The 70,072-nt window shown below is 53.1% G+C and overlaps 2 protein-coding genes across 2 annotated transcripts; one reads left to right on the top strand and one right to left on the bottom strand.

Annotated features, from left to right (window-relative positions):
* The first annotated feature begins 28,184 nt into the window (after window positions 1-28,184).
* Window positions 28,185-42,677, top strand: CIPC (CLOCK interacting pacemaker). The gene is made up of 4 exons (XM_040975249.1): window positions 28,185-28,310; window positions 33,636-33,826; window positions 36,193-36,362; window positions 40,850-42,677. Exons 2-4 carry the CDS (start codon window positions 33,691-33,693, stop codon window positions 41,741-41,743), a joined length of 1,200 nt encoding a protein of 399 aa, XP_040831183.1. The 5' UTR covers window positions 28,185-28,310; window positions 33,636-33,690; the 3' UTR covers window positions 41,744-42,677.
* A 13,800-nt stretch (window positions 42,678-56,477) lies between these two features.
* On the bottom strand, window positions 56,478-61,679 carry ZDHHC22 (zinc finger DHHC-type palmitoyltransferase 22). The gene is made up of 2 exons (XM_040975587.1): window positions 61,154-61,679; window positions 56,478-56,743 (listed from the first exon to the last, which is right to left on the bottom strand). The coding sequence occupies exons 1-2, from the start codon at window positions 61,677-61,679 to the stop codon at window positions 56,478-56,480; spliced, it is 792 nt and encodes a 263-aa protein (XP_040831521.1).
* Between the last annotated feature and the right edge of the window lie 8,393 nt (window positions 61,680-70,072).

Genomic DNA, 70,072 nt, shown 5'->3' with positions numbered 1-70,072 from the left:
CAGCTCGCTGCCTGTGGCCTGGGAAAGCAGTCGAGGACGGCCCAAAGCCTTGGGACTCTGCACCTGTGTGAGAAGCCCTGATAAAGCTCCAGAACCCTGACTCCGAATCAGCGCAGCTCTGGCCATTGTGGTCACTTGGGGAGTGATTCATCGGATAGAAGATCTTCCTCTCTGTCTCTCCTCCTCTCTGTATATCTGACTTCCCAATAAAAAAGAAAAATGAATCTTAAAAAAAAAAAAAAAAAGAATCGGACACCCATGGCAGGGTCTCCAAGATCTGGGCTCTGTCCTGCTAGTCTGGCAGAGCATGTCATCTGGCCCAGACAGAATTATGGCCTCCAATTACATGGGTGATAATCAATGCCTCGTGTCCATGGGCAAGCATGTGTGAGTGTGTGCAGAAGTGTCTTTGCCAATCATTAAGGGTCATAATTCTGGATGATCGTTGATTAACGAGAGGGAGGCCTGGTCCCTCCAGCAGCAGCGGGGTGGCAGCCCCGCAATTATGTCCCGGCTGATCAGTAATTGGCGCATCACAAGATGATTTCTCTCTCCACTGCCTCCTCCCAACCTCTCCTGCCGGCTCCACAATTAGCACCATTTCTCATTTCCTTTCAGCCTAGGCCGAGCCCAGAGGCCTGCTTTCTGACAAGGGCAGAGGGGCGGTGCAGCGGGAGCTGGCTGGGGAGCCCATTCTCCCCAAAATGAAGTGGTGCTGGTGGTGTGGGGGACGGTGCTGGCCCCAGCTTCCTGTGATGTCTTAACATCACACTTTCCAGCAAGGCCAGGAGCCACTGTCCTCATTTTCCGTACCACTACCTGGATTAGGGAAACTGAGTCCCTATTGGGAAATTAGGAGGAAAAAACCCAACAGCAACAATAAACCACAGCATGGCATCAGGAACCCAATGTCAAGTGCCAAGGAGAAAGCAAAGCGCTAGAAGGAGCCCTGCCCAGTGTCATTCATAAGCCGGGTGGCCACGAGGGTACCTTGGCTGTCTCAGGTTCCCTGAGCATCCCGTTTGCTCCCTCTAGGAATTGGTGTAAATACGTCAGGCTTCTCTCAGCAGAAAGGGCAGGAAAGCAGTGTGCCTACTCCTTACACTGCCCTCCAACGATCAAGTCCAGGGCCTCAGGCTCCTTTTTCGCTCTGCTCCCCCACCCCCAGTCCCCTGACCTGCCCATTGCTGACCACTCCTGCCCTATGCTTTCTTGTCCTTCACCCAGTATGACTGCCACTACCCGGAGACCCTGGACCCTCTGCCCCTGGGACTCAGCAGGTACCCAGGTGTCAGGTAGGGGACGTGGGTGGGAGAGGAGGGAAGGAGGGCTGAGGAAGAAGGGATGGGGTAAGTGGGTTTGCCTGCCACAAAGTCTTCCAAAGACCCCCACCTCCCAGCCCCCCACGGCCTCAAGGCCACCGGGTAGCCCATTTCCCGAGCCTTGCAGCTATCTCGGCCATTTTCATTTTTATCTACTTAGGGTGGTCAGCGGGTCACGGCAAGTGGGAAATGCACTGCTAATGACTCCGGCTCCACGTGGTGACCATTCAGGAAAAAGCTGCAATGTTCTCTCTGCCACATTAATCAGAGAAGCACATCAAGAGCTGTTGCGCAGAGACAGCCTTCCTCCTGGTCCCTGCCCTGCATACTAAACACCAGCCTCCCAGCAGTGAGTCAGCGCCATGCCAGGCCGGCTGTGAGCCAAGTCCACGAACGCCAGCACCAGCACCAGGCACGTGGGGGGCAGGAGCCCCACCCCCAACATGCACCATGTGCACCCCGATCCCAACACACACCATGTGCGCTGCACAACCCCAACACTCCCTGTACGCCTTGAGCCCTAACACTCTGTGTGCTCCCCCAACACGATGATGGGGCCGACCACACCATCAAGACCTTGCAGGTGAGGACAAGGACGGACAGTTTTGAGGGAGTCAAAGCAAACCCAAGCCCAGACCTTTAAGTTTAGAGCTGCCTCCTTGTGTCTAGTTCTTGCCTGCCTCTAACAGAAAGAACTCTCTAGAAGCGGATCCCCAGACATATTGTCTAATTTTTATTTTAAAGAAATGCCAGATGGCAGTTTTTATGGATTTATTTAAACACAAATAAAATATGCATTGAGCAATCTATTCATTTCCTTCGCTGCACAACCTGGCACAGCGCTGGGTGACTCTGGGGGCCAGTGGGTTGTTCTTTCCATGGTGGCTCTGCAGTGCAAACATCGTGAACAGTCGCAGCGCAGTGAGGTTTATTGTACACAGCAGCAACACTTCCAGCTCCTTGACCCTGTGGGCCAGGGACTTCCCGAGGTGAGGAGGGGTGTGTGTGTGCCATAACCAAGGCCTAGCAGCCAGTCCTTGCCTTATACCCCCTGCTGCACCTCTGGGTTTTCCCCACTTGCCCTGAATTTTGACACGTTGGTCTGCCTGGGTGCTGCTGAACTTCTTGGTTACTTTTTTGACACCTTGAGAATTCGCAAAGCATCTGAGGGCATCCATGTTGCTGACCAGGAGAAGAAAAAAGGAGTCTGAGAAAAAGATAGAGAGTATCTGGGCCAATGTGACGGTTCAATTAGGTAGTCATCCACCTGCAAATGCCAGGATCCCATATGGATGCTGGTTCATGTCCCGGGTGCTCCACTTCCCATTCAGCTCCCTTCTTGTAGCCTGGGAAAGCAGTCGAGGATGGCCCAAAGCCTTGAGATCCTGCACCCATGTGGGAAACCCAGAGCCCTGGCTCCTGGCTTCGAATTAGCTCAGCTTCGGCTACCACAGTCATTTGGGGAGTGAACCAGCAGATGGAAGATCTTTCTCTCTGTCTGTCTGTGGATCTGCCTTTTTTTTTTTTTTAAAGATTTATTTTTATTATTTTTTTATTGGAAAGGCGGATATACAGAGAGGAGAGACAGAGAGGAAGATCTTCCATCCGATGATTCACTCCCCAAGTGAGCGCAACGGTCGATGCTATGCCAATCCGAAGCCAGGAGCCTCTTCCAGGTCTCCCACGCGGGGGCAGGGTCCCAAAGCCTTGGGCCGTCCTCAACTGCTTTCCCGGGCCACAGGCAGGGAGCTGGAAGGGAAGCGGGGCTGCCGGGATTAGAACCGGCGCCCATATGGGATCCCGGGCGTGCAAGGCGAGGACTTAACCACTTGCGCCACCGCGCCGGGCCCGGATCTGCCTTTTTAATAAAAATAAATAAATCTTTTTTTTGAGAGATCTTTCACGTAGATACAGACACCCAAACTCTTAAGCCATCTCGTATTGCTTTCCCAGGTGCATTAACAGGGAACTGGATAGGAAGTGGAACAGCTGGGATTTGAACCAGTGCTCCTATGTGGTATGCTGGTGTTGTGGTTCTCAAAGTATGCTCCCTGAAAGAGCAGCAATCAACATTATCGAGGATCTTGCTAAAAATGCAGATTCTCAGGCCATATCCCAGACTTCATGAAGTTGACATTCAGAGGGGGGTGGGTTGTAAGGCTGACAGTTCTGTGTTTGGACCAAGAATCTAGTACCTGCTCAAGTTCAAGAGCCCCTGGCTTATGCAAAAAGCCAGCAATGGGTAGGAACAGACACAGTCGAGTAGCTGGAGGTACCTCAGGTGGCTAGCTGGTTTGTCTCAATTCTTTTAGCTGATGGTATAATGAGTTAGAGTTTAGTGAGATAAAATTTGGTGGAATCAATTAGTGAGATGAAAGTAGGGGCAGTAAAGCAAAACTTAGGAAAGGCCAGTTGAGAGAACACCTGATGAGGGACATGAGTTGATGACATGCCAGGATGGTCATGACTGGCATCTGTGATGGATGGCTGGGAGCAGCATGGCTTTGGGCTCTCCGCACATGTGTCTATAAACTAGAATGTTCCAGTTTCTCCCTTAACCCAAAGTTAAACTGCCAAGTGAGCAGTTTTGGGTGACCCCAGGCCCATGGCAGCGTTCTTATTTGTTCTCCGGGAGAAGAGTCCTGTGACCATTCTCCAAGTGACCCACAACTGACTGTGCCCGACAGAGAGAGGCTTGTAGTAGTCTGAGGGCTGCAGATGGCCACAGGCTGGCAGCACAGGGGCTAGGTGACCCTGGCCCTGCAAGTGTCTGAAGCAGTTCAGCACCGCATGGCCTGCCTTTACCAGCAAGGCCAGCCAGAGGGTCCAGTGCCCTGGGGATCTTCAAAGAAGTACAAGTCACCCATGGGTGCAAGCTGAGAGGATGAGAGGAATCATGGAACTGCAGCTGGGTCTTGACTATGTTTGAGTTTCCAGGAAGCACCTGTGGGATGCAAACCTCATTGCTGGGGAAGTGCCTTAGGCCCCGATGCCAAGAGAGATGTGGGAACAAACTCCTTCTTCTTGTTGGTATTTGCACAAGAGCCAAGGAACCAGATATCCCTGCAATTGGGGCTTGCCAGGGGCCTGCATGCTCTGCCCGACACAGACAAATGCATCCCAGACCAACGCAGTCCTTGCAGCAGAAAGCTGAGCTCACCCAGCTGGAGAGAAGCCCCTGGGCAGTGGTTGTGGGAGCCATGGAGCAGGGCCCCTGCAGGGGAGTCAGCATTGGCTCTCTGGCCCCCTGGTCATGCCTGGGCAGCTTGGGGGAGGTGCTCCAGCTTTTTGGAGGTGTTCACCCAGCAGTAATCAAAGGGGATGACAACCAGACTCAAGGTCAAGAGCCATTTGTGGGAGACCTGCTATGCACCAGGCACTGCCTGAGGCCCTTGCCTGTGTAGCAGCACTCTGTGAAGGTGCCTAGTTGGGCAGGGCCCTCCTTTTGTCCCACTGTCTGCCCGTGGGGACCCAGGTTCAGGTTCAGCGCATCATGACACAGTGGTGAACGGCAACCATGTGGGAGAGATAGAGAAATAATCATTGTTCTGAAAAAAAAGGGTTTTTTTTTTTATCAACTGTAAAAATATTTATTGATTTTAATGAAGAATGACTTTCTGGGGTCAGCACTGTGACACAATGCATTAAGCCACTCACTACTTGAGATGCTGGCATCCTTTATCAGAGTGCCCATTCAAGTCCTGGCTGCACTGCTTCTGTTCCAGCTCCTTGCTAATGCTACTGGGCAAGCAGCAGAAGATGGCAAAAGTGCTTGGGTCCCTGTTGCTTGCCAAGGAGACCAGGGAAGAGTCCCAGGCTCCTGACTTTAGCTTGGCCCATCTCCCGCTGTTGCAAGTATTTAGAGAGCAAATCAGCAGATGGAAGATGTCTCTCTCTCTCTCTCTCTGACACTCTGCCTTTCTTATAAATGAATAAATAAATCTTACTTCCCTCCGGCGCATCCCCAAAAGACTTCCTTTCTTTACAGGACCCTTGCAGGGAGAAAGGAACTGAGGATCACCACAGTGGTTTGAGATGTCAACACTGGCCACTAACATGAGATAGTACCTAGCACTTGCATGGCCAAGTGCTCCATCCGAGTTCGAAGTGCGTGGGTTGGAGTTCCGGTTCAGTTCTCTCTTCCAGCTTCCTGCTAATGTGCACCTAGAACTCAAGGGACACTCCAGAACTCCTCCCTGCCACCCGTGTGGGAGACCTAGGTGGAGTTTCTGGTTCCTAGAGTGCCCCACCCCCCACCCCACCAGCACTGCAGATGGAATCTCTCTCTCTCTCTCTACCTATCTATAGCTCTCTTTCTCTCTCATTCCTATAGAACCTGCCAGGCCCGAAGCAGCCTCAGGTACCAGCACTCCCCATAGTATCCCTTCCTCCTTGTCCCAGTTGTCCCCCCACCTCACTCTCCCAGGGGGCTTTCTCCAAGATCAGATCCCACAAACCTGAAGGGAAAGGGCACCCTGGACATTGGAAGCTTTAGGAGGGTCTGATTGTTTTTCTTGCTGGCAGGTGAACCTGCTCTGCCCTTGTCCAGTCCTGAGACAGCAGCACATGGCAGCTTGGTGAGGTTTCTTCCAAGCCACAGGTCTCCAGCATAACACGCTCCTTTGTGAAAGAGTGTAGGGGTTTGGCAGGGGCTGAGGAGAGAGAGACAAGAGCAGCAGCAGAGAGGGACATAGCACCCACCATAGGCAGTGCCCGTCGTGCCCCGCAATGCCTGTAGCAGCCATGCCCATACCCATCGTACAGGCAGAAAAAATAGAGGTATGAAACTGCTCGGAGATTTTTCTACTCACCCAGCTCACAATGGCAGAGCTGGGCTGGAGGCACAGCCACTGTGAGGCTTGGCCCATTCTTGGCTCAGAGGTGTTGGCAGGAAGGGGAAACAGGAAGCTGGGGACAAGGCCACCGGGAACAAGGCCCAGACCCCTTTGACGAGGGGGTGTGACCTGGCCCATAATGCTGACTCAGGCAAGGAAGATCTGAACTCCCTGAGACTCAGGCCAGTCCTTGCAGGAAAGCATGCACAGGCCATGGAGGTTCCCTGAGCCCTTGGGTGAGCTGGGCTTCTCTGAGCCCACTTAGCAGCATTACTAAGTTCTCTACATGCTCTCTGCAGTGGGGAGGATGTCCCAGGCTCCAGTGGAGACACATGACCCTGGTGAGTGGAAAGACCAGATCCATATCTCAGTTCCATATTTGCCTCTCTAGGCTGGCGCGGTGGCCCAGGGGTATGAGTGAACTGAGGAGTCAAGGACCCAGCTGGCTCATGGTGCAGAGTGTGTGTGTGAGCCAAGCTTCTTCCTGCAGTCCCTGCTCTCCCTCCTAGAGCAAGGAATGAGGAAGTAGTCTCCTGAGTAAAGGAGGCAAGGCCTGCAGGAGCCTGCAGTCAGGCAAGTGTCCCAGATGGAAGGGCTGCTCCACCAATGCCAGCTCTGGGTGGTCACAGTGCCCACCTCAAGCCTGGCAGGAGGAGATGAGTGCTGCCAGGCTGTGTAACGGCTGGGGGTCCTTAGGTTGGCACTGGGGACCTTCAACCATGACTATCCTGGAGTCAGAGGCTGGAGAAGTGGCTGAGGGCTGGTCCTCAATGGCCCTGCCTCCACCAGAGCACAGCTAGACCACAGCAAGGGCACAGGTGGCAGGCAGACCTGTCCCTTTCCATCTTTGCACATCTCCATGTAAAGGAGCTAGACAAAGGAACTTCAGCATATTTTTAAAAGTTTATTTATTTGAAAGACAAATCAGGCTTGGCATGACATCTCAATGGCTAATTTCTCTCTGTGCGAGCATTTCAGCACTCCATATGTGCACCAATTCATGTCCTGACAGCTCCACTTCCCATCCAGCTCTCTGCTGTGACCTGGGAAAGCAGCTGAGGACAGCCCAAAGCCTTAGGACCCTGCACTTGCATGGAAGACCCAGAAGAAGACCCAGGCTCCTGGCTTCAGATTGGCTCCATTCCAGTCATGGTAGCCATCTGAGAAGTGAACCAGCAGATGGAAGATCTTTCTGTCTCTCCTTCTCTCCATAAGTTTGTCTTTCCAATAAAAACAAATAAAATATTTTTTTTTTAAAAAAGAAGACATAAAGAGAGAGAGATCTTCTATCTGCTAGCTCACTCCTCAAAAGCTCAGTACAACCAGAGTTGGGTCATGCCACAGCCAGGAGTCCCTCTGGGTCTCCCACTGGGTGGCAGGGGTCCAAGCACTTGATCCCTCATGCACTTGTTCCCAGATGCATTAACAGGAAGCTGGGTTGGGAGTGCAAGTGTGGTGCTCAAACCACGCTCACATAGGGAGGCAGGAATCCCAGGCAGCTGCTTAACCAGCTGCACCACCATGCACACCCCAGAGACTTCCACACCTCCAGCCCTCCAGCCTCGCTGGGCTCCTGCCCATGTGTGCCCTGCTGCAGGCCCTGCAGTGAGAGCTTCTCATCCCCTACAGGCAGCCTGGGCGGGGTCTCCTGACCAACACGGCCCCAGGCATAGCCTCCTGGCACAACCTAGGGAGGCCATGGGGGTGTTGCTGGCCCCTCTAAGATGGCAGGGTCTCTGCTGCATGTGGACCCCGGGTGGCTACTGAGAGAGGAAACAATGGGGGGACCTGGGAGAGAGCCCCTCTTCCAGGAGGTGAAGCACAGACTGGCGGCTGAGGGAGGAAGGCAGCAAGCACAGATGAGAGGATGCTTCCCTTGCTCTCTTTTCTTTCAATATTTAATTATTTATTTACTTGAAAGAGCAACAGAGGGAGAGCACCAGGAGAGACACGCACCCACAGAGAGTCTCTACTCCTTAAGTGCCTGCAAAAACCAGGACTGAAGCGGGGAGCCAGGAAATCCATCCAGGTCTCCCCAATGGGTGCAGGGGCCCAACATCCTTAGGGCATCCTCTGCTGCTTTCCCAGGTGCATTGCCAGGGAGCTGGATTGGAAATGGAGCAGCTGGGACTTCAAACTAATGTTCCCATATGGCATGCCATTGTTGTAAGCAATGACTTAACCAGCTACACCCCAATCCAGTCCCCATATGCGATTTTAATTAATTAATTAATTTTCAATTTATGTGAAAAGTAAGGAGGCTTCCTCCTTCCCTTCACACCCCCTCCACCATCCCAAATGCTTGCAACAGCCAAACCCCAGGGCAGGGCAAAGCCAGGAGTCCAGAACCTAGTCCAGGTCTCCGTTCATAGGTGACAAAGACCCAAGTACTTGAGCCACTGCTTGCTACCTCTTAGGGCCTAAGTGAGCAGGAAGTTGGAATCCAAGGCAAAGCTGGGATTTGAACCAGGCATTTGGCTATGATACAGGTGACCCTTAACAGATGCTGCTAAGCCAAATGCTCACCCTTCCTTCTTTTTAACTTCTGCACAACATTCCATGTGTGAATGCAATATCACTGATTCAACATCTTCCCTTCCATCCCTATTCCTACCCAGGCTCCCTGTTGCCCAATTTGGGGGAAGCATAGGTGAAAAGGTTTTTGCAGCCAATAATAGCTCCACACCGGCTATACTGTAGCCGCCTTGCCTGATGGACAGATAAAGCATCTCCCATTTTTATCACACAATTCTGCACCAGGCATACCCACCCGTGTGTCTTGGTACACATGTGAGCAGCTCCCCAGGCCATGCTACCTTGGGGAGGAGCTGGCGGGCAGAAGGGCATGCATTCCACATTTGTAGGGCCCCTGCCGAGCGTGGGAGGGCAGCCTGGGGCTCCTCCAGCCCGTCAGCCACAGCCAGACAGGTCCTCCCAACATGCATCTGTCACGTGGCAACTGGCTGGCCAGTTCTTCCAAGAAATCGATTGCAGAGCCCTGCGAGGACTGAGTGGCAGTCCTCTGTCACCCTGTCCTCTTGTTGCCCAATCCTTGATGACCCCAGCTGAATCTGTCGTCCTTCTCCCCTCCCCCCAGACACAGAAGCAGGCCCTACTCTTATTGAGCTTGTACCCCCTGCTGTACCTCCCAGCAGTGGGATGTTCTGCCAGGGCAGCACAGAGGAGGCAGGTGCAGTGTGGACAAATGACAAGTGTCCCTGCAGCCAGAAAGTAACTAGAGCCTCCATCTGCTTTCAGAGCAGCCAGACCTATGAGCCCGTGCCCCCCACCCCCGCCACCCCTTGTCCCTCACTGGGATTGCCCTGTGACACCCCACCCCTTCTCTAGCTCCCCAGCCACACCCTCTGCAGAGAAAACCCAGCCACAGCCATAAACTTGGAGAGGCACATTCCTTTCCCATGGGTCCACAGCTGTCTCCCAGCTCCCTGACTGATCACAGCAGCCGAGTGACCCAAAGGGCAGCATGCCACATACTATCCCCATGTGATCTTAATTTGCACAAGTTCTAGGAGGCAAGTTACTGCTAGCTTGTACAGGTGTGGGGGATGTCAAATTAGAGAAGTTTAGTGCTTGACCTGAGTCACACAGTTAGCAAGAAGCCAGATCCCCCGAGTCCATGCAGCTGTGCTCCCCCCACCCTCCAGCTCCCGCTTCCCCCCTCATCCAACCCCTCAGGCTCCCACTTCTCTTAATTGTCTTTGCTGGGTTGTCCCAGATGCCAGGTTGAGCTGGCCAACTCCCTAGGCTGCCTGGAGAGGGTGTGTGCTCCTTTCAAGCAGCCTCCTAGAAAGCCTCCCTCCCAGCTTTCTCCTGCTTCTCCCAGCAGCCCCAACTCTGTTCATGGTACCCACTTCCCCTGAGGACCCTGGGCTGCCCCTCCGCCCCTGCCTGGGGGCTGCTTTCCTGGCCTCTGGGCTGGACACCAAGAGAGGAAGCCAGGCCGGCATTCCAGAAGGGATTGCTGCCCTTATATGGCCCAAGGCTCCGCCTGGCAGCTTCCCCTCCCTCCCTCTCTTCTTCCCTCCTGCTGCAGCTGATGGAGAAGCTGGGGCTCTGGCCGGGAGAAGCATGGAGAGGAAGACACAGGAAAGGGAGAGGAGGGCTGGAAGCAGGAAGGGAAGAGCCACAGGAAGCACAGGAAGAGGGCTGGGGAGTTGGGGACCCTCAGCGGCTTCTGCATCACCTGGAAAAATAACCATGATGACAAAACTGGAGGTGAGAGTAGCATATGACACACTGCCATGGCGTCCCTTTCTCCTGTGACACCTTACGTGTCCGCCACATGATTGGCAGCTGCTGTTGGCTTTACAGGTGAAAATCCAAGGATCAATCATTTGTTCAAAAGTCCCAGCCAGCAGGTGACAGCCAGGAGGACTGCTGCTGTCCCCAGAACCCTGAGCTGTGGGCACCTGGGGAAGCTGGTCTCTCCTACCACCCATCCCCTCCAGAACAGGGTGCCCCAGGCTTCTGCACTCCTTTCCCTATGGCTTTGTCCTCTGTTCTTCTTCCCCTTCTCCAACACCCAAGGGGCCGAGGGTGTCTCCGGGGCCCCTGGGCACCTTATATCCTAATTGCTGGCTTCCATCATTCCCAGGCAACCCAGGACTCAGGTTGAAGGTCAAGTACAGGCACCCAGGTCATTACTGCTGTGGAGGGAGGCAGAATACAGAGTGAAGCAGCCCCTGCACCCCACCCCCGTACTCCAGAAATGAGACAAGGAATGCCAGCTCAGGAGGTGTGGTGTCTTCTGGCCTGAAGACTCGGCCTCACAAATGATTTCACCCACCTTTTTTTTTAACGTGTCTTTTTTATTGGAAAGGCAAATTTACAGAGAAGGAGAGACAGAGATTTTACTGGTTACTGGTTCACCCCCCAAGTGGCCACAATGGCAGAGCTGAGCTGATCTGAAGCAAGGAGACAAGAGCTTCTTCTGGGTCTCGCACTTGGGTACAGGGTCCTAAGGCTTTGGGCCATCCTTGACTACTTTCCCAGGCTACAAGCAGGGAGCTGGGTGGGAAGTTGGAACAGGAGCAGTTGGGACAGGAACTGCTGCCCGTATGGAATGCCAGCACATGCAAATTGAGGATTTAGCCACCAGGCAGCACATGGTTCCTCTTTTTAAAAAGTGATTATAGGGGCCCAGTGTGGTAGCCTAGCGGCTAGGGTCCTTGCCTTGAATATGCCAGAATCCCAAATGACCACCAGTTTCAATTCCAGCGGCCCCTCTTCCCACCCTTCTCCCTGTCTGTGGCCTTGGAGGGCAGTTAAAGAAGGCCCAAGGCCTTGGGACCCTGTGCCTGTATGAAGGACCTGGAGGAGGCTCCTGGCTCTTGGTTTCAGATTAGCTCAGCTCTGGCCATTGCAGTCACTTGGGGAGGGGGGCGCGGTAAGTCATCAGACAGAATATCTTTCTCTCTGTCTCTCTTGCTATATGTATATTTGACATTCCCATAATTTTTTTTAAGTGATTATAAAGCTCGGTACAGTGAGAAAACACTTCATTAGTGAAACAGAAGTTTTATACTCCTAAGTGCAGAAAAAGGATGTTTGCCAAGACATCAATGGATGACTTTGTCTTTTCTAGGCTTATATGCGTGTTCTATTTTTCTCAATGAGCATCAATTATTTGCATGATTTTAAGCAGCAATAAAAATAAACAAATCTCAGACTGATTGTACTTTCTGTCCTTGTCCTTATCCCCAGTAGCTCTTAAAGGGTAAGGGGAGGGGCCAATGCCATGGCTTCACAGGCTAAGTGTCTGCCTGCAGTGCTGGCATCCCATATGGACAGCAAAGTCCCAGCTGCTCCACTTCGGATCCAGCTCCCTTCATAAGGCCTAGGAAAGCAGTGGAGGATACCCCAAGTCCTTGGGACCCTGAACCCATATGGAAGACCAAGCAGCTCCTGGCTCCAGATCAGCCCAGCTCTGGCCATGATAGTCATCTGGGGAGTGAACCGGCAGATGAACAATTTCTTCCTCTGTATCTCTCCTTCTTTCTCTCGTTCTCTGTAACTCCACCCTTTCACTAAAACTAAATAAATCTTTTTAAAAAGAGGGGAAGGAGAGGAAGGAAAGGAGTAAGGGGTAACACAGTTCCCAACTCCAGGTCTTCCCTTCCCTCCCACTTATTTGAACAATTCCGCTGCCCAGAGGGGAGGGGGACCACCTGCTCTGGAAGCCTTCCTTGAACCATGGAAAGAAGCAGGCTGTCCTTGGGGACTTTCCTGGCAGATGTCCCTGAAGGTCCTTTTCCTCTGGAGCCCTTGACCCTGGCTCAGGTCTGTGGGGTTCAGGTACATTGTGAGCCTCTGCAGGGCAAGGAACTCCACAACAGTTGAGCCCTGCTGTCTGGGATTCGCAGGCCCTGGGCAGCAACTGCTGTAGGGCCCTCCATCTGCTGCTGATGGGAGCACCTCAGCTTCCCTGGACCCACAGTGAGAGACCCCACTGTGCCACAGCAGGAAGGACCTCTCGTCACTGTCCCGGCAGCTTGGCTTGTCTGAGCTTTGCTGGTATCATGGTGAGGGCTGTGGGTGTTGATACACCTGCCAGGAAAATTGTAGCACTCAGAAGCTCATCCAAGGAGCTGGGAGCATGCACCTGCAGCCAGCAGGGGCTAGGACCTGGGGAATGGGCACTGGACTTTTTAATTCACTGCCTGAGATGGACCTCTGGGAGCTAGGGACCCAGAAGCGAGCGCTGCTGTCTCTACCCAGCTTCCTCCCTACAGGATACCGCTTGAGGGAGGATGTGCCCTTTAACTGGGATGCCTGAATCCCATATGCCCTTTGGGATCTGTCCCACAAACTCGGCCACCTTGGCCAGGTCACTCCTTTCCACCCAGGTCCCTGTGTTTCACACTCTGTGTGATAAGTGTCAAAGGGCCTGGGGGTGAGGGGCAGACAGGGGATGCAGGGGGCAGTTGAAGAAAGCTCAGAACCCTTGGCAGTGGCTCTGCCACTGAAAAAATGGAAGCCTGTCAGTCCCATGCCTTGCCTGACCCAGCAGTAAGTCCTGGAAGTATGATGGACAGTGACATCCCGTGGACACCGAGGGACACTGCACCCACAGGCTGACAGCCACCTGATCACAGTTACCCAGGAACAGTCTGGGGGTGGAGAGGAACCCCCAAAACAGGAAACAGCCCTGCAGCCACAGGCTTCCCAGCTGTCAACCTCCATCCATGCACCTGCTGTGTTTAAATTTGTTCCTTGTCAGATATCAGCCTGTTAGAAGAGTCTCGTGACCATGGAGGGAGAATGATGGCAGTGATAATGCTAAGACCAGATGGTTTTAATTAGCTGTTTGCTCTTTTGCCATGGATTCATACACATTATATCATTTATCTTCCCAACAGGCCCAAGAGGTACATGTTCTTATCTGGAGGAGATTTTTTTTTTAAGATTTAGTTTTATTTACTTGAAATTGAAAGGCAAAGTTGCAAAAAACAGAGGGAGAGATGAGAGAGAGCTCTTCCATTCACTGATTTACTCTCCAAATGGCTGAAACTGCCAAGGCTGGGCCAGAGCTTCAAGTCTCCCACATAGGGAGCAGGGACCCAAACATTTGGGCCATTTTGTGCTGCTATCCCAGGTGCATTAGCTAAGCAGCCGGGACTCAAACCGACCTCAGATATGCCAGTGCTGCAAGCAGCATCCACACCTGTTGCTGAACACACCAGCTGTGTTTATTTTTAGGTGCTAGATGCACAGGGTGACCCTGAGAGGGGTTGGCACAAAAGTGTTCAGCAGGTAGCAAATCCTGATCCAATCCTTCAGAGGATGCTGCCACTAAGATGGAAGTGAGGGTCAGCCTTCCACACTGGGTTTAGGAACTGAGGCAGCTGCTGACGGGCCACGGCTCAGAGAGTCTCCCAAGGGAGTTCTTGAGTTGAGATGTCCAAGCCTGAAGAAGACCCCAGCGCTTTTGGCTCCTGTGTTTCCAGAGACTGAAGAACAGCATCCCAGCAGGATCAAGTTCCTGCAGCAGAATCCAGTGGCTTCTGGGTAGTTCAGGAAGCACAAATTCTAGACCAGAAGTGGAGTACCAGATTCCTGGTTCTAGCCCTATGTACCGTTGTTGTTGAGGCTTCTGGAACTTGGCTCCCTTCCTGCCACTTCAGGCTTCTCTTCCATGTGCCTTTATACTTTTCCTTCTCCTGCCTCTGCAAGAGTGGGTGCAGTCCTTCTTGCTCTATTTCCCCACTAGTAGAGGGATGACTGAAATGGGCTACTGGCCACTAGCAGCAACCGTCCCATGTGAAGCCCAGCTCCCAGTTATAGCACCCAGCACCTGGGAGGTGCTTGGGGGTCAAGGAGTAAGTGAAAGCTCACTGCAGTGGCCGGGGAGCCCCATGGTGGTAATACCCCCAAGCAGTCAGCACCAGGGAAGCATGGCCCATGCTAAAGCTGGGTTAGGAAGGGGCCCTCTTTCCTGGTTACACTGGAGCTCTCAATGCAACCATAATCAGAATTACTTATTTTCTCCCACTGCATTAGCAAGTGACCTCGAGGGGCAAGCAGGTGCTGTGGCATAGCTGCTGAGCTACCACTTAGGACACCTGTATTCCATGCTGGATGGAGTACCTGTTTAGGTCCTGCCTCCTCCACTCCACCCCCACCCAGTTCCCTGCTAATGAACACTCTAGAAGGCAGTGAAAGTATCGGAAGGCTAGTCCTTGGGTCCTTGCCACCTACATGGGAGACTCTGGTGGAGTTGCAGGCTCTTGCTTTCAGCCTGGCCCAACCCCTGCCATTGTGGTCATTTGAACGACAAACAAGAAAAACAGAAGGCCTCTCTCTCTGCCTGTTTTTCATTCTGCCTTTCAGGTAAGTGAAAAATAAATAAGTAGGGCCCGGCAAGTCCTCACCTTGCACACATCAGGATTCCATATGGGTGCCAGTTCTAATCTCAGTGGCCCCGCTTTCCATCCAGCTCCCTGCTTGTGGCCTGGAAAAGCAGTCGAGGACGGCCCAAAGCCTTGGGTTCCTGCACCCACGTGGGAGACTTGGAGGAAGTTCCTGGCTCCTGGCTTTGGATTGGATCAGCTCTGGACGTTGTGACCACTTGGGGAACGAATCAGTAGATAGAAGATCTTTTTCTCTATTTCTCCTCCTCTCTGTGTATCTGACTTTCCAATAAAAATAAATAGAATCTTTTAAAATAAATAAAAATAACCAGTAACCGGAAGTGACCCTGAAACATTGTAGCTTAAAAATTGGAATAAACATTTATGATCTCACAATCTGTTGATAAGCAGTGAGAATGACTTTCTCTGGGGATTCTACTCAGACTTTCTCATGTGGGTGCGGCTACAGAATCTATTCTTGGGCCAGACACTCATGTGCCTTGCCATGGCTGGTGAGCCGGCGCTGGCTATTAGCAGGGCCTGAGTTGCTTGCATGGGAAGCGCCTACCGTGTATGCCGAGATCGAAGAGAGCCCCGAAGCCACAGTGCCTCTTACTACTACTTCACGTATCTAAAGGTTGCTGAGAGCCAGATCCCTCCTCACCTCTCCTCCCTTCTGGGCTTGTGGCTGCGTCCCAACCCTAACCACCCTCTACCTCCTGCACACGGCCGTCTCCCCGGGTGTGTCCACCCTGGGTCTCCTTTCCCAGGAAAGATACCATTCATTCCCACTCGAGTTAAGTATGGTCCTCGCTTATTTCTGTAAAGATGATGTCCAAATACAGCCATATGTCTAGAAATTGGAGTGAAAGCAGATACAACCCCAGTGACCCAGTCTTGGAGCCACACGTCCATCATATCCACATTAGCAGCTGGTGGCAGCGGTCAGACCTGCTATGGTGTGATGGGAATCCTGGGAGTTAGCAGTAATTGGTGCCATCTTGGAAGTGGGCCATCGCAATATCTGGTCCCACCCCACCTCCCCATGCAGGACATGGCAGACACCTCCCCCAAGGGCAGCTTTTGAAAGGCAGTAATGGGAAATTAGCTACCCAGCAAGAACACAGACAAAGTCAGAGTAGACAAGAGAGAGGGCTTGGCAATGGAAAGACCTCTTGGAAGAGGGCAAAGCTATGCTGCAGGTGCTACTCCTGGCGTGCCTGGGGGCCCTGTTACTCTCATCTCAAGCCAAGTGGCTGAGGCTTTCATGGGCCCATTCAGAGCTGCTCCACCCCGATCCCAGGCTGCAGCCGGAAGAGATTGGGGCAGAGGCTGAGTGGGAGATTCTATGACCAGATGTGAGACAGAGGGCATGTGAGGGTCACCGGAAGTCCTGTGGGGCCTCTTAGCAGGGCATGAGATCTCAGCAGGAACTAGCTGAAGGGGATGCCCGATTCTTGGGGACCCAGATGCAGATACAAGTCGCTACCTGGAATGGGGCATGGGAGGATCCCTGGGGTACTTCAGGGAAAGTTCCTACCACCCACCAGGCTCCCAGAGCTGGCAGCCAGGCAATTGGGCAGCAATCATCCCATTCTTCTATTCCATTGCTGCTTTTCCCTAACCTGCCACCACCACTTCTACTTTTCAAAAAATTTGTGTAAAAGGGGTGCGCGCACACACACTTTCTCTCTTCCTGTAAGAGAGCAAGAGACAAACAGAAACTTTCACTTCACTTTCCAATTGCCCGCAACAACCAGGGCTGAGCCAGGTCAGCTGGAACTCAGTCTGGGTCTCCATGACATGAGTGGCAGGAACCCCAGTATTTGATCCATCCTCTGCTATATCCTGAGATGTAGTCATAGGAATCTGGACCTGGAGGGGCATAGCCCAGAGACCGCAATATCCAAGCAGGTCATCACTACTCTGCCAATGCATCCCCCAGTCACCAGAGCTCCGTAAGCAGCTAGCGAGGCGGGGAGAGGCTGGCCAGGTAAGAAAGCAGCCCTACCTTTTCCTGGTTCCCCCTCCCCATTACACCCCTTCAAGATGGAAGAGCTACAGGCTTTGTGATATAAAATGTGCATACCTAAGCATGGCCAGGAGAGGTGTGGGCATGGCTGAGTTCTCCTCTGGTGAAGAGGGATAGGCCTCACTCAATGGTTCCAGTGGACAACAAGAGGCTCAAGGCTCAGGGTCATTTGGAGTGCATCCACAGGTAGAGGATAGACGGCACACCACCACACTGCCCAAGGAAGTCTGATGGCCATGACCTCCACAGGGGCCTGACCCCCAGGGAGGGTGTTAACATAGAGGATGTTTACTTGCTTCCGTTCCTAGCTCTCTGGAAACAACACACAGAACACCACCAGCAAGAGGACTGTGTCTGCATGCACAACCCCACGCCCTCTGAACTCCTCACCCGACTTTGGCCTGATTTCACCCCAGCCTGGAGGCTGGCTTCTAGGAAGGGAACAGCTGGGGTTTTTTTGTTTTTTGTTTTGTTTTGTTTTTTGGGGTTTTTTTTGGAAGTTGCATGAAAGTCCATTGGGTAGAGGGAGAGTCTTGGTACAGACTGGAGAGGGCAGGGAAGAGGCATGGTTCTGCTGGACCACAAAGCGTCCAAAGGGAGGATGGAGCGTCATGTGGCTTATCTTTTTTTTTTGTTTGTTTGTTTGTTTATTTACTTATTTGAAAGGCAGACTTATAAAGAGAGAGAGGAAGAGACACAGAGAAAGAGAGAGAGAGACCTTTCATCTACTGGTTCATTTCCCCCAAAAGGCTGTGGAGGAATGGCTGCAACAGCCTGGGCCTGAGCTGATCCAAAGTCAGGAGCCAGAAGCTTCTTACAGATCTCCCACGTGGGTACAGGGTCCCAAGGCCTTCTGTCATCCTCTGCTGCTTTCCAAGGAGCATTAGTACAGAGCCAGATCGGAAATAGAGCAACCAGGACACGAACCGACACCCAAGTGGGACAGCAGCATCACAGGCAGTGGGTTTACAAGCTATGCCACAGTGCTGGCCTCCTTTAAGCAGCTGCTTCTGTGTGTCCGCCACTCAGGGTCCTGTACCAACCTTGGGACTAGCTCTGCCCTCTTGTGAAAGTCAAGCACTGAGGCGGAGGTGTCTGTCACAGTGGTGAGTCAGAGCTTAGACACCTGCATTCCCCGTTGGAGTGTCTGGGTTCTGGTCTCGGTTCTGCTCCAGATCCCAGCTTCCTCTTACCGTAGTCCTGGGAGACAGCAGAAGATGGCTCAAATACTTGAGTCTAGGCCACCCATGTGGGAAATCTGGATGGAACTCCAGGCTCCTGGCTTTGAACTAGCCCAGCCCTGGCTGTTTGGAATATTTGGGTAGTGTTATTAGCAAGATGGGAGATCTTTGTCCTTTTGCCTTTCAAATAAAATGAAAATACATTGTTAGGATTTTTTTCTTTTAATAAAGTCAGGCTTTGTAAAGAAGAGTGCCACTAGGCCCAGGAGGATGCTAGGGCTGCGGAGGACGCAAGGTCTGTGACATCAGCTTACAAATCAGATAGCCAGCAGGCACGCTATAGCACACAAGGTCCCCGGCAGAAGCAAGTGTGGAGGTGAAGCAGGGAAAGCAGAGGCTATGGCTCTTTGGGGGCGCTCCCACGGTCAGTACCCAAAGGATAAACCCAACCAGCCCCTGCACAGCCACACCAGGCTACGGAGACCCTGGCTCTCTGTTATTTCAGACCAAAGCTATTCCTATTCATGCTGACAATGACAGAGGCGTGTCAAGTCCTCTGCAGGCCTGGCCACCTGCAGCCCCAGGCAGAGCTGTGCATGTGCTAAAAGTCTTTCTTGAGAAGGGTTTAAGATGCCAGACCCTAACTGAAAAAAATCTGCTGAGCTTCAACCACCTATTCCTCTCTCTCTCCCATCAGGCAAGGGTCACATGCAGATTCCTTTAAGGCTTTCTCATAGCTCCATGATGAGCAAGCTGATGCCACCTTGCCCAGAGCTCACAAGCCCAGGCGAGTTTCAGCCAGCAGTGACCCTGGGACTAACTCTGGAAGTCTCTGAACTCTGTCGGGGATTAGTAGGGGATCTGAAGGCTGGCCTTCTCCAAATTCAGAAGTTGAAACCAAATTCCCAATGAACAGTATCAAAAGGTGAGATCTTGGGGCTGGTGTTGTAGCATGATGGATTAAGTCACCACCTATAACTAGCCCTGTCATGATATATCAGAGCACCAGTTCAAGTCCTGGCCGCTCCACTTCCCCTCCAGCTCCCCGCTAATACTGCACCTTGGAAAGCGGTGAAAGATGGTTCAAGTACTTGAATCCCTGCCCGCATATGGGAGTTCCCAACTCCTAGCTGATCAGTCTGGCCAGCCTGGACTGCCATAGCCACCCTCCATCCTGGCCTGAGAAACACATTTCTAGCCCCACTGAGGGGAGAGTCAGAGCAATTGACAGCCAGCCCTCCACTCTAGACACCTGGTGGTTTATTAAAGAGTAGCCAAGGCCACATGAGGGCCACTGTGGGCTGAGGACAAGCACACCGAAATGTGCCCCTTTTTGAGGGGCTTGGGCACAGCAGCACCAATGGGAAGCTGAAACAGAATACAGTGAATTTGCCTGTGAACCCTGTGGAAGGCACCATGGAAAACAGCTAACGAAAGAAAACTCTTTGGGGAACAGCTCAGGCCTGAACGTCAACATGTTCGCCTGGGCATCCCAAGCTGTTGATGCAGGAAGCAGAGTATTCTGGCCCACTGCATGGCAGCCCCACCTTTCATAGGCCATTCAAACTTCCACACACACACACACACACACACATCTTGTGTGGATGGTGCCATGAAACACTCAGAATACAGTTCCTTCCAAGTGCTGGGGTCTGGGTGGAGGGGCTAGAGACATGGCTTCTGGGAACAGCCCTGGTGGGGAGACCTGACTGCAGCATTTCAACCTGGGAAATACTTTTTTTTTTTTAAAAAAAGATTTATTTATTTTTATTGGGAAGGCAGATATACAGAGAGGAGGAGATACAGAAAGGAAGATCTATTGCCTGGTGGTTAATGCCCCAAGTGGCCGCAATGGCTAAAGCAGAGCCAATCCAAAGCCAGGAGCCTCTCCCGGGTCTCCCACGCAGGTGCAGGGTCCCAAAGCTTTGGGCAACAAGCATGGAGCTGGATGGGAAGTGGAGCCACCGGCGCCAATATGGCAGGGTTAGAACCGGCGCCCATATGGGATCCCAGTGCATTCAAGGTAAAGACTTTAATCACTACGCTATCACACTGGGCCCGGGAGATCCTTTCTTTGGCAGCCCAAGATCAGCTACTGGTTCTAGCCTCCAAGGAGGCTGCAAGATGTCAGAAGGGGTCCACCCGCAGAAGAGGAAATGCATAATAGCCTGGGGAACTGAGAGTAGCTAGGCCCAAGTCCCAGGCTTTTTCTAAATCCCTCTTCCAAGCCCAACCTTCCAAGAGCACGTGGCCAATGACATAAGGAACCCCCCTGCACCCCCTTATCAGGTCCATCTGCTAAATAATGAAATAGGATCCATTCTTGACCCTAAATCCTTTGACCATTTCAATGTACAACTTTGGGGACAATGCTTGGGATATACAAGCCATTAGGGGACACCCATACTCACAGCCAGTGTCTAATGAGCATGCACCAACTACATTAGGGCACAGTTACTTCACATGGTAGCCTGGCACCTGCCTGATGACGGAGAAGATGTCAATCCAGTTCACCAGCCCACTCATGGGCAGGGGCCAGTCACACCCCAAGCTCTGTCTTAGCCACCATGTTTTCCCCACTGTAGGAAAGAAGGCAGCTCAAGTGACTCTAAGACTCCCTGATGGCAGATTGGGGACATGCCCGAGGCTGCTCCTAAATTGCAGAGAGGAAGTGACGCTGCTGTAAGCAAAGAAAGGCCAGGGTCTTTGCCCAGACTGATCATGTGAGACAGAGGAGGGGAGGCTGTGGGCGCCACACCACCGCGGCAGTCACGCGGTAAGACCGCAGCGCCTACACCAGGCAGCAGCATCAGCAGTATCCTGACATTATCGCCGGCGCCACCTTCCACGAGGGCTGTTAAGAGCTGCTAATTATTTAGACTCCAGTAGGAGTCGCGTCTTAAAAATTGATTCTGAACTGATTGCAGCTTTTTGAACTGATTGCAGCTATAAGCTACAAAGGCAAGCGTCTGACTAAAAGTGGAAAATCCTTTGATCAAACACAAAGGAATTCTTCCAAATGAAAACACCTTTATTTGACATACACACACAGCTGTCTCACATGTGTAAACAAGTGATTTATTCATGGTTGTGAAATAGGATAAGCACCTAACGCTAGATCTCCTGTTTCCCAAGACCACACTTGCTCCTTCTTAGAATTCCTTGCAGTGTCTAACACGATATCTGGCACAAAGAGGCTTGCCGACTGGAATTTAATTGCAGCAACTGCTGTACTAATGATTTGATCAGATAATTGCCATTTGCTACAATAACGAACAATCATAAAATGAATACTGCAGGGGGGAGAGGAGAAAGCAATACAAAAGACCTTTTTAATGGCCATGGGTCCAGAAAAACACGAGTTACTTTTCTGGAAACCCACAGGAATTATGCAAATAGTCATTGTTGAAAGTGAAGGCAGATAACTCTACATTCCGCAACACTGACCATGTTCATGGCATGCACCATGAGAGTTGCTAGGCAACCACTTGGTAATTCCCCAGGTGATAGCAATAAATGTGTCACGTGCTTTCTTGGCCATGTGTGACATGAGGTGACAGCAAGTAAAGGACAGCAAGAACACCTGAATACCTGGATGACACAATCACTCCTGCTGACGTGCGATGCCACGGGCAAAATCGCTAGAGGGAAAATCTCATGAAACCATTAGCACAAGACACAGTGGTGAATTTTCTTCTTGGATTTGCCCCGTGGGTAATCCTGTTATCCCTGTCCACAGAGCAAGAAGCCCAAAGCATTCCAGTTGGGTGGTGTGTGGATGGCTGTCAGTTTACTAATCTTCCACTTGCAAGTACTGGCATTTCAAACGAGCACCGGTTCCTGTCCTGGCTGCTCCACTTCCAGTCTATCTCCCTGACTGGGAACATGTCTAGATCAGCATGTCCCAGACTCCAACTGGGAGGAGCCTTTACCAGAAAAAAAAAAAAAAGAGGTAACAACAACAATCCAGCCTTTTAAGTCTTCAGAAGGATCTGCAAGGCCTTAAAGAACCCAAGTGCTGAGCAAACAAACTACATTCTTCTACACCTGTAGAAAATGCTTAGTAATTTCCTTGTGATTTCTGAGATGGTGTAGACAAATGGGCATTCTCAAGGGCAGACTCCACCCGTGGCTCTGTTTGATCAGAAGTGGAGCAGGCCTGTGGCACAGAGAGTTCAGCCACCACATGTAGTGCTGGCATCCTATATGGATGTGAATTCAAATTCCAGCTGCTCCATCTCTGATCCAGCACTCACTTAGGATGTAGATGTCTCAAGTGGTGTTTTAACTTACTGTGACACAATGCCAGCTCTTCAAGCCAAGTCCCAAGTGAATGTGCAAACAGGAAAGGAGTCCTGAATGACCTAAAGGGGCATGAGAAACAATGCAGGACCTGGAATTCCAAGTCCAAAGATGGAGCAAAACCTGCTGGAGTTAGCAGCAGCTCCCACTCTCCCCTCCCTCCACACCAGCTTTATTTATTTTTATTGGAAAGGTAGAATTTACAGGGAGAAAGACAGACACATGGGTGCAGGGTCCCAAGGCTTTGGGCCACCCTCCACTGCTTTCCCAGGCCATAAGCAGGGAGCTGAATGGGAAGAGGGGCAGCTGTGACATAAACCGTGCCTATGTAGATGTTAGTGCTTGTAGATAGAGGATTAGCCAATTGAATCATCAGTCCTGACCTCCCCCCATCCTACACACACACACTTCTCCTTTTCAACAGACCCATCACACACACGTGTAAAGTCCTGGAGATGGCACATGGCAGACGAGAAAGCCCCATGTGTGACTGCACTGGATGGTCAGGGACACTACCCACCCTCCTCGTGCACTGGCATCCTGTCCTTCTGTGCAGGCCTGTTCTTGATGTGAGTCCATCATTGAATGTTTAACAAGTCCAAGTCAGTTGACCACCTCCCCATGTAAAACCCTCGGAGAACACACTGGCCATCAGCCGAGCCCAGGGCTTCAGGAACCTGGACTGCAGTGGCAGAGACGCCTGCATTCTCCACCATCAGAGTGCAAGCCGCTGCAGAGGATGCTAGGAGGGACACAGAGCACCCTGTCCAGATGATTAATCTCTCCGCGGAGGCCACTCCCACTCTTGGGCTTTGCAGTTGGTTTCCTGTTACTAAGACGTGAAGCTGTGCCGAAGGGCTCCAGATCCACTTGGCCTTCTGCTGCCCTGGCTTGCTCTATGTCTTCTGTCAATCCCATGCTGCTAGACTCAGCTGGGCTCCAGAAAGGAAACCCACGAAGCAAGACAGGAAATCAAGGAAAGCCTGCAAACCTAGAACCAAATGCTTCCACAGCGGGCAGCAGGGGGTGTCGGGGCACTGAAGAGCCTTTAAATCACATTGTAGGTTCAAAGTAGAGACTTTGAGACACTATGAGAGATGCTGCTTAAAAGACTGCCACTGCTTCGAATCCAGTCCCTGCCACTGACACCCCAGACATGGTTGATTCCAGGAGCCTGGCTTCAGGCTAACCCCGTCCCAGCAGTTGCAGGTATTTGAAGGAGTGAACCAGTGAACTAGACATTTGTCTCTCTACCTTTCAAATAAAAATTAACTTTAAAAAACTCTTACCATACATTGAGAACAAGTAACCTCTCCTATAGGCCTGGTGCAATGGCTCAGTGGTTAAATCCTTGCCTTGTAAGCATCAGAATTCCATACAGGCACAGTTTGTGTCCCAGGTGCTCCACTTCCCATCCAGCTGCCTACTTGTGGCCTGGGAAAGCAGTAGAGGATGGTCCCAAATCTTGGGACTCTGCACTGCATGGGAGACCTGGAAGAGACCAAGGATTCCAGAATTCAAATCCTGATCCCATCCCTTGCCACATCTCCCCGGCAAGTGACATGATCTCTGCACCTTATTTGTTTCTTCTGTAAAGGGTGAAGAATGGGGCCATGTGCAGCAGTCTAGTAGCTAAACTCCTCCCCTCGTGTGTGTCAGGATCCCATGTGAGCACCAGTTTTTGTCCCGGCTGCTCCACTTCCCATCCAGCTCCCTGCTTGTGGCTTGGGAAAACAGTAGAGGATGGGACCCTGCACCTACATGGGAGACTCCTGGCTCCTGGCTTGGGATTGGCTCAGCTCTCTAGCTGATGCAGCCACTTTTTGGGGAGTGAACCAGCAGACAGAAGATCTTTCTCTCCGTATTGCTTTCTCTTTGTGTATCTGTCTTTCAATAAAAATAACAAATCTTTTTAAAAAGGAGAAGAGTGATACTGAACCCATTCTATTGGTCTGTGGGAGGATCCAATGCACAGGTCCAGGAAAATTCCTCAGGACAATGACTGGTAACTGGTCAGAGCTCCCTGCGAGCTGTTATGAAATCAGTAGTGGACCTGAAGGCTAAGCAATTCTAGTTCAGAAGCTTTCAGGTATAAGCAGGAAGATGATATTCAGGAGCTGTTTTTGTCATCCCTAAAATCAAGTCTGTGCGTGTACATCAACATCTTGTCACCTGAGCATTGTGCTGCCACTCCCTCTCTTCCACAGACTCCTGTGAGAATATGAGCTGAGGATCGCTGGGGCCAGCAGAGCTTGGCACCTGAGGGAACAAAGGCCATGCCCCCTTTTGTCACCAGCCTCTGCCAGCTACCCACAGACAATCCCCGCACACACCCAAGCTAAAGCCCTTCTCATCTGATCTCAGTAACACATGATCCCCAGACCCTGGAGAACACGTGCAGCTGTGAGCCCGCCCGATCCCCCAGAAAAGCTCATTCACGTGGTACTGGGGTCAGATCACAGGATACATATTTCACGAACAGCCTGTGAGGTTCACAAAAATGTACTCAAGGGGTCTCCAGGGCTGGTCCAAGACCTGCCCAAAGCCAGTGTCTGCGGTAACAGTCCCAGCCCTCAGCAACACGGGGAAAACAAGAACACAATGAGTCGTCCTGAAGTCTATTACTCAACTGTCAGGCTGTGGGATTGGTCCCATCTCCTTTCTCGTGTACACATGATGTCAAAATTCTACTCTGTTTTTTTTTAATATTTTATTAATTTCTATTAGAAAGTCAGATATACAGAGAAGAGGAGATACAGAGAAGACGACCCTCTGTCTGCCAATTCACTCCCCAAGCAGCCACAACGGCTGGAACCGAGCCAATCCGAAGCCAGGAGCCTCTGTCAGGTCTCCGTGTGAGTGCAGCGTCCCAAGGCTTCAGGCTGTCCTTGACTGCTTTCCCAGGCCACAAGCAGGGAGCTGGATGGGAAGCATGGCAGCCGGGACATGAACCAGTGCCCATATGCGATTGTGGCACATGCAAGGTGAGGACTTTAGCCGCTAGGCCATGTCACTGGACCCCCCAACTTCATTCTTCATAGTATCCTGTGTAGGACTGATAACTCAACTCCTCACACACACAGGGCATGCAGCAGCCAGATGAAGCGGCTGGGTGGGCGGAAATGGGCTTAAAGACCCAGCTTTTCAAGACAGGAGAAAGAAAACTCCTTTGCAATCCCCAAGTATGGCATTTGAGGGACCATGTCGCCCCCTGCTGGTAGTGGGGGGGTGAGTCTTGAACTGCAAACGGTATGGGGGAGGACTGAACTGACTACAGCCCTACAAACAAGGGCAAGTGTTACAGCCCACACTCTATCACAGGGACCCCAACCAAACCAAGAATTCAAGAGTAAACATTACAGATCTGTCAGTACACATTGGCTGCTACATCCTAGAAAACCAAAGGAAGAAAAAGTTACCTTTACAGAAATAATTCCCATTTTTCTACAAATTGTTTATTCAGATATTTAATTATGTAGAATCACAGTGAAACTAACATGAAAATTATGCCCATTAGTAAACTGACCTGACTTGGCTCCACAGCTTACTTGTCTCTGACATTCTTGTCATTCATACAGCGTAGCTGTCTGTTCAAGGCACAGAATTCCAGGAAGCTTGATTCATCCGGCCCTTTGGGAGGCCAGGGCTGCCTCTCACGCTCTTGCTAAGGCCCTTGGCTCTTTTTGTCTAGTATGCCACATATCACTTCCATTGGGATAAATCTACTTGAAAAACTATTTAATATGGAAAACTCCTCTACCAGCCAGATCACTTCCCAAATGGCCTTAAGGCATGGATCCGTGCCCTGGAAGTCCTCAATCCAGCTCTCCCACCGAGACCCAGCCTGCCCTCTTCCGGGCTCTGCCCTGGCAAAAGGAGCTGCAATTAGGAATGAAGCTTGGGATCCAACTCAGACCCCTGACAAGGAACCTGGACACCTGACCGTTGCACCAGAACTCATCCTGCTTGTCCACAGGGGCCCAAGCACTTCTAACTTGTCCTTGCCCCTCCTTCCACTCTCCCCTCCCATAGTATTTTATTCAGAATCTCCTGGCACTGATCACATCCTATCATATTGAATAGTACAATATATCTGATTTCCGGTATCAGATCTTAAGTTACTTGATGACAACGACTCATACTCTGTCTCAGGAAGGAGATAACATGCTTTCACAATTAACAACCCCAGCCTGGCAGCTGTGTCATCACAGGCACAAACTTTAACTCCCTCATCTGAACTACACTCTGGGAAAGACAGGAGCACCTATGTCACCAATTCGTGGAGCTTTATTTAGAGAAAGCATTTAATGTGCCCACTTCCAATTAGAATTCACTTCTTTTTTTTCTTATTGGAAAGGCAGATCTACAGAGAAAAGATCTTCCATCTGCTGACTCCCCAAGTGGTCACAACAGCCAGAGTTGAGCCGATTTGAGGCCCGGAGCTTATTTCAGGACTCCCACAAGGGTGCAGGGTCCCAAGGCTTTTCCAGGCCACAAGCAGGGAGCTGGATGGGATTTAGAATTAGAATTTAGCTACTAGGCTATTGCTCCGGGCCCAGATTCAACTTTTTCACTCCCTCCATCCTCCGACCTAAAGCCTCGCTGGTAGTATAGGCTTCCAATTACTTGTTGGTAGAGCTGCTGGACCCTCACTAACACATCAGCATCATTTGTCCCAGCATCAGCCAGCCCTTAACCTATGACCCAGCAGCCGTGGATTACCAATAAAGGTAGTAGACTCCCCCCCAGATGAGCAATTAGCCAGTGTAACTTTCTGCCATGCAGTGAATGTACTAGAGTCTGGGTTACTGAGCACCTGACAGGCGGCTGGTGCTGAGAAATGGGGCATTTTCATTTTAATCAGTTTGAGGGACCTGGCGCCACCTCGTCCCACATCCTCCCTTCACCCACCAAGGGCTTCTTAGTGACCTTCGCTGACTCATCGGAACTCCCAGTGACCCCAGACCCTTTCATTTGGCTGTTACTCGTGTGTCCACTCCATGTCACCAGGAGCTGACTAGAAACACTGCATCCTCCGGAAACCCCAACACGGGACAAGATCAATCAGAAATCGAACGAACTTTTTCTCCCTCCCTGGGCCTACGCTTCGTGGAGCACGATCACAAAACTAACCCTGCAACAGGCGTGGCCAAAACGTGACCAGCACTCGGGGAGGTGGGGACCGCCCCATGCCTGCACGCGGCTGCCAGCCTGCCGCTCACAGATGCTGTCAGCAGGCGCCGTGGCCTGGTCCCCAGCCGTACAGAGCGACCAGGCTGTGCATTCTACAGGAGCAAGAGCCCCTGGCTTCTCCTAGAGAATCAGGCTTCCCGCCGTATAGGCTCCAAGCCGGCCTACCCCAAGCTGCTCCAAACCCCGCACCACATTGACATCCACGCCTGCTGAAAGCCGCCGTACAAAATGGCGGCCGGCCGCGGGGAGCCAACCATAGAGACGTCCGCGCGCCGCACAGACAGCGCACTCCTCCCAACGACTTCGCTGGCCGCGCTTTCCGGCGCCAGTGGGAAGCGAGTCCGACTCGAAGGGTCCTTCTAGGAGGGCGGCGCGCCGTCTCTATGGTGCCAGGTCGTCCCAGGCTGGGTCACGTGGCTGGCGAAGGCCGTCGCGAAGGCGGAGGGAGGAGAAAAGGGCGGGTGGCTGAGGGGATAGCCGGCGACCACGGGGTTGTCATGGAGCCGTGGGGCCGGGTTCGCGCATGCGCCAGCTCCCCCGCGGGGCCGGTCTTGGAGCGGCGACCCTGGCCCTAGGTGAGAAAGGGAGGGTTGGGCCCAGGGGGCGGAAGGCGGGGGGATGACGCGACCGGGAGGGGTTGGGCGAGGATCGCGGAGAAAGAGAGGGAGGAGGTAAGGGGAGAGAGAGGAAGGGGAGAGAGGTAGGCTTCAGGGCGAACCGGCACTTCAGGGGTCGCAGCGCCCAGTGGTGGGAGCAGATGGGTGCGTCTCCCACCTACCCTGCCCTGCTCACTTAGTTGGTTTTGCTCTGAGGGGTGGGGTCTGCCAGGGACTTGAGGTCGAGAAGGGGGCCTTGTGCGGGCACAGGGGGTTTGTGTGCGGTCGTGGGACCTACAGCCAGGAGCCACCTGGGCGTCCGGGCGCCGGCCCTGGATGGGCAGGAGTGCCAGGGCCTGAGCTGCAGCCTGCAGTGCCTGGGGCAGCGCCTTGGTAACGCCCAAGGTGCCACTGTTCTGGCTGTCGCCGGGACTCGCTGTCACCAACTTCGCTGCTTATTTCTCCCTGGTGGGTAGCTTGCCAGGCATGGTGAGGTGCCAGAAGTGTGTGTGTGGTGAGGGCAGTGCCAACTAAAGAGTGGGTGGGCTGGAGGGCACCCTGGTCCCAGCCCTTGGGCGCCCAGGCTCCCCGTCGTTTCTCAAGTTCTGGCAGTATGCATTGCCTGGGCGTTTGCCCTGGTCGATGGGTGGTATGCCAATCACAGCACAACTCTAGGGTCTGCCCAGTTCTGCCCTGCTGAGTTGGCAGGCCGGTGGCTGGCTGCCTGGCACAGACGCAGCGTGGGTCGGTGAGAAGAGAGAGTGGGCGCTGTTACAGCGGGATGTGGTGGGGGTGAGGAAGTTGTTGGAGCTGATCTGCCCTTGGGAAGGTGAGAGCCCAGAGCCCACACGTGGGAAATCGTGCGGCACTGGGGCTTTGCAGTTCAGCCAGGCAGTGTACCTGGAAGGGATGATGGATAGAAGAGATTAAGGTAGATGGGAGGGTATTTCTGTTAGGGAAATACATTCTCTCCCAGAATGGAGTTTCGGAATGAGCACACAGACAGAAGATGACTTCAGACACAACCCTTATGACAGTTAACTGAGACCCCTGCCAGGTAGCATATGACAATCTCTGTTCATGGCCTTGTCCCCTGACTGAGCTCTCACCCCACGCTCGTGTCCAGGCAAGCATGTGTCATACACGTGACACCTTTTTAAAGGGACTCGCACTCCCAGGAGCATCGCCAAGCTTCGTGTATCCAGGGAGAGGTCTGAAAGCTGTACTGGATTCTTCTGTTGTCTGTGGCTGGAGCCACGCTGCAGCTAGTGGATTTGTCCCCGAGGTTTCACTTAGTCTAACGGGTTGGTTAGATAGTCTCTTTGCTATGTAAGTTAGATGTGGAGGTGAGCTTGGTGCTTGGAAAGGCAAGATCATGACCTTGAAGTTGTTTGGGTCATTCGGTGTCAGAGTCGGCTACAGATTTATTATTCTGTTGGATTCCTCACGTGGTAATTGTTGGCAGCAGAGCTTGCCACAGTGAAAACAGAACAAAAACCTGGACTTTGAGGAGACCCGCAGACTAGTGTGAAGTGCTGTGGAACACCCCTGAGGCTGTGTATATGGGAGCCCCTGAGTCTGTAGGCACAGTATTGACTGAGCCTGTAGACACAGTATTGACTGAGCCTCTCTGGGGCATCCATCCTAGTGTTTACTGTCCTCGGGAGCAACATTGTTACCTGGACATTCACAAGGGGCCCAGGTGGGGTTGCTCCTGACAGTTTGGGAGCTGAAATCAGTCCCTTGGATGCAGTCAGAATGTTTGGGGAGCAGCAGGCCATGGCCTCCTATCTGTGCCTGTTAGCAGAGATGGCATTGCGGCTAGGAGCTGAGACATCAGTCCATTCCCAGGCACCTGACTTGACTCTGAAATAATATTGAAGAGGGCAGAGCCACGCAGCCTCTACAAGGCTGCAGGGTCTGCAGTTTGCACCTCCCTGGAGTGGAGAACCTCCTATGGAGCCAGGTGCACTGGGGTGGGAGTGGAGTGTGGGAAGGGGCTCCAGGCCACTCCTGCAAGGGGGAGGAACCTGGTAGGGAAGCAGCCCCACTAGCCACTCTCCCCTCCTCCCCACCCCTGACACCAAGTATCTTCTCCTGCTGAAGCATTTGAAAAGCCAGGGCTTTCATATTTCCAATTATCCCACATCCAAAATATCAGTTTAGCATTCCAAAGGAGATTAAACAGTGTTTGTTTCCAACTGTTCAGGATCTAGAGTTTTAGCGTCTGTTCTCTTAACCGATTTCAATATTTTGATTTCCCCATCAGTGTTAACCTGCAAATTTGTGATGAGCCAGAATAAACTGTGTATATTTTTTTCCCTTGTACCTCTGTTGACTACCCTTTAATAACAGTTGCAAGACATTTTTGATAGCTTTGTTATAGGCACTTACTTGATGGGATTGTTTTCATCTAAAATGCCTGTGAAACAATCTGTGATTATAATGGGAAACTTTATTGAGTTCTTTCTGGTTTTCTTTGAGAGACTGAGCCAGGAGACACACACACCTCCCATTTGTTCCTTCACTTCCCGAATGCCTGGGATGGTCAGTGCTCGGCCAGGCTGAAGCCAGAAGCCAGGAATTCCAGCCAGGTCTGCCATGGGGCTGGCAAGGACCCAAGTGCTGATTCTCAGGTGCACATTAGCAGGAAGCCAGGCTTGGGAGTGGAGCTGAGCTGGACCCCGAGCTGTCCAGTATGGGACATGGACGTGCTACCTGGCAGCTTAACCACTCTGCCTGATACTGTCCCTGTCAGTTACTTAGTGCGCTGCACTTGACAGGAGCCGCTTTCCTATTGTAAATGGGCAGTGGAGTCAGGCTTGAATTCGCCTGAATGCCCATCCAAAAGCCACCTGTACCTCCCCTTTGAGGGAAGCCCCTATATGCTCTTGACAGTGTTATTTTAGGAAAATTAACACTGTGCCTGTTTGTTGAGTCTCATACAGAAGGACCCTGATTTAATTAGAGGTTGAGTTTTACGTAGAGCACACCTTTAAGACTGGGCTGACTGTTGCTAAGCGTCCCAGCTGTCAAGGAGAGAGGTGCTGTTCTTACAGAGTGCTCTGCAAGCTGTGACAATGCCATTGCCCCTCTCTGCACGTAGGATTAGGCGTGTCACCTGTGGAAACCCGTCCCCTTGAATGAGTTTGGCCTGGGGCAGAATGAGTCTCGCGTGGAATTGCATTTCCCGTCCTTGCTCATTCAGGTCAACCTGGGTGCCCTTGAGTCCAGTCCTACCATAGGCAGACAAGGAGCAGGAGGCATGCTCAGGGATGCCAGATCATCCTCCTCTGGTTCAGTTTTGCCATCCATCCTCCCTGCAGAGGGAGCTGTTCTCCGCAGTCCCTGCACAGGCCAGATGTTGGGACCCTTGGTGGTGTTCCGGGGGCAAGGCTGCTTTGGCGCGGAGGGCCTTGCGGAAGATCAAGCTGGAGCCAGGATGCGGCTGCGGCTTGAAGGGTGCATGGGCCTCCCTGACACCCTGCCAGGTGTTGCCTCAGCAGCATCCTGACTTTCTGTGCCCTTCCTCCCTGTGCTAGCATCATGCCAGCCTTACAGTTGCCAGTCCTTGGTGATTCAAATATTTATTGAGAGATCTAGAATGCCTTGACCTTTGCCGGCCTTCTGAAGGGCTCTTTTGTCTCACACTCTTAGCCTACACCCGGATCTGTAGACTAGCCAGGTGTCACTGGGGCAAACCTGGCTGACTGCCTACCCAGCATCTCCACTTGGATGACCCACGGTCACCTCAGCCCAGCCACTCCATCCTACCCGACCCCATCCACTCCCTTCTGTACTCTTCCTGGGTCCCCTCGCTCAGTACTTGGTGCCACCATCTCTTCCTCTCTCATACACAATAACCAGCCACATCTGCCAGCCTCCCACCCCACTTATCGTGGCTGCACTGCCACCACCTTAATTCACCTGCACCAGGCTGGTGACATCCAGCCAATCCCAATGCCCCTGGCCTCCTTCCACTCTAGTCTTGGTCCAGAACCCAAGGAATTTTTAAAATGCAAATCTGCTCCTGTCACTGTTTATGGTTAAAATCCTCTCATGACTTTTCCATTGCCTTGAAGTTGGTGGCCAGTGTCTGCCCAGCATGGATCCCAAGACACTGCCTGTCTCTCCTGAGTGGCCTGGTTCACGCCCTCATGGGGCATGCTATGCTCAGCTGTATATGTTGCATGTCCCTTCTCCCTGCAGGTCCCAGCTTCTCCCCTGCAGAGCTCTGGGGAGTTATGTGGGTACGTCTGGTTGGTGTGCATTTTTGTCCATCCTCTCTCAGGCACCAGGAAGGAAGTCCATCCAGGATACTTTGCTCCATACCCACAGCCTGGCACCACACCCGATTGAAGAGTGAGTGCCTGCTGAGTCTTCTCGGTGTGAGTGCAGGTCACATGTCTGGCCCTCAGTCTCCCGCTCTGCAAAATGGGCTAGCAATCAAGGTGACTCTCAGGAGGCTCATGCACAGCAATAAACGGTACTGGTTTCCACTTAGTGCAGGTGTGTTCTGGCCAGCAGAGCCAGTAACATGGACACAGAGAGGGTCTGAGGATGAAGCACCAACAGGAGACCAGGGATGGTGGAAGTCCGTGAAGTCTCCTTTATTGCTCCTTCTCCTCTCCTTAGATACTCTTCCCCCAACATCCTCATTTAGCAGGATATTGGATCAAATGAGTCCAATCCAATTAGTCTAGGTGTTTTTAGCCACTAGCCCAGTTCCTGTCCATCCCAAGGAGCACTAATCAACTCCTTAGCCCACAACACAGGTGTTTTACTATCTGTGACCATGCATGAGAACCAGCCTTGTTTAAGCCAAAAAGGAGCCTGCATATGTTAGGGATTAGTTTTCATCCCATGTATCCAAAGAACTGACAGATTATTCTGAGGAGCTCTGCACTATGGGAGGTAGCCACGGTCCCGAGCCAGCGAGCAGACACCCAGAGAATGGGCCTTTTGGCTCGCTTCCACCTCCTTCCCCAAGGAAGAGGGCCAGTTGATTGGGTTGTGTGCTTCCAAAAGCCTGATCAAATGTGCCTTTGTTAGCCTCTGACAAAGCTCCCACTGAGTCTGGTCCCTGTGCTTCGAATCCCTAATGGAATTAGAGGGCAGTCCGAGGACTGAGTCTCCTTTTGGTTAGAAACCGGTTCTGTTTGGTGAACTTGAAGCCTTTGTCAGTCAAGACCGCCCAGAAAGTCTTTGCTGGGGACAGACTCAGGTTCCTGCCGGGCTCAGCCAGCCTCAGCTGTGTTGCTGTCCCCGCGGTGACTTCTTACACACCGTGGTCATATTTCACAGGGCGGTCCAGATGAGAAGTGCAGCGGTCAGGCTGCCGCCACCAGCCCACTGAACCATGGAGAGGAAGAATCCAGCCCGGGATGGCCCCAGAAGACTCTCGGCCAAACTAGGCAAAGGCCCCGAGGTAAAGAAAGCTGCCCGTCCCCTCGGCATGGCGGCCACCGAGTCAGACAAGGACTCCGGATTTTCAGGTGATCACTGTTGTATCCCGTGTGTGTTGTCATGGGACTGTGTGGGTGTGTGAGAGAGAGGTAAGGATGAATAGCTCTGACCTCCAAAGGTAGGGTGCTCCTCCCGAGCGCCAGGTGCCACCTTCTCCACTTCCACTCTCAGCTTTACGTCTTAAATTCCAGCTCTGGTGAGTGCTTGTGGGAAAAACCGCAGATCTGCAGATTCATATCTCTGTTGTGGCAGATCCTTCTTAAGAACAGTGACACTGTAGGGAAGCGCATACTGTTACTGTGCGGTTGTCACCTTGTGGACGCATTTGAGAACTGCCAGTTAAGATAACCTTTGGTTTTGTTTGTTTTACTAAGAAAGCTTTTCTGTCTTTAAAGATTCCCCCTTCTCCCATGATCCCTTTCTTCTCTTCCCCCAACCCCCTTCTCTACACTTTGTGTTTGAATGTGTGCTTCCCCGCCTGATTGTAAACTTGAGAAGGTAGTAGAGAGAAAGGCCCGACACCAGCCTACTCCACCCCTTCCCTAAAGGCCCAGCCTGCACTTGCCCGGAGCCTTGAGTGTTTGGTGGCAAGACTCTTACTTCCCAGTCTGGGGTTGGTAACTGGATCCTGGTGTCTCGGGGAGCTCAGCCGAGTCAGCACCCTGAGGATGGCTGTACACACACACACACACACACACACACACACACATATACACCCATCCAGTGGAGGAAGATTGACATTTTCCAGACTCCCAGGGCTAATCCATCAATTCTGGCAACTTAGAGATTTATAGTGGGAAGCGTTAACTGCTGGGGCACTACGACTCGCCCAGCCTGAGATGACCGTATTTTCTCCTTGTAAGCATGCTGAATGAGAGGCCAAATTATAAATAGATTACAGCTCAGAGAGCCACAGGGCACTCACTGGAGATTAGAGTAAGAGACATCAGTTGTCCTGGTGCGGCCAGGCCGGTCGAGGGAGGGGCAGGCCAGTCTCCAGCATTTTGGGATTTTCCTGCTCTTGCGTGGTTTCCCAGGCTTACTTTCACATGAAGCTTACTTATGGTGGGTTTTATTTGTTTATGGTTTATTGATTTATTTGAAAGGCAGAATTACAACAGGAGAGGCAGAGATCTTCCATGTACTGGTTCACTCCCCAGATGGCCACCATGGCCACAATTGGAAGCTTGGCACCTGAAACTCCATCTGGATCCCCTCTGGGTGCTAGGACCCAAGCGCTCTGGCCATCTCCCACTGATTTCCCAGGCACATTAGCAGCGAGCTAACCCACTCTCTGATGTGGGTGTGGGTGTCGCAAGAGTCACTTTAATGTCTGTGCCAAATACCCACTGCTTTGAGGCCCTTGGTGGTCAGCAGCTGGGAACAACAGTATCCCGGTTTGCTCCAGCAGATCTCTTAATTCTGTCCATGTTGAGTGGAACTTAAATAAGTCAGCCTTATTTTCTCTGCCTTGGAGAGCACCCACCCGTTGTGCAGGGTCTCCAGCAAGTGCACCCCTGCACTGATGACAACAAAGAAGGTGCTCTTCAGGGCAAAGGGCAGTGACAGAGAAACAGCTAACTTTGAGCTGGAGAAAGTGTTGGGAACTTCCCAGCTGGGACATTCGGGAAGCAGTCATGTGCATTTCCATGGGGATGAGAGTTCTGGGCCTTACGGTTGGCCCTGTATTTTATCTGTGGTGCCCAGAGCCTGCAGAGGCGCCAGTCCTGGCACGGCTCACATAGTTCCTGGAGAACTTGGAGGCCAGGGACTCCCACAGACTGCTACAGACTTGGTGTTGATTTCTTTCTCTTGAGCTCTGATGGTGCTGGCCTTCCTGGGAGAGTTAGAAGGAAAGTGAGGCCATCCTGGGGTAATATTTTGGGGTCAGAGGGATAACTATGGATTTCTTTGTAAAGCTCATGAACGCTGAAGGCCTTTTTAGAAATTCACCAAAGCACCCATCACCAGTGATTCTTTCCACTTCCGGTGGCTCAGCAGCTCCCCAGGAGCCAGGTGAAAAACTCTGGCTTGGGTCCCCAGGCTGGGTAATTTACAAAGAAAGGGGGTTTCTCCAGCGAATGATTCTGCAAGCAGGAAGTCAAAGTGGTGAGGGGCTCATGCTGAATCCGACAGAGCCCACAGCAGGAGTGCGTGCCTGGAAGAGAGGGCATGGAGGGGGCCAAAAACCTTACAAAAGCTACCCATCTCAGGGGAGAAACAGCAGCCCATTCACGAGGGCCCCACCCCCGGCCCACGTGCCTCTCGTAGGAACCACTACCTGTCCACAGCAGGTCACCAAGAGGGGAGGCCTTGGCCTAAGCTAGGCCAGGGGCAAGGTGCACCAAGCTGCCAGCTTGGTCCTCAGAGAGCTGACTGTTGTTCTGCCCTCCAGATGGCAGCTCTGAGTGCCTGAGTTCCGCGGAGCAGATGGAGTCCGAGGACGTGCTGAGTGCCCTGGGCTGGAGCAGAGAAGACAGGCGGAAGCCCAGCTCCAGGCCTGCGAGCCATGCCTTCCCCACACTGTCCCCCATGGTCGTCATGAAAAACGTGCTGGTCAAACAGGTGAGGACACCCGCTGGGGCCTGCACTGTCTGTCAGCAGCCACCAGTACACCACACCAGTACATGCCTTTGGCCTGAGATGAGGATGGCTCCATTCAGCTACTGACCTTGTTCTGGGGGGAGGAGGGGGAGAACCAGGAGTCATCAGCAAGTGCACTCACTTTTGAAACAGTAGACTCCATTACACTATGATTGCCATGTGTCCGCAAGGACCTGGCTTATTTAAAGGACACATACTGAACCCTGTGGTGTCACTTCTGTGGAGCATTCAAGCATGGCAGTGTTTAAGGAAGACAGAGTCTCTTCTTAATTTGAGTTGTCCTAGAAACCTAGATGTGCCAGGACCTTTAATTTTATTTGAGAAGCAGAAAGATAGAGAGCTGCCGCTGGTTTACTCCCCAGATGCCTGCAATAGCTGGGGCTGGGCCGAACTGAAGCCAGGAATCAGGAGCTCACTCCAGATGTCCCAGCTGCTTGGGCCATCACCCTGGGGTGCACCAGCAGCAGGAACATGGGATTGGGAGTAGAACCAGGGCGCCAACCCAGGTACTGTGTTAGAGGATGCGGGTGTTCCAACTGGCATTTCAGCTGCCAGCCCTGACACCTGCCCATGCAGTACTCATTGCAGTGGAGGCAGCTTCCACGTCTCTTCTGTCATGTTCGGAGTGTCTCTTTGTCTTTAGGTGAAAGCCTTGTTGTTAGACAGAGGTCGTTCCGTTGAGGGGTGGCTGTGCCAACTGCATCCACACAACACCATTGCAGGGTTGAAGGATGCCCTACTTGGGCTGTGTTACACAACCGTGCATATTTTGTGATAATTGCCTAGATGGGGAAGAAGATTCAGATGAAAGCCTAATCCAGGTCCCAGTGTCAGGCAAACTTGACTGAGAATTTGAGCAGTCCGAGAGGTAAACAGGATGGATTTAAGCCAAAAAGAGAACATTGCACCCTCACTCCCACTGACACTGCATCCCATGGTACACTGATGGAGGCTACCTCAAGACTGAGGTTTGAAATCTGGCCTTGGCAGCTGATCTTCCCACCTCAGGTTGAAGTTAGAAGGCTGAGGTAGCCATAGCTTCAGGAAAGCTTCAGGCCTGCTATAGCACCTGGTTATTACCGGGAAAGACCAGTGCCTTCAGCAGGGTGGCCTGAGCTCAGCCAGAAGCTCGGCTCCACTGGCTGAAGGGAAAAGGGAACACAGACAAGAAGGTGGACTCCCTGATCCAGCAGACTGCTCACTGCCCGACCTGGACTTCCTCCTGCCGCTCTGGCTCCCTGGTGTGTCTGTGTGTTTCCCTTCTTTGTTGGAGGGGCCAGACATGCTGAGGACAGCCCACAGTGAGGGAGTCAGGAGGTTTTCCCAGCAGAACTGGTTTCTTCAGGATCCAGAACCTGGGGAAGGCCCCTGAGCTCGCTCAGGAGCGGGGCAGGGTGGGGACAGGCTGACTGATGGAGAAGTCTGGGAGGTTCGCTTTGCCTTTTGGATCATGCTTGACCCTGTATGTTCTAAAGTTTGCATAATTGGATGCTTGGAAAAGCCCCTGCAGAGTGGGTGGTACCCTGGCCATTACTGCTGTGGTCTGATTCTGATTCTGCCACTTGCGCACAAGTCACTGGCCACCATGGACTCAAGTTCCCCCATCTTCAACACACTGGCTTTGTATGGAGTGATTCTGAAGACCTGTCCAAACCTCAGATGACTTCAACATGCACAGCATTAGTGCCGTGCTAAGATCTAATCATCACCCTAAGCTTTCTGCCCATTAGGACCATGAGCGCCACCACAGCAGTAGGAAGACCCAGCCAGTAACATCAGCCTGGGGAAGCAGGGCATCAGCTGTTTGCTGGATCTGTTCACCTTGTAGAGCACCCCTTCAAGCCACAGTCCACTTTGGGGAGAACCAGAAGTTTGGCTTCTGACTGAGCCAGGGTAGGCTCATAGTGCTCCTATTTGCAAGATCCCTAGTGTGACCCCCAAAACTTTGGATCTGGGATGTGTTTTCAGGGTGAGGGAGGATGAAATGTGCTCAGGCTGAAGTCTTTCTACTCCATCCCTCAGATTTCTCTGTTCTGAGCTGGTTCTCAGCCTCACACTCTGGAGCTTAGCACAGGTTCCCCTCTAAATGTGACCATGGTCACACAGCTCAGAGGCCCACGGCCACATGGCTCCTTAGCCTGGCCTGCTTGCTTCTGTGTATCCCATAGTACACTGGACTCTGGAGAGCTCCACAGAGGACTCCTGGGGCCTCCTCACCCGTGCCCAGGAGAGGATTCAGAGTTGGCCTCCAGCTCCCAGCCACATAACCCTGAGGTGGCATTTGGCATATGGCGTGCCTGTGTGGGGGAAGAGCCACACATGCACATGGGGATGCTTCTAAGAAAGCAGGCCATCCCTTGTGACTCACGAGGGTGTGCACCTGGACAGCCTTGCTCCATCCATCCCTTTGGGTGGAGCTGAGATGGAGACCAGTAGGCACACCTTTCTTTACTGAGCTGTGTAGTAACGGAAGCGGTTGGTAGAGATTGGCTTTGGACCCAAGCCTGGATCCTGGCTGCTTCACTTGTCCATTGGGACTGGAAGTGAGTTCTCCCAAGGGTGAAGAGACATGATGAGTGCACCATGGCAGGTTGCGGGGTTTGGACCAGTCACCCTTCATGTGATGCCAACTTCTTATTAAAAAAAATTTTTGTTTTATTTGAAAGGCAGAGTTACAGAGAGGAGAGACATATTTATCCACTGGTTTACTTCCCAAATGACCACAGTGACTGGAGCTGAGCTGATCTGAAGCTAGGAGCCAGGAGCTTCTTCTGGGTCTCCCATGTGGATGCAGGGTTCCAAGGCTTTGAGCCATCCTCTGTTGCTTTGCCAGGCCACAAGCAGGGAGCTAGATGGGAAGTGAAGCAGCCAGGACACAAACAAGTACCCATATGTGATGCTGATGCTGTAGGCAGATTATCCTATTATGCCACAGTGCTGGCCCTGATACCAGTTTCTAGTAACTGCAGTCCATGGCAGCTGTGATGACTTTGAATGGGTGTTTGCTTGGTGGGTGTCCCTGCCTTAGAAACCTGTGCCCACAAACTCTTGATAATATGTGATTTTTTAAATCAGAAATTGTCACTTTGGCCACTGCTGTGGCATAGTAGGCTAGGCCTCTGATTGTAACACCAGCATCCCATACAGGTACCAGTTTGAGTCCTGGCTGCTCTACTTCCTATCCAGCTCCCTGCTTATGCCTCAGGAAAGCAGCAGAGGATGGCTCAAGTCTTTGGGTCTCTATATCCACATGGGAAACCCAGAGGAGACTCCTGAGTCCCGTCTTTGGATGGACTCAGCTTCAGCCATTGTGGCCGTTTGGAGGAGTGAACCAGTGGATGGAGAACCTCACTCTCTCTAGCTCTGCCTGTCAAATAAAATTTTCTGTTTTTAACATTTTTTATTTTTAAGGTTTTATTTTATTATTATTTGAAAGACAGATTTTTACAGATAGGGAAGGATAGATAGAGAAGGTCTTCCATTTGCTTGTTCACTCCCCAAATGGCCACAGTGACCAAACTGAGCGGATCCCAAGCCAGGAGCCAGGAGCTTCTTCTGGGTCTCTCACATGGGAACAGGGATCTAAGGACTTCAGCATTCTTTGCTTCTTTCCCAGGCCACAAGTCAGAGAACTAAATGGGAAGTAGAACCAACACTCATTTGAGATACCAGGAGCACAGGGTGGGGAATTAGCCCACTGAGCCACAGCACTGAGCCTCAAACAAAATTTTTTTGAAAAGTATTGTCAGGTAAATGAGATTCCAGGTGTAGGTCAAGGAAGCTAGACTTTGATGCAAAGTCACATCTAATCACCTTGAGATCAGCACATTTGAATTTATACCAGGAAATTGTCACATCCGTTTTTACTACCTCAACAGTGACCTTAACTTTGCCATTTCTTCACATACCTACAATTTTTTTGAAGGTTTATTTATTTATTTGAAAGAGTTATAGAGAAAGAGGGAGAGGGCAGAGTTATAGAGAGGTTTTCCATCTGCTAGTTCGTTCCCCAAATGGCTGCATGGCCAGGGGCTGGGCCAGGACAAAACCTGGACCTCTGTTCGGCTCTCCTACACAGGGACGGGCCCAAGCACTCAGCCATCCTCTACTGCTTTCCCAGGCACCCTAACAGGGAGCTGGATGCCAGCATAACAGGAAGCAGCTTCCTCCCCTGTGCCTTCACAGCAGCCCCTGTTTTTCAGAGTGACAGCACTTGAAGAAAAACAGATGGTTTCTTCATCTTTCCCTTAGGATAAGTTAAAAAAAAAAAGGCGAGTAAGTAATTTTGTGGTATCAAGCCCCTTCTGCAGGCTGTTCTTGACAAGACTGGAAGCCTGTAAGGGTCTGCCTTTGAACTTGTCCTTCCCCTCTGAATGTCTGCTCTGCCTCCGCTGGTGTAGGCTTTGCCTGTCCCTGATGAGTGTGTGTGTCTCTCCCTCTGTCCCCAGGGCAGCAGCTCATCCCAGCTCCAGTCCTGGACAGTGCAGCCCCCCTTCGAGGTCATCTCCGCACAGCCTCAGCTCCTGTTCCTTCATCCTCCCGTCCCGTCTCCCATCAGCCCATGCCACACAGGGGAGAAGAAGGCTGACTCCAGGAACTACTTGCCCATCCTGAATTCTTATACCAAAATAGCCCCCCACCCAGGCAAAAGGGGCCGCTCCCGCAGCCCAGAAGAGAAAAGAGCGCGGGCAGCACAAAAGAAAGTCCACTCCGAGAGCCTGGCCCCCAGCCTGTCTTCCAGGGAGCCAGCCAAGGCTGGCACAGCACCTGCCAGCCCCCTGGCTCCGGCTCCACCCAGCACCAGGCTGGACGAGGACTCTGCTCCACAGGGGGTACCCTCCCTGGTGGCAGGTGGAAGTCCACAGACTCTGCAGCCCATTTCCAGCACCCATGTGGCTAAGGCTCCCAGCCTGACCTTTGCCTCCCCCGCCAGCCCAGTCTGCGCCTCTGACAGCACCCTCCATGGGCTGGAAAGCAGCTCCCCGCTGTCCCCGCTGTCTGCCCACTACAGCTCACCGCTGTGGGCAGCGGAGCAGCTATGCCGCAGCCCCGAGGTCTTCCCAGAGCAGCGGCAGAGCAGACACCGGCGCTTCCACAACACGCTGGTGGTCCTGCACAGGTCTGGCCTGCTAGAGATCACCCTGAAGACCAAGGAGCTAATCCGGCAGAACCAGGCCACGCAGGTGGAACTAGACCAGCTGAAGGAGCAAGCCCAGCTGCTGGTAGAGGCTGCCAAGAGCAGGGCTCCCGAGGCGTGGGCCAAGCTGCAGGCTTCCCTGATGTCTGGGCCTACCCACGCCGGCGGCGACCCAGATGTGTTCTCTGACCATCCAGACATATAGCATGGCCGACCAACTTTGCTGGAGTGGTTCTGTCACCCTCCAACTGGTACCTCCTTCTGCTGCCCAAAGCTTACATAAGCCTGTCTGAACTGAAACTGTCTTGCAGTTCACTCTCGAAGCCACGTGCCCATCCCAGGCCGCTGTCCTCACCTGTTGTCTCCACACAGGTGGCAGACATCTTTGTTCTGCCAGGAACACCACTTACTCACGGTGCCCTTGGCTTCCAGGCGCTTAGCTGGGTCACAGGGTAAGCAGGAGAGATGACTGGGAGTGAGGGCTCTTCTGGTTATCGCCTCCCGGCGTCCCTCCCCATCACTCATGGGGCTTGAGGACAGACATGTGGAATGGGCCCTCCCCTTCAGTGTCTTAGTCACAGAGAACATTAAGAAACAGGGTGTTTGCATTCCACTAGGCACTGCGCCAGCTGGGTAAACCCTAAGATGCCCTGGGCACAGGACACACCTGGGTACAAGCACTTAATCACTAAGGCTTTGTTTTTGTCAACGTGAATGTCAAGGGAGAAAGGGTAATACTATCTAACTCAGACACTTTAATCTCAAGCAGATTCTACTTCAACCTGTATAAGCAAAATAGCTCAGATTTGTAAGACAGGAAATGGGCCCAGGACCATCAGGAAATTGGAGTTGATTAATTCTTCTTTTCTTTTTTTAAACTTAGAGACATGGCCAGCATCTCTTGGTCAAAAGGGGCTGGAAGATTCTGGTAACGTTAGGTCTTTCTTCTGTCTGCTTAGGTAACAGCACAGCCTCCTTTAGGTCTCAAGCTTAAGAGAGCCATTGGTCCCTGAGGATTGTGTAAGTTAACCTGTTGCCTCCCAGGATTTTGTTTATTTCCCCATTTGTTTTTAATGAAAGGAGTGATCATGATGCCTGAAAAACTTGGAATGAAATAAACTTCTGAGGTTACAATAAGAGCACAAGGACTTGGGAGCAGTTCTTCCTGCCTGTTGCCTCTTCCCATCTTCAGTGTTTCGTTCCGCATGTCGCAGCAATGGGGAGTGACGCTGTGGAGTGAGGGTTGCACGTTGGAGTGCAGCCGCAAAGCCAGATATGTGTGTTGGATATGAGAGAGTCATCCTAAAATGGTAAATGTGGGGAGGACATTTCTAAGGGCACTTCTGCTTTCAGCTTTGTCAGACTGGGAACTGAGTTTCAAAGTTAGTAACGTTTCGAGTTTTTAATCCTCACATATAAACTTTTTTTTAAAAAGATTCTATTTTTTATTGGAAAAGCATACTGATACAGAGAGATCTTCCATCTGCTGGTTCACCCCCCGCATTGCCACAATGGCCAGAGATGAGCCGAATGAGGAGCTACTTCCATGTTTCCCATGCGGGTACAGGGTCCTAAGGCTTTCAGCCATCCTCGACTGCTTTCCCAGGCCACAAGCAGGGAGCTGGATGGGAAGTGGAACAGCTGGGACATGAACCAGAGTCTGTATGGGATCCTTGTGCTTGCAAGGGGAGGATTAGCCAATTGAGCCCTCGTGTCGGGCCTGCATATAAACATTTTTCACTATCTTGAAAATCTTTGTTCTCCACAAATCATACTTGGAACTTCTGTTTGATCAGCTTCATCTCTCTGCAAGAAAAGTGTTCTTAAAGTTTCACCCAAACCAGGAACCACCAGTCATGTTCTAACATAACATCAAATTCTAAAATAATTTGCCCAGATTTTGTTTGCAAGCAGGTACAGCTTAAATATGCCCTCTTTAGAAATTAAATGGTTCCATACAAACCTCCCAGCTTCCCCTGTTCAGTACAGAATTAGTCCCCCTTTACCTTCTGGGCAAATTGCAAAAACAAGAACAGGCACATCTGAGAAGACTTCTTAGTGCTGAAGTCTCTCCGGGCTGTGAAGCTGGACGCCCTGCCCCAAGAGGAGCTGTGACACAGGGAAGCCAGGTCTTGGAAGGACAGACCCGTCAAAGCCAGAAGCCTGGCCAGCCAGTGCAAGAACCCCAGAGTCAACCAGCAAGATCCTTGCTGCGCACAGACTGGAGGACATAGCAGTGCTTGATGTCATTGGGGAGGACAGGCTGTGGCAGAGCTATGGTTTTCTAAAAGGGAGAAACCAGTCTGAGTCCAGACCAGCCCTTAGGAGAACTTTGGGTAGATTGTGTAGGCAAATAATGAAACACACCCAGAAAAAGTCGCTGCTGAAATCAGTTCTGGGAATGGCGTTGAATGCTAGTTCTAATTTGTTACACTCTCCTTGCTTTGAACTGATCAGTATTCTCCCGCGTTTCTTCTCTAAGTGGTTTTCCAGCTTTGAGTTCAAGTGGACATTTATCTAGCAAATGTGAATTCTTTTGAGAAAGTATGAAGTTCAGTAGACACTGACTGTGAAATGTCAGAAATAAAAATCACTTCCTTGAAAATTATTTGGCTTTTCCACTTTGCAACTACTTCAAAAAGACTCAATTTAGGCAGACACCTGGGTGGATAGAAGTCTGGAACGTAGGTCGCATGTGCTCTGGGAACGCTGGAAGGAGACCCCCAGCGCACAGCCTTGTGCTGGTCAGACTCACACTGGTGTATGCCTGGGAGGATGTGCAAGTGCACTCAAGGCAAATGAGTGGTCCAGTGTCTGCTCGAGTTGCTAAGCAGGCTGGGAGGAGAGAGAGAACACAGCCTGGCATCCCTTCCTATCATCGACATCCACCTCATCAACTAAAATCACAGCCAGAGGGATCCTTAGCAAGCGCACGTCCCAGCCTTCCCACACCTCCCCAAGCCCTGCATCTCGGCAGGGCTCCTAGAACATCTGGATGGGGAGGCACAACACCCTCACTGCTTCACATCCCAGAGCTGGGGAGAGTCGGCCTGTCAGACACAGACCTAGGGGACCACCCCCAGCTGATACATCCAGCCATCAAAGTGACTTCTAAACAGAGGACCGGGGGACCACTGGTATGAAATACAGACAAGCAGGGCCAGCTGGGGCAGAAGGATGGAGAGCCATCCTTTTCTCCCAAGGAAGCAGGGCCAGCCTCCCAGGACTCCCAGATGTGCAAACAGCTGCCCCTCCAGGAACGCCTGTTTGTGAGTGTGTCTGTCCAGTTTGCGTCTCTGAGGGCCTCCCCGCCCTCCCAGCCTGGCAGGTTCACGTGTTGGAACAGACTGTCATGGATAGGTGATACCAAGGAAGTCAGCAGCAGAAGAAAGTTGAGCTTGCTCTCACTAAGTTCCCCCCAGCACCCTCTTCTTGCGAGAGCCTGAGCCATGTGGCAGGAGGTACAGAGCATGTGTTGATTGAATTCAGAAAAGGAAAGCCTTGGAGTGCTGAGAGGAGAGAGTGCTAGTACCGTGGCGGGAGGGCTTCCTACAAGTGATTTCCCTCAGATGACCTGCTTTCAGCTAGTGTGGATTCAGAGTCCCCACATTAAACAAAAAACCTCTCCAGACAGTGCTCAGCCCACAGGAATAATTGAAGCTAAAGCAAGCTGCGGCGTTTGCCCGCCAGCCATCTGCCAACAGTCCTTCCCTTGGATCTGGGATGAGAGGTTGGTCTGCTTCCCATGTTGCCGAGTTGCCATTGGCTTTCTCTGCTCAGGCAGGAGAGCCTTTTGCATGTGTCACCAGGGCTCAGGTGCACTTCTCGCTATTAAGGTAGATTTACTCTCATGACTTTCCCTGTGGTCGGAGCATGCTTGGTGAAGTCTGAGTTCCGGTCCTAGCCTTCCAGTGTTCTCCTCCGTATGCACGCCCGAAAGAGTAGAGCAAAGAGTGGAGCGATGAGAAGGGGTGTGGCTGTCTGAAGGGCCAAAGCGAGGCAGCCCGAAGCAGAGATGTGCCTGGCTCAAGTGGCCTTTGTCACCTGCACCTTTATCCAAGGACGAGGGAAGGACAGCGGCCCCTACTGACACGACGCTAGTCAAATGGCTCTCCAGGTTCCCCCTTCTCCCTACCCATGACAGCACTTGGGGGTGCCATCCAGCCCGGGAGAGGTGTCCCTAACTTGCAGAAAAAGGACCACCTTCCACCCAGATTGCAGTGAACTGTCGCACCAGCATGGTCTTCCAACCGGCTTCTTGGGAAAGGGCCAGTGTGGGCCCTCCTCCTTCAGCACGTGGCTCCCCCACCCCCACCCCTGCTCCTTCTGCACGATGCTTATGCAAGACATGGGAGGCAGACTCGCTTGAAAGCGCCGTTCTCAGAATGATTGCTACCTCCTCCTCAGCTGCAGGAGGTGAGGGGGGAGGCGAGACAAACCCGCGGAGTTTGCGAAGTTAACCCAGAGAGTGAGTGGGTGGAAGCTGTTAAGAAACAAAGGGGGATGAAAGTCGCAGACAGGAACCCTGGGAGACCAGCCCAGCCCAGCCCAGGAGGCCCCCCGCCAGGCAGAACTACAAATGCCCCCCACCGCTGCCAACCCTGCTAGACTTCCAGTGGCCCCTGTGCGCTGTGCCGAGCATCTTTGTCGCAGGGAGAGGGAGCTAGGCCCTGGTCCCCTGGCAACAGCCCACGACCCTTTGCCCTATGGGTGGATAGATGGGAGTCCTGCGCCCGAGCTTGCCCTTCGCCTGGAGCCGGAAATGAAAAACCAGAAGACCTGCACGGTCTGGTAAACCAGTCAGATTTCCAATCCCCACAGGGCGGAGGGCGCGCCCTCTGCAGGCGAGTGGGAGGAGCAGGCCAGGGGTGCCGGGGGTGTAGGGACATAGCTCCGCCTGCCTCTTAGAACCTCAGGGAGTACACTGGGGAGGCCACTATTTTCCTTCCTGGCACGGCCCTGGCTTTAGACAGGCAGGGAATATTCGAGGAAAGCCTCTGCCGGCACCTGCTGGTCTCCAAGAGCCTCTAATCTAAAATAATCGGCATACCAGAGCACCCCAAAGCCTTGTAGAAGTCCCACCCACGCACAGCAGCACACCCTCAGCAGGCCTGCAGCATGCGGAACCCACGCAGGGAAGCCCAGCCCAGGGAGGCTCTGGAATCTAATTCTGATTCCTCACTCACTCCCCCTGCAAGGCAAGGGTTTGGGCGCCTCCTTGCTTGTCTGGGAGCCGCTCAGGAAATGCAAATGAGCATTCCCTTGAACAAAACACAGGGAAGAGGGAGGCAACTGAAGTGTGGCTGCAAGCAGCCCAGGAGGCCCATAGCTGGACCAACAGTGCAGGTCCCACCAGCTTAGGCCTGCGAGTCTTCCCCATAGGACCCCTAGGCTCCAGCAGGTTGGATGACCCAGGGTATCAGGACAACTTGAAGGGCAAAAACTTCTTGTTTAAAGATTTTATTTATTTCTATTGGAAAGGCAGAGTTAAAGAGAGAGAAGGAGAGACATAGAGAAAAATCTTCCATCTGCTGGTTCACTTCCCAAGTGGCCACAATGGCTAGAGCTGAACCGATCCAAAGTCAGGAGCCAGGAGCTGCTTTCAGATCTCCCGTGCAGGTGCAGGGTCCCAAGGCTTTGGGTCATCCTCGACTGCTTTCCCAGGCCACAAGCAGGGAGCTGGATGGGAAGTGGAGCAGCTGGGACATGAACCAGTGCCCATATGGAATCCCTGTGCTTGGGAGGAGAGGACTAGCTTATTGAGCTATCATGCCAGGCCAGAGTTCAGATCTTGATGGGGTCTCTGACAGTCCTGTATGGGTCATGCTGTCAGGGCTTTCTCTCCTGGTTCGTTAGGTCTACTTCCCATCAACTCTAGGGGCCCACTGGGCCTCATGCATAGTGTCCAGGTCAGTGCCACGTGTGGTGGGAACCTAACAGGAACCCCAAAATTATGCTTGTTCTTGGTCAGCCAGGCCACTGGAGGGACTGGGCTGGGGGGGCCGGCTAAGCGGGTCTCATTCTCAGGCCAGCTCCTGCCTTGTCCTCACAGTCAGCCCTGCTTCTCTGCCTGCCCTGCCAACCCTGCTGCCTCCAAGGGCTGAACCCCACAGGACACCTGCCGAGCTCATTCTGCCTCACTCCCCATCCTGCCCTGGGCCTCGCCCCTCTTTAAGACAAAGTGCAGCAGAGGGCCAGCCTCTCCCTTAGTTAGCTGGGATCCAGTTCTCACACCTGGCCCTGCCCACCTGCTGGTGACTCACTGTCCCTTTACCTGTGTCAGGTGAGCTTCCCCAACCCCCACACATCCCCTTGCACATTCCCTCGGTCACATGACTGCCCTTCCCACAGCTTCCCTGGAGGTTGGGAAAACCTGGATACCCAGGTCATAGCCCAGACCTGTCCTATCTGGGAGATAGGACCCTCCCCCCTACACACACACACACACACACACACACACACACACACACTGCAATCAGTCCTTTGTGCTGGCAGAGGTGCCCACAACTGCTGCAACTCCCCAGTGTGGAACTGGGCAGCATCCGCACCACCTAGGGGCTTGGCAGAAATGCAGAGGCCCTGAGCTGCATCCCCTGGGATGCTGTGTTTGAACCATATTCCCAGCCATTCCTAGCCCAACAACTCCAAGAAAGGCCCCCCTACAGGTGAGGCCCAGCGCTGGGTGAGCCTCCCACCCCCCTCCCTCAGCCATGCACACCCTCCTTCCATCAGGACATAGCTCCCATCGGTTTGACAAATCCTAACCATGCGTACAGTGGAGCATGAATTTCCTTTGAATGCTTGCTCTCTGTGTCCCCCATAGCCACTTGCTCGGCCTGTCTGAGCTGCAGGTTCCTCCTCTGCAGACCTGGCCTGAAGCCAGCAGAGCTCAGCCCGTGGGGATGGGCAGAAAAGTGGGTGGGGTGGTGGGAGGGTGAGAGTCGGACCACTGTCGGCAGCGTGGGTCAGTCCCCACTGTCGCCCTTTCTGACCCCACTTCCCCCCGCCCTCTTTGGTGACCCCGCAGCGGCCATAGGTCCTGGAGTAGGGTCGGCGGTGGCGGCGGTGCAGCCCCGAGCGCAGCCCCGTTCCGGCAGACCCGAGCAGCTGCAGCGGGCCCTGGCCCCCCATCCTTGGAAGCAGCCCAGGCGCGAGGGGAACTGTAGAGCAGCGCTGGGCGTGGAGGCTATTCGTAGTTCTTGGGACGCATCACAGTTTCTTGTCATTTAACTTTCTCTCTGGAAAGCGTCGCTCAGTAAGTCTCTTCTCGGGTGAGCCGGGCTCCACCCCGACTCCTGTTTGTTAATTTGGTGCACCTGCACCAGTAGAGAGCGCCGGAGCCCTTACAATCTCGAAATGAGGGCAGGAAGGGCCCTGCCCTCTGCTGGTGGCCCGTGGGAATCCCAGTCGCCTCAGCAAGTCCATGGCGTGTCCTGGGAACCCAGGCTCCTGTGCGTCCCTCTAGTCTGCCGCTCCTCATCCAGGCGAGGTTTGAAGGTCTGGGCATTTGGCTACTGGCAGAGCACACAACAACTCAAGCATAGTGGGGAGGAGAACTCAGCTCCCCAAAGCTTGTCCTTTCACAATTCAGAAGCTCTGAGTGCAAACCAGGGAGGGAAAAGTGGGCATGTAACTCAGCATAGGGCAATGGCGAGAGGTAGAACCTTCTATTCTCCTGAGGGTCGATCAGATGGCATGGGACAACTCCAGGATGCCACTTCCTGACAGGATATGGGATGTCCCCTGCACAGTTATTTTTAATATTTATTTATTTTTAATATTTATTTATCTTTATTACAAAGTCAGATTTACAGAGAGGAGAGACAGAAAGATCTTCTGTCCACTGATTCACTCCTCTAGTAGCCACAACTGCCCAAGTTGAGCCAATCCAAAGCCAGGAGCCAGGAGCCTCTTGCGGGTCTCCCATTGGGTGCAGGGTCCCAAGGCTTTGGGCTTTCCTCTACTGCTTTTCCCAGGCCACAGGCAGGGAAGTGGAGCAGCTGAGATATGAACTGGCACCCGTGTGGGATCCCAGCGCTTGCAAGGCAATGACTTTTAGTCACTAGGCTACCATGCCCGGGCTCTATTCATCCTGCTATGAACCTCTTCTTCTGATTTCTGTGGCCTGGCTGGTGCCCTCTACCAACCTCACATCCATGAAGATTCTGAGCTTTCCAGCCTCACAATCAGCTCAGCCCGGCTCCCATCCAGTTCCACACGGGTGCCCAGTTGTCATCCCTCAGGGCAGGGGACTAGCCTGGCCCTGCACTGTGGACACCCTCTGTGTGTGAGCACACATCGCCAGCCAGCCATTTGACCTCTCTAAAAGCTTCCCTCTTCCCATTTGTCCTTGATGTGTCTTCACAGATGTTTACTCCCAGGAACCCACTCTCGTGGCTCTGCTGCAGGGAACAGGGGTGCTCAGCTGTCTATGGCCAGCATCCTCCTTGAGACCCCAGCCTGCACGATACTCTGATGCCGTGCCCACAAAGTCACCTGCTCCATCCAGTGCACCTGACTCATGACCCTTGGTCTGGGCAGGGCTCAGAATATCCTGTTTCTACCTGCAGATGTGCTGCAGGGAAGGCGGAGGCTGCGCCTGGCTTCTTCCTTGGTATCGTTAGTGTCTGTTCAATGGTAACTGCTCAATAGATGTATTGAATGAATGAATGAATGAACAGTTGACCCCTTGTTCATGCTCATCAGGGAGTTTACTGTGTATCCACAAGAGTCTGTGACAAAGAGACAGATTTAAAAGGGCAGGCTTATGGAACTGACAGCCTGGATTTTTTTTAAAAAAAGATTTATATATTACCTCATACTGGCTGGCACACATGGGAGTCAGGTCTGGGTTCACCTCAGATAAGGTTTCTTTAGGGACTCTCAACTGAACTGCTGGACTCAAAACTCCAAGCACAGGGAAAATCACAGGATCTGTGGTCTGACCATGGGTACTTGTGTCACAACTGGGCCTCCTCAGTTGCTGAAGCCTGACAGTGGATGGCATGCCCAGCTGCACATGGAGGACATGACAGCTCACTGAGACCTACAGAGGACATTTAGTACCATGACAGAGGGTGGAGGGCAGAACAAATTGGACAACTGCTCTGGCCAAGCATTGACAGTGAGTATCTGGGCAAGTGGAGACTGAAGTGGGCTATGTCAGCCAGTGGACCTTGGAAGGATTTCCTCAAGCTTGGACTAACAAAATCAACAGCATCTCAGAACTATTACAACCACCTAAGCAGTACCCTCAGAAACATGCTCCACATTAGGGACCCTGGGATCACATTGGTAGGCATCCCCCATCCCCAGGTCCTGATGCAGTTAGGCTGCTAAGAGCACCCTCTCCCATTCTCTCCCACTTTCCATCCAAATTGGGAAGAAAAAAAAAAAAGGAAGCAGTTGTCTCATCCGCTGTCCACCATACCTTGATCCTCTCCACCCTAATCAGTGGTCCAACACATGGGCATACATCCTTCTCAACTATGTAAACATTATCAAAAATAAAATAAACTTATCAAAAAGAAGAGATTTATTTATTTTATTAGAAATGCAGAGTTACAGAGAGAGAAGGAGAGAAAGAGAGCGAGGTCTTGCATCTGCTGGTTCACTTCCCAAATGATCACAACAGCCAGAGCTGAACCCATCCAAAGCCGAGAGCCAGGATCTTCTGTGTCTCCCACTTGGGCACTCCTTTGCTGCCTTCCCTGGCCACAAGCCAGGAGCCAGATTGGAAGTGGAGTTTCCAGGACTCAAACCAGTGTCCCTTTGGGATATTTGCATGGCAGGCAAAGGCTTAGCCTACTGTGCCATGGCACCAGCTCCGATAGACTAGATTTGAACCCCTGTTTTGCTACTTATGAACTGTAAGGCTTTGGGCAAGTTATATAACCTTCCTGTGTCTCTTTTCTTTTTTTTAAACTAGAAAGTAGGAGGAGTCATAAAAAAATCATGACACAGCCCGGCGGCGTGGCCTAGCGGCTAAAGTCCTTGCCGTGAATGCACCAGGATCCCATATGGACGTCGGTTCTAATCCTGGTAGCTCCACTTCCCATCCAACTCTCTGCTTGTGGCCTGAGAAAGCAGTCTAGGATGGCCCAAGGCCTTGGGAGCCTGCGCCCATGTGGGAGACCCGGAAGAGGTTCCTGGTTCCTGGCTTCAGATCAGCGTAGCACCGGCCATTGCGGTCACTTGGGGAGTGAATCATCAGACGGAATATCTTCCTGTCTATCTCTCCTCCTCTCTGTATATCTGACTTTGTAATAAAAACAAATAAATTTTTAAAACAAAAAAAAATCATGACATTGCTAGGAGGTATAAATGATAGGTGAAGTGTGTATGAGAGACAAAGAACTGATGGACACACAGTGAGGGCTTGGTCGGTTAGTTGTTGTCACACAATAGTAGAATTATTGCATCAAAGCCAATGTCAGGGTCCAACACTGTCCTAGGATCCCCCATCCCATTGCTGCCCTCTGACCTGCGGGAGGGAGGGAGGTGGAGTGACAGCTGCTGAGGATGCTGGGAGTTCGAGATGGACATACATCTCTGCAGTGGGCTGCCTTGGTTGTGGACAGGCAGAGGGGCTGGGAGGGACCTGGGCTAAAGTAGGAGGCAGGTTGGGCCCCAGGTTCCAGCGGTACAGGTTGGTGGCCACGTGGGTGTAGAGGGCCAAGAGTAGGGTTACCATGCCAGGACAAGTCCCCGCTATATTTCTGAGTCCACAGTTGCTACTGGAAGCCATCATGGTAGGAATAACTCCCTTCATCCCCAGCCCTATTTGCCAAACCTGTGCAGGAAGGAAAGAGATGTGGGGGTGCCCAGAGACTCAGGAGTGTACGATGTTCCCACTGGAGCTCTCCAGCAGCTTTGGGATGATGAATCCCTGGAAAATGAACGTAACCATGTCCTTTGTTCTCCCAACTGTGGGACCCTGTGGATCATTTAGAGAAATTGCATGCTCCTCCACATGCAGCTCACCTGAGTGGGACCCAGTAAATGAAGTGGCCAGGGTTTGATGCGAAATGATTAGAGGCAGATCCTAGGACACCACAGCCTGAGAGTGTGGGGTACAGCATCACTCCCCAGCACCCCTAAACACAGCTTTGCAGTTCCCAGAAGACACCCGGCTTAGCTCTCCTTCCAGCTGGTGCATCCTGCATGACCCGGCCCACGCCTCCCCTGGGAAGTCTTGCAGTTCACCCACAGCCCAGCAAGTGCCCAGTCCCTGCCCTCTGCGATCCACACTGGGTCCCATTCATCCAGTGGGGCGTGGGCCAGAGAGTAGGGGTGGGAATGATGAGACAACACTGAAAGCCAACTGTCTCCCTCCTCCTATCCCTGGACTCATGGACCAGGGGACCCAGTACCTCCAGTGCTGCCAGGAGATGGGTGCGTCCCAACTTCGGAAGGCAACGAGTTATGCCATTGTGGCTTGCGATGTCCTAAGCCCCTTCCTCCATACAAAGTGGCAAAGTTGTCACTTAATGATGACAGCACGTTCTGCCAATTGCTGGGCCAATGACAGAGGTGAGGACTTGGGATGCTGAGCCCAGCCCCAAGATCTTGCATACTCCACTGACCCCAACGCCCTATCCTTCCAGCCAGCTTGTCCTAATCCCCCATCTTAACCTTCAGAAGCATCTTGGGTGTGTCGTGGCACTGCTCTGCTCATGCCCTCCTCTGGAAATACTCTTGCCCCGTCCCTTCCCACCAGCTCACAGTTGTTATTCCCAGCTGGACCCTCATTAACTACCAAGGAAGCAACAATACACCTCCCAGGCACCACTTTGTGCAGTCTAGCCCCAATTCAGCCTCTGTGCACAGAGCCTTCCATGGTCCCTGTTATCTACAACATTCACTCCAGATCCCTTCAGTTGCTGTTTGCTCTCAGCTCAGGCCCCACCTTCCTCCTGCACTCCCTCTGCTGCTCTATGAGATTCTCTATCCTCCAAGGGGCCAGACCTGTGCTCTCTGCTCAGACAGCCCTCTCTGTTCCCCTCTGCCTGCTGAAGCCCCCATCCTCCCTTCTCCCTCTTCCTACCATTCAGAGAAGCCTCTCCGGGCATGGCAACTCCTCCTGGGGGAAAAGGTAGTGGAGCAAAGCTGTCCCATCTGTTCTCCAGCCCCACCATTCACAGGGCACAGGACTGGGTGCATGAGAGGGACAAGAGAAAAGGAGTCACAACATCCACGCATCTACTTCATCGGTCTTTATTAAACACCTGCTACATGCCTCTGCCCTGCAAGAAGGGAAGATGGGTGTGTGCCCTGCCCAGTGCCTACAGCCCCAGTCATCTGTTCACACAGCATCTCCGAAGGCTCCCTCACTTCCAGCTGGTGGGACATGTGTTCTGGGAATCAGAACAGCATGACACAGCTCGGCAGCAAGGTCTTGCCTGCTCCAAGAATCCCAGCCCGCTCATCTTTAGGATGCCACCAAGGCCTGCCAGTCACCAGTGGGGGGTCCACTTCCTACAAAGCTGAACCCCTCCTGCCCACATGCAGACCGGCCCCAGCTGATCCTTGGGGAGAGATGGTTTTGGCTGTGTTGAGGAGCCCACGGGCTCCCCCACTAGATCCTCCTCCCAGCCCCTGCCCTTTCACAAGAGGGGAGGGAGAAGAGTGGGAAAGGTCCCTGGGTCAAATGTTCCATCCCTGGTCCCTGTGGGTTCAGCAACCCCAGCGCTGACACCTGCTCCTGGCTGGCTGTGGCATTCATGTACCAAGCACCACTTGGCCTGGCCCCAGCCAGCTACAACAACTTCTGACTGAGGACCAGAGAAGGGCCACAGATGCCAGATGTAAGCCAGGGGTCCACTGAGCAGAGCAGTTCAGGAGCCATGGGTCCCATGGCAAACCACAGCAGTGGGATTCACCAACTGGGACAGAGTATGTTCAGTCCTTATTTTCCATCTTTGAGCAGCACCTGTAACCGCTTCAGTGCATCCCAACCCTGCCACCAACCCCAGCGCCTATTCAGTCCTCTCCAGTCCAATGTAAAACCACACCTGTTACAGATGCTCTCCATTGACAATTAGGGCCACCTATACATGGCTATTCACATCCCACACTTGCCACCCTCTGCACTGGCCAATCTGTGAGGATCTGACCCCAGCCCATCTCCCCTGGGCCTCCTCCTGGGATGCCAGACAGTTCTGGCTGCCTCACCTGAGCTCATGGAGTTGGGACAGGGCCAAGTCCTGCACTGCTCAAGCCGACTCCCCTCCCTCCCACTCCCACTCCCACACTGGGAATGAGCTGGCCCCAGGGACTCCTCCATGGACACAGTCCAGACTGCCTGTAGTCATCTCTGCCACGTCCTTCTGGTGGCCCACCTCTCCATTGGCCACCAAGATGGCAGAGTGACTACTCTGGGGGAATTCCTCTGTCCTGGTCCTCACTGTACTGTCTGTGCTTGGAAGAGACTTGACACACAGCTGGTGTTCAATAAATGCATGTAAGTATGAATGAATGTGGGACAGAGATGTAGGAGCAGGGTAGGCCATTACTTCTTTGACTGTCTAGGGAATGTAAAGGTAGAACCAGGGTAGGATTGCCCAAGGTCTGCTCAAGAACTTGGGGTGTTGTGTGCTAACTGTTGGGGACCACTATGGCCTCACTGTAGGACACTGATGGGCATAGGTCTTAACCATGTGTTCTGCCTGGAAGTCATAGGGGAATGGCTTGAAACCCCATCGAGGGAGGGGACACTTGTGTCGTCTCTACCCCCTCATATGCCCCAGAGGTCTGGGGTCTGTCCTTTGGGTCCCAGGACATACAGCAGTGCCCTCATGCAGGGCTGATTTGGCAATTGCACCCTTACACTCCAGTTGTTACCATGGCCCTGCATTAGCTCCACCAACCTCACCCCTCTCCAGCCCCGACCCTCTCCCTCTCCTCCTGACCTTGTACAGCTCCATCTCCCTATCCTCAAACAGCATCCCCCCCCCACTATTACCTTCCAGGCAGCCCCATCTCTCTGCAGTCTCTCACCTCGGGAACTGGGTTGGGTCCTGGAAGATGGCATCACAATTTCCATCCTCCTCCCATGCCTGCTGCCCTGCCCACCACAAAGCAGCTGTAACTACTGGCCATCTCTGCAGGTTTTGTCTCTGGCCCAGCAGGTGCAAAGAGGAGATGGCAAAATGTGAAAGAATCTCTAAGTAATCTACAGCAAGCCTGGAAGGAAGTCTCCCCCAACATATGCCTAGGGGCCATGTTGGAATACCTCCAGGGATGGTGCACACACTAGCTCCCCATGTAGCCATTCAAAGGTTGAACAGCTTGAGCAGCTGGTGTCCTTTCACGTGGGGGCATAAATGAATCCACTGACTCTTGTTTCTGTCCCTACCCTAAGCATTCTTTCTCCCCCTACCATCCCCATTCTGTACATACAGTCACAGGCCTCCTTCATTCTTCAATATCCCCCTCTTCTCCTCCCTTCTTTCTTTCCTCCTAGTAGCTGGCAAAATCCTTGAGGCTGGAGACCACCACTTCCTTGGCTATTGGCAGAATCTCACGCACCTGATAATTCAAAACATCAGCCATCCTCCAGCTGCTGGGAGCCTCAGGGCAGCAGCAGCAGTCCACTCCCCACTGCGCCAGAGGGAAGCACTCTGGATGACAGATAGCAGGGATGATGTGAGACTCAGAGAGAGGATGACCAAGCAGAGGAGGAAGCATGGGTCTCACGGAGGAGATGCAAATGCAGAGACATCCCAAGAGTCAGCGGCCACCAGCTGGCTCGGGAGTATCCCGGCCAGGCCCAGGTGGCCATTTTTCCTCCTATCTTGACCCACCAGCCAACACGGCTCTCTCTGGGAATTAGGACTTGACCAGCCCCCGGTGGTCATGGGTCTGTGGGTACAGACAAGGGTCTTACGTACAGGAGTTGTGGGGACACACAGAGAGACAAGTGATGGGGGAGGTGCCTGCTATTTGTCCCGTTGCTTAGTGCTCTCACTGCCAACATTGAACATGGGAACCAGGAGGCCTAGCAGCCACCGTTTCCCAAAGACCTCCTGTAAGTTCTTGCGCCAGGGCCGCGCCCTCACTGCCACCCCCTTCCGCAGCTGGTGGCGGGTCTGCCCGCGGAGGATCAGCAGCAGCTGGTGGCAGCAGAAGCCAGCACAGGCCAGGCCGATGGCAAACCAGAGGTAGAGCATGAGGATGACGAACATTTCCGAACCGAGGACAGCTCCTGCGGGCGGAGGGGGAGGAGAGCCGTCAGAGCCACTCTGTACCCAGGCCACGTACAGAACCGCCATCCAGCCAGGCGCCTTCCGCTGGGAGGGATGGAGATTAATGAGACAGAAGCCACATTTTGTAGCCAGCTCAGCGTTTGCAGAGGGAGAGGCAGGAGGACATAGTGGCCCTAACTTATTCTTAGTGCGGATGGTTCCTGTGTTGAGGAAGGAGCAGCAGCAATGGAGGGGAGAAGAGGATTAAGCTTGAGGTTGGTGAGAGAGCCAGACATTTTAGAGGCAAGCAGCATGGGGAAGGAGTCAAGGACCCCAAAGATGATAGAGACAACACCTAGGCAGCTGTCTAGACAGCAGCACCTCCTTTGTGCAGGGCTGGGAGCCCTGGCCAGGAGGACGCAGGGAAGTGACAAAATGATGGAGCACAGGACCTAGTCATTAGGAAGGGAAAGTCACGAGCTCAGCTTAGAGCCCTGGCAGAGAGAAGAGCTCGGTCATCATTGTTAACAAGAGGACAGTGTAGCCATCAGAGCAAGCAGTCAGAGCCGGCGAGGCTAGGCAAGATCCTCGGGGTTATTGGTTCAGCACCCCCTGCCATGGGGGCAGAACCATCCCCTCAACTCCTCTGAATCAAGTGCTTCCTGCCATTCATTGAACAAAGGGTTGCATGCCCTGCCTCAGAGTTTGGGGAGTAGTCAGTACATGGTTTGACTCCCAGTAGTGTTGATTTGTTTACGTTTCTGGATCTCTCTGAGCTGTGGTTTGCTCATCTGTAAAATGCACACAGCAACAGTTATGACTAACCTGGACCTGTCAGGGTTGTATCATGCACAGATATGAGGCAACTGCCCAAGCCCATTTTACAGATGAGACTTCATCCATGGAGGTTGCAAGTTCAACTTCCAGAATCACTGAGCTTTCTCCTCCTTGGCTGGGCTGCATCTTCAGCAGCAGCAATAAGAACACCTGTGCCAACCTACACATCAACCAGGTGGAGGGGTCCAGGACAGATTGTGCAAGCCTTCCTTATCCTCTCCCTGGCTGGAATATACTCTCCCTGGCTCCTCCAGGGACCTACCCTGCCCTACTCTTCTTTTTCCCCTATCCCCCATGGGCCACAGCCCACCTCCTCCAGGTCTCCCCGGCCTCCGATCTCCAGCCACTTGAGGGAGCAGTGGATCTAGCAGCCAGGGAGGACATAGATTGCATTCGGATTTGCTCCCCCAGCAGCCTCCTCTCATCCTCACCCTTAGGCATTTCTTCAGTAGCAGGTGTCTTTTGGTTGGAGATGAACAGGTCCAGCTGCTCAAAGGAATAGAAAGCTCGCTTCTCCAGCTGGCATTCAGAGCAGCCCCTACACGGGCACCAGAGAAGGGGTGGGCAGCAGAGAGGCAGGTCACACGCACATGGGGCTCTGTCATCACCCGACCCACTTCTTCCTTGTCAACACAGATTAGCTCTGGTGGCCGCCTGCAGGCGGGAGGGCCCACGGTGCCCTGTGGGCTCAGGCGGGGATGGGAAGTGGGGATATCAGAGCTGCCAAGCTCAGACCTGCCTTGCAGACCAGCCCCAGGGACAAGGCTGGGCGGATGGAAGCTGACTCCCGCAGGCTTCTCTCTGACGCTCCATCAAAGTGTGAGGAAAAGCCCTCGTGGCCTCTTCCTGGCCCCATGCAGGAGCCACAAAGGGCTATTCTGAGCCCTGCTTTCTTTCTAAGTGTTTGAAGTTACACAGCTTGGCTGCTTCGCTCTGTTTAACTGTGTAATCATGATGACACTCCTTTTAGAAAATGACATAATTTTCCTAAAGGACATGGATGGTGTCCATAGATGGAGCATCCAGTCTCCACTGCCCCTGCCTCTCACCAAGCCACTGTGATATCCGGGACGGGTGGTCAACCCAGTATCTTCTTTCATACCTCCAAGGACAAGAAACTCCTTTCCTCCCAGAGTGGGTCCACCATCATGAAACAATCTCAGAGAAGCAGACCCTGCAAGGCAGCGTGGTATAGGAGCGCAACAATCCCAAGTCCAGCTCAAAGCTTGGAATGGCACCACTGTGTGGCTTTGACTCAACTCAGCCCGACTCCATCTCAGCTCTTGAGCCTTAGACATGAAAGTGGTACCAGCTAAACTGCAGGTCTCTCACAGGGACTCGGTGGAAAGAGACACACACAGTAGGTGGTCCTCAACACACAGTAGGTGCTCAAGGGTAAGTCCACTCTCTGCTCTCAGACTTTGCAGTGTCACCTCTGTTTTCCAGATAATAATGAGATTCAGAAAAGTGATAGAACCAGCCCCAGTCCCACAAATCAAAACCAAAGGATAGCTTCTCAAACTTAACTGGCCAGTTCCTTGCTGCCCAGCGCCAGCTGAGGGCCTTCAATCAGTGGCCACCTGCCCATGGATCCCCCAGGACTCCCCACTCATGACCATCGCATGTTCCATTGGCAGGTCTGACTTGGGTTCAGCCCCATGGCAGGCTGCCTCCCACCCCCACCCCAGTTCCTGTTGAGCAGCTTGTGCCAACTGAGGTGGCCTCTCTCCTATCCTGGATGGGTGAAAGAGGGCATGCTCACGTCCATTTGGACTGAGACTCAGGAAAGAAGAGACAGGGAGGAGAAGTTGGAAGGCGAGGTGTAAGCTAGCAGCGGGGAGAGGTGTTGGCAGGAGGAGGGAGCATTGAACAGTTCACAGAGGAGGGAGATGAGAGGAGAGAGTGGGAGAGGGGGAGTCTGGGCCGTGTGGTAGTTGTGTTGAAATGGTCAAAGATGGTGGCCTGAGCTCCAAGCTGGCCACCGGCCAGCCCTGTTCTCCTGACAGACCAAAACAAGAGGCCCTTCTTTCATTCCCACTCTGCCAGTGAGCACATATGGACAGGCCTCAAGCCCAGATTTCTCCCAGATCAAATCATCTCAAGATCCTCCTTCTGGAGCCATCGTTTTTATGGTTGGTGAAATCACTTGGAAATGAAAGTGTAACCAGGCATTTGGCTCACATCCCTCCACCTGCCTGTGCTCACACCTACCCCCAGCCCTCCCACCTACCCTCCCCCAGCCTGGTTATTTTGGTTCCAGCAGTCTCTTATGCCAGTACCAGAATCCAGAAGGTCTAGAAGCTCTGAGTTCTAGGCCCAGCTCAGCCACCAGCCCTTCAGGCAGCCCCCGTGAATAGGGCCCTCCCCTGGGTCTCTGTGTCCCCACTGCCAAATGGCACCATATTTCTGTACCTGGGAGGAAACAGGCTACAGCCACATCCAAGACCCACATGGTGGCAGAATTCTTACAACCCTCTGGCCTAAGCACATCAAGGCAGTCCTGGGCTCCCCATGGAAGTCATTGCACTATATCTGTTTCTCAAAGCTCAACCAGCAAGGGATCTTGTGCCAGTCCCTGTGGTCTAAAGACCTGGGGGACAGGCCAGAGATTACTCCCTTGTGGTAGCAAGGTTCTAGGCAAGCCATTGAATCCCCTCTGAGCCCAAGTGGCCGTAACAAGGCCATGCACATATGCACGTATTCATCAAGGAGGACCAAGTTAGTCAGAGAACAAGGCCAAGGGGAGATGGAGTGGAAGGAGATAAGGTAGGGCCACATTTCCAGGCCAAGCAGTAAGAACTGCCACCTGGAGCCAAGGGCACCTGGAGCCAGATAATGGGGCATGATGTTTACAGCGTGGTTTTCACCAAGATGCCCAGTTGGGCCCTAGTGTGAGGACCTGGCTCCTACAGGTGCCAAAAGCTCCCAGAAGACAGCACTCCCACACCAGCCCAGGCTCTGTACCACGGATGTGGAGCCAAGCAACCTGGCAGGATCCCTCCCTCCACCTGCCACACCCACCCCCAAGCTGGAGAATAGCCTGGTGAGGGCCAGCCCAGTGGGCAGGAGGGTGAGGCTCAGCCTCCTGCTAGGGCTGTGCTGCTGCCAAGTTCAACCTGACTGCCTTGGGTTGGCAAAATCTCTGGAGAGCCATGCCTTTGTGGGGAAAATGTGTGAGCTGCAGGCAGAGGGAAGGCAATGCCTGGGGATACTTTCTGGGGATGGCCCAGAGAGATGTGTGCCAGGCATCAGGCAGATTCACCATCCACTGCCTCACTGTATGACTGAGTGGAGGCATGGTGAGTGAGGATGAGGTATGCACCTATTGGGGGGGGTTAGAGAGCAAGGTTGCCATATGCAGCCTGCCTAGTGCCCAGGGCAGGTGAACTGCCAGTGGACTATAGCACATTTTACCCATGTACATATTTCTAATCCTGCATTTGGGGCACGCTTACACTAAAATGCTGTTTCTCTTCCATTCCTGTTGAGCTGAGCCTCCCATCGTTTTTGTTTGCCAAATCTGGTCACTTTGGAGTTTGGGGTGGGGTAGGGGGCTTGGCATAGAGCCCCAGCGTGCCACCAAGTACACTCACCCGCGAAGAACTGGCTGATGGACGTGGGCAGGAGTGTGAGGAAGGCCAGGGGGTGGGCGAAGGAGACGGACAGGACAGCGGAGATGTAGGCCACGCCCGCCACCATGGAGTAGAGGCAGGCGAGGGAGGTGTAAAGGCAGAAGAGGACGAAGTTGCGCATGTTGCGGCTGCCGATGCAGTTGCCCGTGAAGAAGCAATGGTGGTCGTGCCTCAGAGTGACTCGGGCACAGACCCGACAGAAGTGGGTGCTGGGCGGGGGGCACGGGGTCCTCCTGGCCGGCGTGCCCTGGCAGGCTCCCAGATCATCCGGGGAGTTCTGGATGACCAGGACATAATTGCCCAGCGCGTTGGTGGAGAGGAAGAGGAAGAGCGCCCCATGGAGCAGGGCCGGCGAGAAGAGCGGGGTGGCCGCGGGGTCTTCGCGCATGCTGGGCAGGAAGAGGAAGAGCTGCAGGGCCAAGGTCACCAGGGAGATGCACAGGAAGTAGGCGGGAGCCACCACGTTGAGCAGCCGAAGGGCCAGCATCCTCGATTACATTCCTGCGGGCCAGGGACAAGACCAAGGCGACTCACCGCGGGGGCCCAGGGGGCGCCCGTGAGCGCTGTTCCTGCTGCGCCTCCAGTGAGAGTGGCGAAACCCAGGGTGTCCGGGCCTCTCTCCTCTTTCCCTTGCCCGCACCTGCTGCAGGCTCCAGCGGCTCAGACCTTACGTCGGGGGGAGGAGGGGTATCCCCGGAGGGGTATCCCCACCTCGGTTTAGGGAGGGAGGGAGGGAGACACTTGGTCGTTGTCTGTAGTTGTTGCTGGGGCCGCGAAATCGGGCTGCGCCCCTGTGTGGCTGTGAAAGGAGCCCCGTTTTGGGATTTAGGGTTCTGACTTTCTGGAAGGAGAAAATCAGGTGGGGGGTGGTCTCAGGCAAGGGGAAGCTCACCCGCTGACCCACTGCAGGTCCTGCTCCACCTCTCCTGTCTCCACATTCTCATGCCCCCTCCACCGTGGTGGTGGGCTGGACTTGGAGACTCAGCCTGGCACTCAGCTCTCTGAGGGATGGGGGGAGGATGGGGCATGAAAGAGGTGCATGCAGTCTGCGTGCGCCTGGGGTCTGTGTTTGTGTTTATCCATCTGTGTGCACACACATGCAATCACTGCCACCTGGCTTTTTGTTTGAAAAATCGATTAAATCATCCCTACGTTCACGCTCACGCCCTGACTTCCTCCTAGTGTGGTGGGCGCAGCGGGGATACTTCTGTCAGCGGGTCCTGGCTCAACCTGTCTCCCACGTCGGTTGCCCTAGCTATTTCTTTGAAAGGGGCATTTTCATTTGAGGCGATGAAATTAAGTCTCCCTTCCCACTTCCACCCCCTACTCTGTACCCTCCCCCCTCTCTCCAGGAGGGAAGAAACCCAAGCAAATCCCAGAGAAGCCAGCGAGCCCACCAGGGTGCACGAGCGGATGCCTGGGCAGCCTTCCACCCTGGATGGACCTGCCACCGGCAGCAGCCCCTGCAACCCAAGTCCTGTCCAACCGGGGATGTTACCGGAAAATGGAATAACGTGTTCCGGGAGAGAACTTTTCCGGGGGCCAAGGAACCGGCCAGGAGACGCGAGAAAAGTTCTGTACTCAAAACAGGCTGGTGCCACGGGGTCTCCAGTTAAGCTGTCCCATCAGACTGGGCGATTGGTCACCTTGGGATCCCCTTGGCCCGTGCCCCGGTGGACTGTGGCCGCCGTGGGGAGCACAGGCCTCTGAGTGCCGCTGGGACGCAACGCGGAGCACGCCCGAGGGTGGTCGCAGGAGCCGGGATCCGCCCCCAGCCAGGCGCCCCTGGGGCTGCGGCGGCGCTGCCCACCGCAGGGAGCCCTCGGTCCGAAGCTCGGGTGAAGCAAGTGTCTTCCCCGCGCCAGTCGCCAGGGGAGCGCAGGAGCAGCCTCCAGATGCACCGCGGCGCTGAGAAGGGGAAGGACAGGGGCTGCGAGAGTGAGGGGCGCTCGGCGGCGCCGGTAGCCCGGGCCCAGCGCCGGAGCCGAAGCCCGGGAGGCCGCCGGCGCTGGGGGAGCTGTCCGTTCAGCACCGGCTCCCGCTTCGCTCGCCCAAGAGGGCGGCACCGCGGAGCCCCGGCGAGGCAGGCGTCCCCAGCGTCCACCGGCACCTCGGCCAGGGGCTCTCCCGGAGGGACGCCCGAGAAGCTGCCCCTCCGGTCCCGCCGCACCCGGGTGGGGGAAATGAACTCACCGAGCTGGGGTCGCCGACCAGAGGAGCCCGGACGCCGGTTCGCACCCTCCCCGAGACTGCAAAGTTATGGGCTCGGCCCCACCGGCTCGCAGCCTCCTCGCGCTTCGTTTTGGGCACTAGGCAGGTAGCGGGGGTGTGGGGAGGAGGAAGCGGGCAGCCGCCGTCCTCCCACTTGGGCGCCGGCGAGTGGGGGCCAGGAGGCGGCGGGGACAGCAGCCGGCACCCCCCAGCCCCGCCGCCCCTCCCTCCGCTCCCGGGGGCGGCGCTCTGGCCGGCCACCCGTCTCGGCGGCAGCATCGTGGACGCGCCCCCCTCCTTTCCTCCTCGCTCGACTCCCCTGAGCGGCCTGGGGCGCCCCGCCTGACTTCAGCCGCCGGCTGCAACAGGGAGATCAGGATTGAGCCTGATGTGGAGGCTCCAGCCACCACCTGGCGCTCGCGTCCCTACCATGTCCATAAACCCTGCCTGCTCTCCACTTAGGCCAGGGAAACCTTGGGGCCTGAGGAGCTCGGCTCCTCAGGGGCTGCAGGAACGAAGCCTGGAGGCCTCTCGGAAAAGCAGGAACACAGAGGGGCTGGCAGCCGGTGGGCTTGGGTTGGAATACCCACCATGCGCTGCTGTGAGATTCCAGCATCCTTGCTCGTGTAACAGAGACTACGTGAAAAGGCAGCAGGTGTGGAGCCCCGCCCAGGGTTGGTGCACAGGGATGTCAGATCCCAATGATGAGCATCACCTTGCAAACTGGGCTAAGCCTCGTAGAAGCTGGTGTCGCCTCATTCTAAGGAAGGGTTAGCCAAGAGCTGAAGAGGCCAAGTGGTCTGTCCAAGTTTGTCCACCTCAGAAGTGGCAGAATCTGGATCTGAACTTGGCGGTCAGCCTCTGTTCAGGGCAGCAGCTTTCTGGAGGAGAAGGAAAGACACAGAATTACCTGGGTAGCAGTGCCAACCTGGAGCTTCTGCCTGGAGCCCAGGAGCCCTGGAGCCCATCTCTCTGCTCCTGCTGCCCTCACCTTCCAATCCACCCCCCCCAACACACACACACACACACACACACACACACACACACACACACACACACACACACAAACGTGACCAAGGGAAGCCAAGAGATTGGAGTGCTGCAGAAATACTCTTTACCTTCCTCTCCTGTTCCCTAACCCCCTCTTCCCCAGGTGAAGGAAAAAACCTAATAAATAAGTCAGCACTGGGGGCTCTCTCCACCAATGGATACCAACAAGAGCTGGATCCTGAAAGGAGGGCCATGCGTGCTGATCAGCACAGCCTCTATTTTTACAGACACTGCTTTCTCTGCATCTCACCAGTGTACCTCAAAATAAAAAGAGAAGCCACGGAACCTTTTCATCTTCTGGAAGGAGCTTATGTTAGAAGGGAAAGGATAGCGTGCCTGGTGGTGGCCTCTGCAGATCTGGGGGACCTGTGAGTGCCCATGGACACAGGGCAGGCACAGGGGGAGCACGCATGGCCCCCTTTCCTTACGGAGCAGCTGTGTGTCACAGCTATGGCTCATCACGAGCTCTGCCTGCCTCTCTCGCTGGCTAGCCGGGGGGAGACAGCCAGGCAGGCTTGGTTTGTACCATATTGATTGAAGTTCTCCATTCCCTAAATACCTTGGGAGTCGGGTGGTATTTCTAATTTTATTTTGCATATGGGAGTGTGGTGGGAAGGTGTGTGTCTGCATGTGCAGATGAGAAAGGAGAGAGAGAAGCAAAGTGAACGTGGGAAGGCATTAGTGGGGGAAGGGAGACGCCAGGCAGGAAGGAGATCTGGCCGTGCAAACATCAGTGGACAAAGGACCTCTATGTATTCAGAAATATAGCTGGCCAAGGGAAAGGGCAGGAAAGCTTCGGAGCTAGAGTGAGGGGCTCCACAGCACCCCCTCTCCAGGGGAATGTGTGAGTGATGCAAGCAACTATTGTCTTGTGTTTCTGGAACTGGTGCTTCTCCGTGACAAAGGTAGCAAGGAGGTCAAGTTGAAAATTTCACTTTGATTTCGGAACTGTCAGGGTTAAGCGGACTGAGAACAAACCCTGTTATTGCCACCTCCCAGCTGGATGAGCTCAGGGAGGCCATTGAACATCCCCACTCTCTGTAGATCTCATCCACAAAACGGGAAGGACGGGGCTCCCTCGAGGTGGTTGGTGGTGGTGAGCTGGGAGAATGCGATTCAAATACTGCATTCTCAGCCAGGAGACTGAGCAGTAGGGAGCGTCTCCTGCCTAGTATCTCTTTTAAGTGTTCATTTTTCTCCACAAAGAAAGATATTTTTCTCTTTTCATTTAAAATGAGAGTGTGGGCTGCCATGGTGGCACAACAGGTTTAACTGCCACTCACGATGCTGGCATCCCATTTCAGAGTGCTGGTTTGACAAGTCCCAGATGCTCTGTTTCCAATCCAGCTCCCTCCTATTGTCCCTGGGAAGGCAACGGAAGATGGCCCAAGGGCTTGGGCCCCTGCTACCTGTGTGGGAGACCTGGAGAGAGTTCCTGGCTGCTGGCTTAATGCGACCCAGACTTGGTCGTTGTGGTTATGTAGGGAGTAAAGTAGCAAATACGAGATCTCTCTCCCTCTCTCTTCAACACTCTGTCTTTCAAATAAATAAACAAATAAACCATTTTAAATGGGAGATTGTGGCCTATATCAGAAATATTTGGAGGCTTCTTTCATATATGAAAATATGATATTTTCCCAGAGTAGACCTGAGTATCTGCAGAGTAGTGAAAGTATCATGATTGACTAACTGACGCTGATTTCTCTGTGAAAGTGAAATCTCTCTTCAGAGACCTCCGGAGAGTCCAGCGAGGACACCTTTGCTATTGATCTTCCACCTGGCCACTGTCACCCAATCAGAGTCCAGCAGTGTCTCATCTACAGCACTAGAAAATAACTGGTGGGCCACACTTTGCATTGCGCTTGTCATGTGTCCTCATAGCTGAGCTGTGCCTGTCGCTGCCAGCATTCCCACGGGGACAGGATCTCTGATAAGCCGCCCATTGCTGCCGAGGGTTTTCCCTGAACCATAAGCCGTGTGCTTGCCAATTACCATGTTATTTGAATAAAACAATGTCTCTTCCAATCATTGCACTTCACCTTCAAGTGCTGAATACCAAGAAAGAAACTTCATGAAGCTAGAGGTTTCTCCCTTGAATGAGAAACCCCTGCCCTACACCTGCTGGGTTCTGCAGTTCCTGAATGTCGGGGATGGAAATTATTCCCAGGTGCCTGGACCTGTGCTATGTTCCTGTTTCAGGCAGATCAAGGTCAAGCACTTCTCTGAAGGTCAAACTCTAAGAGACACCTTCAGTAAGGACATTGGGACTGTCGGCAGCCGATCATGGGCAAGATAACCATAGAGAGTGGCCCGCGCCATTGCTGCCTGCCCAGATTGGGAAAACATCCGAGTATCTCCTTCAATCTTAACCCACTGAATACATGAAAATTGCATTACCACCGATTTTCTGCTTGGAGGTGGTAATTTACTTTGCCTACTCTATCTTCATTTCCACAGCAATTACATTACTTGGATGTAATAAAGTGCATTGCAGGTTACAAAGTAGATCCACAAAATTAAAATTTCATCCCATGAGTCTCTCAACAGCCTGAAGCTGGCTAGGGGAAGAATTATTAAACCCGTTTTTCTTATGAGGAAACTGAGGTTCGGAGATTGGCTGCCTGCCTGTGTACTGGTAAAATGTGCCTACGTTTAATGCGAAAAAATCTCAATGATGCCTGAAGCAAGACACAACACGTTCCCCCAGAGTAAAACACCTGTGTGGCCTTCCTTGGTCTAAGACTGTTCTGTTAGTCTGCTGCCTCCCCTCTTCTCTGCGGGCTTTATCCCCTGCAGCACCAGTGTCTGCATGCTGCCTATTCCCACTAGAAGGCTGAGTGAGCTCCATCCAGCAGAGCAGGACTTGGGTTGTTTATGTCACTGCTGTATCCCCAGTGCCTCCCACAGCGTGTGGCACATGGCAGGTGTTCAGTAAGTCAGTTGACCCAATGAGTTCACTAGCAGAAATGTGGGTAGAAGCCTGCCTCTTGTTCATCAAATCCCCCACCCTCACCTGGAGTCCTCTGCTCAGGGGGTGTGTGGGACCAGGGGTGGGGACATTCACATGTGAAGTCCATGGGTCAAGGTAGAAGGAACAGGATTCAACGCTGTTTTCAGGTTGACAGCTCACCCCAGTGATCACCCCAGGTGAAGAGGGAAATCTTGACTTGGAAGAATCCCCTCTGAAGCGTTCAGGCTGTAGCAGAAGAAGTGCAAGCCTTCCCGCCAAGTAACCATGATTTCCAGACCCCAGCTAGGCAGTGTTGGTGGGGATGCCCAGTGCCCGCTGGGCAAGGTGAGGGACAGGAGTGGCATGGCCACCAGATGATTGTCCCTGCAGTCTCACAGAATGAGAAGGAGGCAGAGAGATAGAGGAAGAGGGGGTACCGGGGAGGAGAAGAGGAGGGAAATGGGGGGGAGAGGGGAGAGGAGCGAGAAGGAAGCCAAGGAGGGTGGGGACAGAGTGCACCACCCCCCAGCTGACTTGCCTCGGCTTCTGTCTTCCTGATGGACAGTTCAGCCATCACTGTGGCAGGCCCCGCAGTGCCAGGTGTCCAGGATGGGAGCGAATGAGGCAGAAAGTTGACAGCTCAATTAGAGGAGAAGGGGCAGGGCTGGGGCAAGGAGCTTGCCTCAGCACCCTTGGCTATTCAGATGGTCAGATAGTCGCTGTGGTCGCAGGGCAGGCAGCAGCCCACCCCTGCTGCCTCCCTGCCTTCCCTCCTCCCATTCCTCCAGCAGGGATGGCCCGGGGTCCAAGGTGAGAGGTAGCGTGGTATGGTGTGATGACAGCGACGAATGACATCAGAGTCTGCTCACCTGAGCTTGCTGCGTGACTGAGCAAGTTTCTTAGCCCCTCTAAGCCTTCTTTCCCTCTCTGTTAAATGGGAATTTAGCGAATTTGTCATGAATTTTAAATGACAAAGATGTCAGCCGAATAGCATCCTACCTTCTTTACCTGACCCAGTCCCCCACCGTCCCAGGAGCCCCTGCTGGCTGCCTAGCCCTCGCTCCCTCTCCAACCTTCCTGCTTGTCTGTGTGTTCACGGCCTCTTGTTGAGACACTAACAGGGCTTCTGTAGCCTAGGCCAACACAGAGCGTGGCACAGAAGGCCCTCACTAAATATGAGAATTAACTAGAATAAATTATTACAAAGACATTCTACTCAACACCTGACCTGTCCAGACAGGCAAAATAGAGCAATGGATAAACACATCTTAACTCAGTAAGGAATCTGGAGAGGGAGTTCAGCCTGGTAGTTAAGACACTAGCCTATAAATGTGTCTCCTGTTAGAGCAGCTGCAGTCCAGTCCCGGTTTCCAGCATCAGTGATGGCCCAAGCAGCTGCATCCCCGCTCCTCATGTGGGATACTTGGATTGAGTTGTGGGTTCCTCGCTTTGGTCCAACCATGCCCCGCTATTTCAAGCATTGGAAGATGGGCATTTGGGAGATGAGAGATTCTCTCTCTCTCCCTCCTCCCCCTTCTCTCTACCTCTCAAGTAAACAGATGACCTAATGAAGATTCCTGTTTCTGACACTTCCTAAGTGCTGGGCTGATGGGGACTGGGCATGAGCCTTGCAATCAGTTGCTTAACCAAAGGTTGGACTTCGCCTGTTTTGTCCAGGGAGGAGGGAATGGAGACTGAGCCAGGAAGAGGTTGACCAAGATAGCAAAGCCCACTGGCAGCCAAAATAAAACCCGAGACACTTGATTCCAAAGCTCAAGCCTCGCACAACATAGCTCCGTGTCTCCCCCGCCCACACGGAATAAAATAGCTGCCTTCCTTGTGGGGAGGCAACATATGCTGTGGTTGGTCTCTTACGCGCTAACATGAATTAGCTGGAGACAGCCTTTTCCCAGCGCAACAGGCTAGGAGCGGATGTGTGCATGGGGGAGGCAGCGAGAGGGAGAGTCAGACAGACAAAGCTTCTGCTTGTCACTCTGCAAATGCCCCTGATGGTCTCTTGGCTGGAACAAGAGAGAGAGAGACACACACAAGTGGGGAATTCAGCCCAGGTCCCCCTTGTGGGCAGCAGGTCACCTCTGCTGTTTCTCTGGGCCTGCTTCAGCTGAGAGCTGGGATTGGCAGAAGCCAAAGCTGGGACTCGAATGCTGGCACTGCAGGGTCCAAAACCAGCCCTGCCACTGCTGAGCTGAACACCTATGCCCAGAGAGTGGGCTTGCTCACCAGAGACAGGGCATGCGATGGAAGGAGGGAACGGAATTAATCGAAACACATCTAGAGTGGGGGATGGGATGCAAAGGACCAGAAGGTGTAAAGAGGGTCAAGGGTCAGGGTGCAGAGGGCATTCTGAGGACAGGCTTCGGGGTCCAATGACCCACATTCAGATTTCAGCTCCGTTAGGCTCTGTTATGCAACCTTGAGCAAGCCAGACACCCCGTCTGTGTGTGTTCCTGAATCTGTTAAAACAGGATTTTTTTTTTGCATCCCTGCCTTATGGAATTGTCACATAGACCAAACAAAAGAACATTTGTTAAACCGGTGGCTGGCCTAGAAAGTGCTGAGTTATGGTCATTGATTATTATCCAATTCCAGGGTGGGTGACAGAAACTTCTAGAAAACATTGCTTTAAACAGAAAGAGAAATTATTTCAC

The sequence above is a fragment of the Ochotona curzoniae genome, unplaced genomic scaffold (genome assembly GCF_017591425.1).
Source record: "Ochotona curzoniae isolate NIBS_2020 unplaced genomic scaffold, NIBS_Ocur_1.0 contig_2688, whole genome shotgun sequence".
NCBI classification, from domain to species: Eukaryota; Metazoa; Chordata; class Mammalia; order Lagomorpha; family Ochotonidae; genus Ochotona; species Ochotona curzoniae.
This window is presented reverse-complemented; position numbering and strand designations above follow the sequence as displayed.

Excerpts from the sequence above, each read along its gene's own strand:
- CIPC (XM_040975249.1), top strand. The coding sequence starts at position 33,691 with ATGGAGAGGAAGAATCCAGCCCGGGATGGCCCCAGAAGACTCTCGGCC. Across the intron at positions 33,827-36,192 it reads CAAGGACTCCGGATTTTCAG|ATGGCAGCTCTGAGTGCCTG; the intron begins GTGATCACTGTT and ends TCTGCCCTCCAG. Across the intron at positions 36,363-40,849 it reads AAAACGTGCTGGTCAAACAG|GGCAGCAGCTCATCCCAGCT; the intron begins GTGAGGACACCC and ends CTCTGTCCCCAG.
- ZDHHC22 (XM_040975587.1), bottom strand. The coding sequence starts at position 61,679 with ATGCTGGCCCTTCGGCTGCTCAACGTGGTGGCTCCCGCCTACTTCCTG. Across the intron at positions 56,744-61,153 it reads CATCAGCCAGTTCTTCGCGG|GAGCTGTCCTCGGTTCGGAA; the intron begins GTGAGTGTACTT and ends CTCCGCCCGCAG.